Source organism: Antrostomus carolinensis, unplaced genomic scaffold (genome assembly GCF_000700745.2).
Source record: "Antrostomus carolinensis isolate BGI_N321 unplaced genomic scaffold, ASM70074v2 scaffold15409, whole genome shotgun sequence".
In the NCBI taxonomy this organism is placed as follows: Eukaryota; Metazoa; Chordata; class Aves; order Caprimulgiformes; family Caprimulgidae; genus Antrostomus; species Antrostomus carolinensis.
The window spans coordinates 5430-69986 of NW_010337985.1; the positions used below are offsets into that span (position 1 = coordinate 5430).

General features: G+C 35.6%; 1 protein-coding gene across 1 annotated transcript; it reads left to right on the forward strand.

Annotated features, from left to right (window-relative positions):
- Positions 1 to 19435: 19435 nt before the first annotated feature.
- LOC104518431 (calcium/calmodulin-dependent 3',5'-cyclic nucleotide phosphodiesterase 1A) lies at positions 19436 to 60105 on the forward strand (the record flags this gene model as incomplete). The annotated part of the gene is made up of 13 exons (XM_029086839.1): positions 19436 to 19458; positions 21181 to 21294; positions 34798 to 34980; positions 35434 to 35500; positions 36443 to 36559; positions 37956 to 38096; positions 42844 to 42944; positions 45476 to 45601; positions 51786 to 51887; positions 52007 to 52127; positions 55969 to 56050; positions 57647 to 57767; positions 59921 to 60105. Coding segments are annotated over exons 1-13 (1480 nt in total), but the record flags the coding sequence as incomplete, so codon positions are not given.
- Positions 60106 to 64557: the final 4452 nt, after the last annotated feature.

The following is a 64557-nucleotide window of genomic DNA, read 5'->3' on the forward strand; positions in this document are numbered from 1 at the left end:
TCACTTCTGGCGGTGTATAATTTGTGAAAGAAGCAAAAGACTAGATTATATAGCATCTCTCTCTGAAGCCAGATTTATGTTTTGTGTGCCAGAACAACATTAAGCAAATCCTCTTCTTCCTGCTAAAGCTAGTTAGTTTGTAGCTCTCAAGAATTTTCTTTTTTTAGTGATAAATATTACTTTCAAAACTTTTCCATGCACCTGGGTACTGACCAAAGACAACAAATAACGGAACAGGAAGCCATAATTCAATTCTTTACTGTATAGAAAGCTTTGCAGATGACTTAAGCAGCTACATTATTTATATACACTGGCTTTTAAAAGAGGTTGATATGTTTTTTTGGCTGATGGAAATGGAAAATCTGTTTCTTTTGGTGTATTCTGTATACATTTAATCAGATTTTAACCCTCTCCATAGTTACATGCCTGTATTGCTTTCCTACGGTTTCACAGAACAAGACAGAAAAACAGGCATAAAGCATTCCCAACAAGATACCTTTCAGTCACAAAAATGAAGACAGAACTGTCTGCATGGCTTTAAATGCTCAGGATTTAGTGTAAAATCAGTATAAGAGGGACCTTTCTGTTATTACTTAAACATTTCCTTGCTTGAGATGGGTATTGTTAGCAGCTGTGGTATATTATAATTTTATTATGAAAGCTACTTTTTTTTTTTTCTTTTCCATATCTAAGGTTGATTAACCATTTTGTTAATACTTTTTCAAATCTCATTTAAGGTTTTCTTAATAATTGAAATTTTAATATGAAATAAGCTGAAACTTATACCAAACCTCAAACCTGAAGACAGACTGGGTTGCTCTGTAGGTTTCTCTGCGCCTTTCCTTTGACCTAGCTTGAGAAAGCATGCAGGCAGCAAAGCGACTTCTGGCACTGTTTGTTGGGTCATGGGAGGCAGCCAATTCCTCCAGTACACCAAGTATATGCAATTCCTTGGAAGTGCTTCCTTAACAGTGATACATAGAAATACATCTCAAAGAAAAGAGATGGAAAGAAAATTATTCATTTTCTGTGGTAGCAGTTTTTCTTTTTCTTTCTTTCTTTCTTTCTTTCTTTCTTTCTTTCTTTCTTTCTTTCTTTCTTTCTTTCTTTCTTTCCTTGGTCAGGTCCAAGTAAAAGGATAGGCAGGTTAAAGTTCAAAAGATCTTTTGGCATTATGCCAGTTATGATTCTTCAAGCAATTGCATACAGTGTTTCTTTCCAATATTTGTAGGAATTTTCAGTTGATGAATATCTCTCCAGACACAAAGAACTGAAGCAGAAATTTTCTATCATTCTGTCAAAAATGGCTGAACAAAATAGGAACAGAAATCTACATTCTACTTTCAGGAACTTTTGAAATTTCTGTGTAGTAGGTACAATATGTTTCAGTTCTCCAAAACTTTTATCTTTTTTTTAATCCATCCAATAATCAGTCTAGAAAATTTGTCTTATAAACATACATTGGTAGTACGGGATCAAAACTTGCTGAATATTGTAATTAATATTTATTGCAGTTCCTGGCAAGAGACATAGAATGCCGAAATCCAAGTCTGTTTGGGTGAGCAGATCTTTAGATCAGGTACATTTGCACACAACAAATGTCTCCTGCACAAGACATCTCTCCTGTTCTAGAGAGATTAAAATTATGTGTCCACTCTAGCTGGGTCCATAGAGTCAATTGGATCACTAGATTAAATTTTGAATCTATTGATATAAGTGGATAATTATTCCTGTTCTGTTGGAAGTGGAACTAGTTTAGGTATTACAATATGTATATTTATGTGCAAATAGCTCTTACTAAGTGGTCTGAGCTTAAAATATAGAATTTGTGCAAACATATCCACAGTGGTTTAAAAAATTTATAATAATTTATTGATTAGCTATAAGAGAAAATTTAATTTTATTGAGATGAACATGAGTAGGAAATGAATAGGTTCATTTGTTTTCCTTATGAATTTTTACATCTATGTTTTTTATTTCTTCTCTGCTGATACTTTACTACCTTCTCCCCTCTGAGAAGATAAGCCAATTGCCTTAAGTACGGGCACAAAGAAACTATGGAATAGTGAATTCATATGCTTATTTTCATAGCTGGACATCCTGGTTCTTATTCTGTCTTGATGTCCTAGTCTGAATGGCCATGAGTGAACTGGATTATAAAACCATTGAGGCTAGGAACTAGGACCAGACTGTTGTTGGGATGCTGTTCTTGTGATAAAACAGACTTACATGAATTGACTGATATATACTTATGTCAGCTAAGCAGAGGTCTAAGTTACTTACTGATATAGAGGAGCAGAACAATCCTTATCAGATGGCCCAGAGGCTGATGCATGTGAGAATCAACTGCCGAAGACATAAAGCTGTTCTGTCATGTACAGTGCAAACCTTCATAAAGAAGCAAAATGCTTCCACTGTTCTGTGCTCTAGTGATAAGAGTTTTTTTAGAAAATACAGGCTTGCTTTTCATAAGAAAATGCTAATTATTCAAACCAAATATTCTGTATAATTTTCATTGAAATTTTGGTTGAGAAAAAAATCCATACTCATAGCCTACATGATAAACTCTCCATTATTCAGAAATAGCTTTTTTTGTTTCTTTTCTGGGTTATATTGAAAGGTCTGAGGAAGTTCTTGTGCTTTTGTTTATTGTGTTAAGTAATATGAATGCACTAAATGTAAACAAAAATGTCAAATATTGAGATTATGTCAACTGTGAATGTGGAATAGAACATGTGACTTTAGGAGAACCACTGTAACGTGTTGGTTTACTGTGATTACTACAAAACTGGACATTCTAATTTTAAATTTTTATTTATTTATTTTTATAATGAAAATGGTCCAGTTCTATAGGAGGATGCTGGTAAATAATCTGGCAGATCACATAATTATACTGTCTAGTTCAACAGTAGAGGAACTGCAGGGATATTTTTTTTTTTTATTAATATAGAGAATGCACTACCATGAATCCATCTTACAACAGTGTTTATCTTTTAAATAATTACAAGCAGCTAGTTAAAGGCAAAGACAAGTCTAATAAATAGAGATTCTATAGGCATTGTGAATAGGATTATTGTTATATATTCATCTTAGTTTCTTTTTAAAACTCAGAATCTCTAAAAGGTCTGAAAAACCCCTTAACTGACTTTTATGGTGTTCCTATAATCCTATTTATAAAAGAAAAGTTTCCATGTTCATTCACTGGTGTAGGTCTGCAGAATACTGTTTAAAGATTTTTATGTTTAAATGAGATTTATGAGACTTATGTTTTGGAAAAGTGCCACAGTTTTACAAATGTGGGATTGGGAAATGCTGACAAGATTCAGAAAGACAACTCAGAAACTGCCTTATTCATCACAAGAAAACACTGGAGCAAATCTGAAAAGTAATTATCATATCCAAAGCAGGTTTAGGTCTTATATGTATTAAATTTACAGTGTTACAAGGGATGCTACTGAAAAACACAGTGATGCTTAAGATAGCATTTATTCCATCACCATCAAAGAAAGGAAAATCTAGTATTGGTAGTTTAAGAGATAATTTTTAAGACTTCTGCTAGTCAAAATCTGGTGCAGTTAAATGGATTATGCATAAAAGGATTACAAAATCAAATAATTATTTTGTTAAAGATTATGTGTTTTCCTCTTAGAATATTTCATGACATTTCAAAATCATTCTGCCATGTACCCAATTTGTAATTTGGAGCTTGGAAGAGATGACATTACTAAAAAAATAACCCCAGCATTGCAACAGAAACCAGCTATCCTGATCAAGTTGATTCTTGGTATGTAACAAGGGTAATGGTGAGGAAAAGAAAGGTTGTTTTCAGTGAAGTTTAGTGCTAATTCACAAGTTCCAATAATTTGGATAAGTAGATGTGGATACAGTAAGAGACAGCTTGGTGCTTGTGTTGTTTGAGAAATACTTGTATAATGAATCCTTCTTCTGTGCGTGGGAGAACTGTTCTGTCTCGCGAGTCCCTGAGTCCCACCTCAGCTGCCTGCTCCTTTAGCTCTGTGGGACAGCCGCGTAGCTCTGCTTGTGCTGGGGATTTTCAGAGGAGTCCATCTTGAACTCTTTGTTAGTTAGGCCTGTAGTGAAAGCAAAATATACTACAGGATTTACTATGTCAAACATATAATTTACGTTTTTTTTGTATTTTCAGGATTGAAACGTTGCTGGAGAGCATTGCAAATGAATTAAATGCATTTAAAGCATAAATTGTGCTTCATTGGTGACAGCATTAAAATATCTTGCATGAACTCTTAATCCATATATCTTTATTATATGCATGAGGTATTAATGTATTTCTAAACCACTCTTCTCATCTGTCTTCCTAATTGAAGCTGTTCAATGGCTTTGTAATGAAACTTTGAATATATGCTGAACTAAAAAAACTTCACTGCACATAGTCTTCACCTAGAAAGGACTGATCTTGTTTCTTCATTCCATCATGCCAAGATGCATCAGAAAACATGTCTGCTCATGTAAGCTGATACAACTCCACTGTGTTCTGTGAGATTCATGCCAACTAAAATTCTGACCTGTGATGACTAACATTATTACTGACATTAGTATTATATTGTGGCGTGGTGAAGATCTAGGAAACAGTTGCCTTCAGTCTCAGAGAACATATGATGTTTCATATTTACTTGCTTTGCATCAATTAAATATTGAAAAGAAATACCTGTATTGTCATTAGAACAGGACTCAAGAATGATCTATAGGAAGCTGCCTTGCCTGGTGACTCGACTATTACATGCTTGCAAGTGTGTTACTTTCATATCACTGTAGCTAAACATTTGAAAAAAAATAAAAATCAAATGAAACACCTAAACTTAAACTGTAGCTGTGTATTAGTAAAGTTCCTCACTATGTGAGCTATACAGTTATGTATAGTATAAACTTTTAGATGAAAGTAGATGAAAGATAAGGTGAGGGAAAAAGCCCTCTCAATGCCGGTACTCCTCAGTTCAGCTCTTTGGCATTACCTGCTTGAGTGTGAGGAGTTGAATGGCAGGAATAAAACACCAAAAAACAAGAAACATAACTGGAAAGGACCACACTCAGTTTAGAGCAGAAGTGTTGAGGGACCTAAGTGAAGGAAGGCCTATAGGGGCGAAGTTTGTCTTTCACATGCCTGGCCCCAAGATTAGAGAGAATGCTAAATAGCTTAAGGATCATGACTAGAACATGAAAGTAGATGGCAGGCATGCTGAAGCCCTGGCAGGAATACGGGGAGAGAGCAGGGAAGTGCCTGTGTTCAGTCAGAGGTGGAGGAAACCTGGAATGAATGGAAAGATGAACAGCAAAGCAGAGGAAAAGATACAGGTTTTATTACTGTAATCTTTGTACTTGTATTTATGTATCTTTGGGCTAAACTGAACAATGAGTACTGGTGTTTAAAAAAAAAAATCTGAATCGCTCTATGCAACAGCTTTCATAGGCTTCTGAAAGATAGGGGTCTGTAGGTGCACAATGCAGTTAGACTTGTGAGGTTAATGTAATCAATGCAAAAGAACTGAAGCCTGGATTTTCAGCCTTAAAATGTTAGGATAATCTGGTTGTAACCAGAGATGAGAAGCCATGGGCATAAACCCCAGAAGTCTGCCTCAGAAAGGAATTATTCCCATAATTAAATTATATGTTGTCAGATTTGGGGGCTCACGTCAATCTATGATCAGATACGTATCTGCAAGTCAAGCTATTCTGCCTCTGAGTGGAATTAATTAATTCCTCCTACTGCAAAAATAATTGAAATCCATGTCAGACAGCTAGATAGTATAAATGAGGTCGTGAAAGTTTAGTAAATTTTTATGTCATTTCTGTAATCATGTTTGTGGTTGACGTGCCAAGATCTCTTTTTTCAATATATCAGAATCTAGCAGAATAGCTGTGGTTGAGTAAGTGCCTCCAACTCTATTAGCACAAAATAATTAGATCTTCTTTCAATTAATCGTCTTTGAGAGTTATTGTTGTAATTTCATGAGATCAATTTTTAAAAGGTTTATTTCTTTGTACTGTAAGAATATCTTACCCTGCTGTTTTGTGTTTGTTCATTTAATGGTTCTCCCGTTTGAACTTTAGTAAGAGTATTCCAGAAAAGATTCTGAGATTAACTATTCTGGATTAAAATTTAGACTAAATGCAGCTGGTATGACCTCAGAATAATAATCATAGTGAATGAAAAGCTTAAACAAGCATTTATGTACTAGTACATTTTGAAAACAAGAGTAGAAAACTGTTATTTTATGGCAAAGCATACTTTAAATTACTCCTTGGATTAGCTTCACGTTAAATCCGATTCATCGTAATACAAATGCCTTTGTTTAATACCCGATCTAGGATCTACAGGAGCAAAATTATTACATTGATTTTACTTACATTTCTTCTTCATGTAAACCACATTAAAATGTATCAAACAGGAGAATATTAGCAGTATTTTAAGATACATGCTGATCTATGCAAAGTTAGAATCACATTTGTCAGACAGCAAATTTTAAAGATAATAAACAATGAAGATTAATAGAAAAATGGTACAAAATACTTTCAGTCATTTATTCTCCAAAAAATTATCCCATGGATCATATCTTTCTATTTTGGCTGCACATATGTATATTTGGGTGCTTTTTCATAACTGTTACCTGTTCACACATATCTCACTTTAATTTCACATTATTGAGCCTTGAGCATGTTTTTTCATAAAAATACGTAAACATTTTTGCTAGTTTAGTTACTGTATTAAATGTCATTGTCTCTACTCTGGTTTGTTCACATTTCATTCATATTCCTTGGCTGACTATATTAGAGGAGGGCTTTAACATGACTTACTTGCATACTCTCAGTTAATCAATCAGGTGTTTCAACACAGGTTTCCTAAAAAGGAAGCAAATCCATCTTTTAACAACTGTTGCATTTGCCTTAAATGTTAAAAAGCTAGATTTAGATCTCTTCATTGCTTGTTCTGATCCCCAAGCCTAGTGGTGAGTGCACCTTTTCTATTTCAATGTGTATTTAATTTATATATATGTGGGAATACCTCTAACAACTTGGGCACTACAAAGTTTTTAATAAGTGGGAGCAGTTTCCAGCTGTGTATTTACCTTCCAGTTGAGTATTTTGCAATGTTTTTCCTTTCCCAATGTTTGTTTTTTTTTTTTGCGGTGTATCCTCACTATGGTAGGAAATGTGGTTGATTTTTTCTCTCTCTTTCCTTGTGTGTATATCACTGCATGAAATGGAAATCTCTGGCCAATGTTAACACTGAAGTCTTTCACACATCTTTCAGAATTACATACTTGAATTCTTGAATTAATTTAAAAATCGCTTAGAGTCCACAAGTTCCTTTAATGTTCCTTACAATTCAGTTTCTAGGCATCAATAATAATAAAATATGGCATTAAGAAAACCCCGAAACCCTCAGAAATAATGAGCTGAAATAAAATGGCCTAGACAACTCACTTCCTAGTATGGTCAAATATAGTGTTCTTGAACATTACATAGCAGATAGCCAAACAAGGTCCTGACCCTGGTGTTCAAGCCATGTAAGCACACAGACAGTCTTTAGCAGTTACTGTAATTTACTGACCTAGGAAAGGGTGGTGTCCACCCAAAAACCTGATATCCAACTGATTCGCTGTAATTTTGGCATTATCTTTCCAGGGTAAAAATTGCACTCTAACGTGACTATTCTCAATATGTAACGGCAATAAAATCTTAGAGGCTTTTCATCCCAATTATCACAATCAAATGGGCTGTAAACACTCTCATTAACCCTGAGCTCTTTTGCTTGATCATGGCACACATGCAAAACCACATTCACCAGAACCGAACTGTTAATTAGCATTGCACTTAGTTTTCCTTTCACCATTATCTGTTCAAGAAGGTCCTGCATTGCATACTCAAGACATTATGTAGATATCTGCAGGTGAAAGCAATATATTGGTAGGAGAGTACTGAACAAGGCACTTCCTCATTTGCATTAATTTTGTCTTATAACGTTGAATCAAGAACTTTACTAGTTTTCTATTTTGAAATTAAAATGTAGCCAGGTTCTTACTTGAAAAGCTTTGCAGGGAGACTGAAGAATAATGATTCATTCAGTAGAGCTATGAAAAATGAAGCACAATTTAACAATTATATTAGTCATGACCATAAGAGAGCTGAACTTTTCAGGTTAGATTTCATGTCCCTAGAGGAGTACATTTAGCGATGTTGTACTGTCATCACCTTGAAGAGTTCAGATTTTAACTTCTGAATCCTAGAAAGACACAGACATTAAGAACAGAATTTTATGTTATTAAAAGCTGGGTTTGAAATTTTCTCATAAACTGCTGCTTGCCTAGAGGCCCAGTAATTTTCCAGCTGAAAGCTCTTTCTGGTATAGTATTTGTGTAGATAACAAGCAGAACATTTCTAAGCAATTTCACAAGTAATTAGATATAGCTGGATTAATTTAGTTTTGTGGTTCATTTTGAAGTTAGTGTAGGACTCTTTTTAGAAAGTAACAACTAAGAAAGATGGTCATTGTGTTGGACAGAAAACCTGAGAATTTTTAGTGGGTTTTTTTGCCATAAGAGCACAAGAGGTGCTTGTACATGGCATAGTCCATGTACTTTGCTTTAGGAAAGGATGCTGGATCTGTTGCTCTAGTTAGCAGGGCCAATTGATAATGGTGTAGCTTCTTAGAATTGAGTGATAATTAATTAAAGAACATTCTTTCTAAAATAAAATAAAGAAGCAAATGCATCTCTCCTGTAGGAAACATGACAAATTCTGAAAAATTCTGTTGTAATCCATTTAGGCTGATATCTTTAGTGCTATGTTTTCTTTCATCTGGAGATACAGAGCTGTTAAGTAAAATGTCTGCTGCAAATTTTTTGATGAATGAATGTAATTTCCATGTTATTTTGATCAAGAATATTCTCTGAATATTGTCATGATCAGTTTGAGCAATAGGTTCCAAATTTTCAATCTAGTTTGCTTATAATATGTGTAAAGTGTATAGAAACAGGCAAATTACAGTCAGCTACATATGTGATGAGCAACAAAAGATTAAAAAAATAACTTGGCAGTGAAATACAGTAGTGTTTTCTGAGTTTAAACAAAACGAGACAAAAGTATCCCTTTTGGTCATAGATTCTGGACTACACCTTCTGAGGAATGCTTGACTTCAGACCTGGATCATGAAGAACTTCTAAGCTATGAAAATATTGTCACTTTTTAGTGAATAGGCTGATAATCAGATTGGTTTAATAGCATGTTTTCAAATCAGACAAGACAATATGAACAGCAGTTGGAGTTAGTATGTCTTATCAGGACAGATGAGTTACAGCACTTTGTGGGATGTGTAAGAACAAAGACCCAGACTCATCAACGTCCTGAGTGCAGTAGAGAAAAACCTAGGCATTTCTGTGGTAAGGACAGTAGCCTGTCCTATCATGGTGTCCTCTAGATTACGGCAAGGCTGCAGTTTGCTACTCTCTGCATAACTCTAATAGACTGCTTAACAGTCTATTAGTCTGTTTTTATTAAATGTGGAAGGAATAGAGGAAATTCTTATGGGTAGCGTGAATTAAGGCAAAGGAAACACCAGCAACTAAGGAATGGCCTCTAATCCAGTTTACCTTCCCAGACCTACAAAACCTGAGCCCTTTATATTGAGGTGCCAGGCACTTTGCAGGCTGAAGAAAGTGGCAGCTATATACCATTGATTACAAATGATTTTTTCTTTGATTTGCTACAATTTCTGTCACAACTGTTTCCAGAACTAAAACCAATATGCATATAGCCATTATATACTATATGCTAGATAATGGGTTTAACCTGATATTGTTCAATAACTTTTTTTTTGTAAATATTCTTTCTGGTGAGCTCTAGGGACTTGTTTCTATTTAATTCTACTCATCTTGAAGTATTCAAAGATGGAGCTATTCAAGGACAGATAGCGAATTTCAGTTTCTTATCTGACCTTAATTCAATTTCTCTTGTAGACAAATCCTAGATCAAGCTCACATGTGTAAATAAGAATGGTCTTATCACATTACATGGTATTTATGATCACTCTTAAAGAACATAGGGGAAAAGTTCACTCATTTGATTCTTTCCTCTTTTAAATGTTTATACAGCTCTCAAGTGTGTTTAAGCTTTTCTAATGTTCTACTTCTCATTACCAAGATGTACTTCGAAGTACTTTGATTCGTCAGTTCTTCAGAACATTTATTTTTAACAATTCCAAATGCCAGAATTCAGTTTCACACATAACATAGAGTGATGGGTTCTAGCATCTCATAATTTTTTCTTTTTTCTTCATTTTAATTGCAGTATTGCAATTATAAATAAAAGCCCTATTCGTATTTTTACATTGTCATATACATTACATGTACTATACCCTTTCTTCAGAACCACTGAGATGGTAATGATTTCACAGCAAAATTGTACTGTAATTACTACAGCTGTTGTGCTAAAGCATTTCTGTCTTGCTCTGTCTTTTGAATGAAAAATTCTTTTTGTGAAAATAGATTTATTGAAGCTGCTAATTATTCAGTAAGACAGACATCTGAATTATGGTGGTGGTATTTCTTCTACAACATTTTAGGCAGACTAATGTAACTCTTAAATTATTTTAATATTTTATTCAGTAGTCTGTTATAGTTCATAATGCAAATATTTGTATTTTTTACATTTCACAATTTTATCCCAACAAATAGAGATCTATACTTTGCTCTTCAGAACCCATGATGCACTTTAAAAACAAAATTCAAGATAAATCATCTCTGTCATCCCATCTGGAAGGTGGGATTATATATTAGAAGTGTAACTTCTATATTCTGATACTTCAAGTGTTTAAATTTAATTATAAGTAGGAAAGTAGGACTTCTAAACCAAATGACAAGTTAGAGATTGAACTGAGGTAAGATTATCTTGGTTGTTATGTTGACCTGTTAGGCCAACTGAACCTACTACCCTGATTCATCTAATAGCATAACTGCACATATACCTCACCCCTAATCTGTGGAAAGAGTTTAGTAGAAATCCCCCTACTGTAAAATATCTTGAAGGTGAATCAGATTGTTTTGTCAGTATCAGGTTGAACACATATTGTTACATGTGCACTTGTGCTGTCAGATATGGGGGGGAGAGGGGGGCAAGGCGAGGGGGGCAATCATTTCTAGAAAAAAGGGGATGGAATGGGGCACAGAGAGATAGCTGGAGCACCAGCTGGGGCACATCTGACCGTGTTCTTAGATTGAATATAAGGGACTGCCATTTCAAAAAAATTTTCTTCTGTAATATGTTTTTATGTAGGTCCTTCTGTAACCTCTGTTGACTTAATATAACATCTGTTATAAGTTGTATGTGTATTGAGAGAAATGGAGTAGGAGATGGCATACTAAGCAACCAAACAGTACTATATTTTGTGCTCTGCCCATGGAAGTCAACAGGTCAGAAATAAATATAAAATCATTTGTAAATAAGCACAGAGGACCCAGATTACTTACCAGGACCCACATTCTACAGCTTGATGTCTCAAAAGAATTGTAACTAATAATGAAACAAATTTAGAAGTTGCCAGAAGTGTTAGCTGTAAAGGTTTGGCCACATTTATATATGTTGACCTGTGGTATGCAGCAAGGAAATTCTATCCTAGTTCTAATTTATATTTTGGGGAAATAAAAATGTTAATTATAGACAGAATATGTAGTATTTAATGTAGTTTCATCCCACAGAGAAATCACAGCACAAAGTGTCATTAATGTAGTATTAATGAAGGATATTTCCAGGGTTGTTTGCTCATATGTGACTTTATCAAGTAGAGGAAAGGATACTCGTGGTGTCATAGATGAAAATTCTTTGATCATTGGGCAATGATGTTGTTTTTAGTGCTGAACACTTGCCAATCTTCTGTCCTTAAAAAATTGAGAAATTGCACCAGAAAGGCTTTCAAAAGCCTTCATAATGACAGCAACGTATTTTCTTAGCTGTATAGAAAATATTTTCAGTACAAAGTTACCAGTTCTAGTTAATGCAGTCTTAAATGAAAGAACATCAGTTAACTTTTTATATGATAGTTTGTTCTTAATGTTTCTAAAAGGGCTTTTTACATCTTTGCATGCTGTATTCAAAGGATGAGTATCAACATTCTTTAACCCTGATTTTCTGGTCCCAAGGACTGAAGGAGATATTCAGCAAGTTGTTTTAGGATGAATATACCAATGATTTCAGGATGAATGAGAGGAGAGACAGAATAAAAGAGAGAATAGTGAGAGATCCATTTCCAAACATTTATCATTCTGTGATAGTTGATAAATTGATAAGATACCACCACCACATGGGAAGATACTATCTCATCTATAAGTTTCAAAAGTAGCTAGAGCAAAATGTGGTTTGTAGTAGTACTAAGCAGCAGAGGAAACATGAGAGGGAGAAGACAAACATTTTCAGACCATTAAATTTATGTAGTTGCTGACAAGAGAGATTCCTTTTGCTTGGTTGTGTGATGAGATCAAACATTTAGTACATCACAATCATATTAATGTGAAGGGGAGAGGGACTGTGGCATAATACTATCTTCTGGAGAAATGCATTCTAGCAGGAACATTTAAAACAGCAAACATCTCCCATGACTGTGACTGTCCCTAGGGCAGAAGTAGATCATGATCTTTCTTACAAGTATGGGAGATGTTGTGATGATTTGGAGCTGTGAGGTAGGGCTAAGAGACTTCCTCTGCAGCACAGACAGTGTGATACACCAAACCTGTGCTCTTCTGATAATTTCCAGTGGCACAGAGGTTTGGATACAAGTTTCTTGCTGGAACATAGAGCCAACACTCACATGTGAGTATGAGGTGAACAATTTAGAAATATCCTTCTTCTACCATGGAATATTAAAAAAAAAAATAAAATTGAGGGGACTGCTTTGGAAGATTTAGAGGCTTAACTTAGGCCTTTTAGCAGCTTCTTCAATGACTGTGCTCAAAGCTGTTCTCTATAGGAAAAATAAATCTTTTTAAACATATATGGGGAATAAGGGCTATGTGCCTTTTCTGTGTGTTTATCACATTAGCTCCAGAAAAAAAACAAAACAACCAAAAACATACTGAAAGTCTTCCATCATCTTCAAGCAAGGTTTTTGGCAGGTGACGAGTTTACATTTGATTTCCCAGCTTGTTGTTGATAGTGAATTTAGCTAAATTATGATGAAGACTTTGCGATGTACAGACTGTTCGAGTATTTGGCAACTTCAGGATGAAACAGCTTTAGCTAGCACTCTGTATAATATATATACAATTCAGGGGAGCCTTATAGATCAAATACCAGTCTTCAGAAAAAAAAAATATTCAGCAAAAGCCACTGGAAGGATGATTTGCAATTTACAAATCGGTCCTATAGATTGTGCATTATTTGTCTTTGATTTCGTGGGCTGATTGTGAAATGGGAATATCGGATAATGGAAATGGACATTGAGGCAATAGAAACAGTTGTAGAGTTTAGGGTAAGGAAAGACTAGTTGGTTACTTGTTGGATCTCACAGAAGGCAGATAAAACACCTGAATGTGTGTACGTAGTAAGTAATTTGAAGTTTGAGGATTTTTTCATTGTGCTACAACCTGGAAGCAACTGAAGAGAGGAATCACATTAGCACTGATGATGGTTCATTAGCAGAAGCAAGAGAAAGTTTGAAAGACACTTAAAGCTTGGCTGAAATAGGTTTTGAGTGTGCACAAAAGAAGGTGAGATAAATTCATACATGTGAGAAGTTGTGCTGATGTCATACATTACTGTGAGGGAGAATGCTACTTTCAGGGAAGGATGAGTAACCAGGGGAGGTGAGAGAGACAGTGGAGAAGAGCAGCAGAAACAGGATCCCAGATGAGCCTCCTCCTCTGCGGTGTCTCTCCAGAGCAACAGGTAGTGATGGTGGAGATGGTGGTGAAAGGTTACAGACCTGCAACAGGCAGACCTTTAGTGTTACTGAGGTTAAGACACTAAGGCTTCTCAGGCACTCACAATTTGTTTGATCAGGTTTGCTGAGAATTATGCAAAAACTAAAAAATCCTTTAGAGAGCTTGAATCAGTTTATGGTTTCAGGTGTAAACTGTGTAAGACTCCACTGCTTTCTGTGATTTCAGCTAGGTGCTAAAGAAAACTTAGGAATTTTGACTAAATTTTGATTAAGCCTTTAAACATACTTGAACCTGTTGCTAAATGAGACCCAAAGGATAATATTTATACAGTATTGGAGTGCTAAATAATAAATTTATTAGGAAAATAGGGAAATAAATAGGAAAACTCAGATAAAATTAATTGAAGCCTAATAGAGAATGCATGCCTGAAGGAAAACCATTTCATCTTGCATAAACATAATCAATATTTAAACAGCCAAGACAATTCTATCATCATGAAAATACAGAGTTTTATCATGAAGAAAGTGTAAATTTTGATGTGTGCTATATAGGTGCACGACTTCTATTTTAATTCTGCAGTATGGGATTGAAGTTCTGGTATATCAAAATGTTGTCTGAATTACCAGCATATTCAATATTTATTTTCTAATCACTGAATCATAATTACAGATCAGTGTGTACCACTCATATGCTTAAAATAAACATAAAATGAATGTGATTCGTGAAACCCTTAGCAACCACAAGACTTCCTCTGCATGTGCTCAGACACAGCAGAGACTTAGAAGTAATTTTATAAAACACATTTGCGTGACTGAAAATGTGATATATCTTTCTTGTATTTCTCAGTATCAGAATTTATTGAGGGACAGCACCTCTAATTAGAAGAAATATTAGGTAACTGCATTTGAAACTGCTTCTTTTATGATTTCAAAGAACTGAAATGCACATCAAGGTCTGAGTCAAGAGCTGTCAGTTCTAATCCTTGATCTCCATTGATATGCCGGCCTTACCTTGACTGGCAAAATGTCCCTGTATCAGCATGTTTTTCCCTGCCATAATATAAAAAACTTGAAGTAAAAGTTAGCCATTTTGAAGCCATGTTAGATGGCCACTTTGTAACTGCAAGTAGGAGCAGGGGAACAGGAGTGGCTACCCAAAGAGATCACTCCTGAATCTTTATTACCATATTATGGGTATTTCTTCAGTATCTCTCATCTGTTTATATTATCAAGTCTAGTCTTTTATAGCTGTGTATTACAAATATTACAACTGTATCTGGGATTTTCCTTTTTCATGGTCAGTATTTTTCTTTCATCTTGCAGAAAACACACAAAAAAGAATTATATCCTTTGTCATAATAAAAGATTTCTAGTAATCTGTATAATTTTTTACTTGAAAAAGTGAGCGTGAACTTTGTGCGTAGTTGATTTTTATTATTACAATCTGGTTTTTATTTCTTATCTACATTATTTTAAAGTATATATTGGAGGGAATGGTGTACTTAGATAAAGATTTATTTTATAAATGCATGTTCTTAATAGAAAAGTGTAAAATTCAGATGATACCTATTTACATAAAAATAATTGGAATTTGGGCAATTTATGTAGGGAATTTTAGAATTCAAGTGAAATAATGATATATTTATTTGTTGTGACTTTTCCAAGATGAAGTTTTACTATTCCCAACTTGGATTTCTCTTAATTAAAGTATTTTCCTGAATCTCAAATGAGTAGGTGTGTGAAACAACTTGGATTTTGGGATTGGGCTGTTTTAAATAGATGATCTGAACTTGCCATTGTTAGTGATTTGGAATTGTTGGATATTGACCCTTTTTCAGAGTGCACTTTGAGTGAGGATGTAACTTCTGCCTTTGAAAGCTGAGGAACTACTGGGTGAGCAATGCTTCTACAGGTTGTGAAAATTATTCAACTGATTATTACAGGAATCTCTACAGGTTGCAAAACTAGTTCCCAGTTTCAATTCTAAATAGTTTTAGAGGAAAATTTCCCACTTCCTCAATTTTTTTTAAAAGCTAGTGGTGTTTAAACTGTAACTAACCATATTGTCAGAATCTGGTTGCTCTCCTCCTCTTTACTTTTAATCTCACATTATATATCAACCCATTCTTAGTTTGTAATGTTCTTGTAGAGGGTCAAATCACTTATATAATAAAGGTTACAGTTATCCACTTGATGTTCTTATTCAATATTAAAACATGAAACAGTTGTTTACAGAATTTTTTTTTTTTTTTCTGTCCTTAACCTTTTTAACACGTTAGTATTAGCTCATAATCTTTTAGAGGAATTAATACATTCGGCACACAGCTAGGCTTTTCTTAACTAGTTCATGGGAATATAATGATTTATTGAAGTTGACTTAACCAACACAGATAATTTTAAAACTAGAATTTTTATTATTGAATATTAATGAGTAGTATTTCTCTGTAATTAGCATATGTTTATTATTTCCAAAAAATTACCCTTGTGTTCTTGCCCATCTTCAACAGAGATTTACATGAATTTAAAAATATCATAGGAAGCAGGATTAGTTGACAGTTTATTTTTTACAGTTTATTTCACTTCTTTAATAGTATCTGTGGCAAAAGCTAGCTTCTTTTGTACAAAGTTTCCAAAATAGTTTTAAGTGAAGTCCAGGTGTGTAAGTTAGAAAGCTGTTTCTTTGCAGTGCTTGATGGTTGGGAGATTCAGATGGCAGATAAATGCAGTCTTTGGGAAAGCAGACAGAGTGCTTTTCTCAGGTTCTGAAGTTAACTTCAGGCTGAATTTTCCTCTTCTGGTTCTTGAAGACTGTTAAGCTCAACCTTTGCCTCTCATTTATTCGCAACAATCACTGGTAATTGATTTTTCCTTGGGAAGGAGAAGGCAGTCTTTAAAATCTGAAATTGAAATTGCCCAACTCGTCTGCCCCTCTACCTTGCGGTCTCCCTTCTTAAGTAATCCTACCCCTGGCTCTTTTCTTTGTTACCTTTTTAATCTGTGTTTAGGACAATTATTCAGTATTTCTAAACATATTTTCTTCATCAGAAAACATTTTCTTATGATGATATTGCATAAAGTCTCTTAATCACTGATCCCTTGCCTTCTTTTTTTCCCTGTAGTTACTGAAACTGTCATATAATTCTGAAATAACCTAAAATCTATCCTCAGCTAATTTGGTACAACCCCTGAAAGTTACGGTAGATTTATCAAAACTTTAATTCAAGTATAGGAGAATTTTAATGGGGAAGGAGGAAACAATTGTGTTGTGGTATTGATATTGTTAATCAAGAATATACTACTTCAGCTCCTAGTAAAATCTGTGTTTTCTCCTGGTTTGCTTGTATTGCTAGGTAGGCCTCAAAGCTTATTGCCTACAGTTGGACATAGGCATCAGCTGCGCAGGGAGGTGACAACTGGGGAAACACTAGTCCTGGTAACCTCACAGACCGCACTGTTAAAGATAGGTAGAAGCAGAACACATTTGAATTGCCAATAGAAGTGTTTAATACCACAGCACTGTTCATGGTGTTTACCCAATATGACAGAAGATGGTTCTCCACCCACTCCCTTTATTAATTGCAGATGTCTCTTTCTACCTTATAAACTGGGGATGCTAGTTTAAAAATGCAGCTTTCAGTTGTCTTGAGAGAAATAATCTGTTTCTTTTTCTCTGTAAATTTCTTTCTTTCATGTTGTGTCATATTAACTCTGCATAAATTTTCTTTGCACCTTAAAACAATTCAAACAGTTAATTTTTCTATTTCACAAAAGAGCCCCTCCAGTTTTTTCTTGTTGCTATCTGTTATTTCTTAGTAGCACAGTTCACAGGCAGGATAATACAGTTAGTTCCAATTTTAAGTAGAATTTCAGGTTTTCTAATGGTATTTCTCATGTTTGTTTTCTATTTATCACACTTAACTAAAAGAAAACAAATATAAACAAAAATCCTGCCCAATACAGCTGAAGTAATAATTATTTTTTGCTACTTTTCCTTGTCCTTTCTGCAGTTTGCTTTTTGAATGGTGGGCCATGAGTATTTTAACACTTGTTAGTTTGTCTTATAAATGGACATATTTATTCTTTACTAAAATGTTAATTTCATTACTGAAATATCAGCTCTTAAATTCTGTGGCTATTTTACTTTAATGCATAATATGTTGAGTATATACATACCATTCACATACTGTTATAACCCACTGAATTTTACTGCGTTGGGGTAGACCTCATGATTATCACATAACAAGTGCCTGATCAGCAACAGTATGGAGGGATTTTATTGCTGTGTCCAGCTTCCTATTGGGAAGTTGTACTGAACATAAAGCCAGATTTTTCTTGGAAGTTCACAGCAAAGACCAGGGGCCACTGAGCACAAGTTGCCACAAGGGACATTTCAGCTAGGCATTGGGGAAAAATAATCCACCATGAGGCTAGTTAAACATTGAAAATGATTGCCCAGAGAGTTTGTGAAATCTCCACGCGTTCAAAACTTGTGTGGAAATGCCTCTGAGAAATTTGATCTAATTTTGAATTTATTCCTAACTTTGAGGTTGTTCCCGATTTGAGCAAGAGCTTGGATCAAGTGCAGGTACCTTCTCGCTAAAATTATCCTGTTGTTCTGAGATAGATCTGCACAGTTACAGGCACTCTTGAGGACATCTCCACAAAGCATGGATACATGAGATGACAGGGTCACTGATCATCACTGAATTATACGGATTTTGTCCTTTTATGATTCTGTAACATCTTCAGAATCACTTTTGCTTTTCCTGAACAGCTTTTCCAAATTGCCCAGTCTGTTATTGTATTCTGTATTCCTCCTAGAATATGAATTATAACTACAGGGCAAGTTACATTTGTTGACTGCCACCTATGCAGTGAGATACTGCAAGATCATTGTGACTTAAAGGCTCCCCCAGGCACTCCTTTCCTTCTGCAAGTGTGAAAATGATTCCACGTATCTGTCATCTCATCTATGCCATGAGAAAATGTAGAAGCACTGGAAATCATAGGATTTGAAGCCATTTTCAGCTATTATTGTTCTATCATAACCTGCACCCCTGCTGTAAGGCGTTGCAGTTTTAAATTAATTTATGCTTTCACTTTGGAAAGTGTGATTCAGAGACATGCTCAATCAAACACAGGAGGAACAGTGCAAGTGGTAGAACTGCCCTACGGCTATTGGCAAGTAGTGGCAATGGTGCTACCAGTCTCACCTGGGTACTTTGGCATTGTTGCTCAAGATGTGTGTTTGTGTGGATTACTGAGGAGCAGACATCCCAGAGGAGTTAAAATGAGTGTGTTGGGTACTGCAAGGTGAGTGTCTATTTGTGAATTAGCTTCTTCAGTCTGTAGGTGCCTCTGAAGTCGAAGGAGTCATGTACTGGAACTGCCTCTCCATGTGTAAGGTTATTTCTGTGTAGGAGATGCACTCCCTCAGTATTTCATCCACACACTTCACTTCTCTGAGGAAATTTTTAACACTAACTTTTCCATTCCATTGATATGCAATGCACTGTGTAAAAGACCAAGTAAATGTGGTTGCTAAGAGCCTTGTTTGTGTTATAGTCTATGCTAGTTTGAATTGAATCAAGACTTCGGAGAACTGAGGAGGCTGGTTTTAAAACTCCATTTGCTAAAATTATCCTTGCAGGCTTGGAAATAATTATACTTAGGTCCAAATAAATATAAAGAAAAAACATCAAAATGGTTTTATGATGGAACAGTAATTTCCAAGTTTGTAAGGGATTTGTTTTGAGTAGCACTGCATTTTTTTCTATTCATACTGAAAGAAGGTAGATTTAGATTAGATATTAGAAAGAAATTCTTTCCTGTGAGGGTGGTGAGGCACCGGAAAAGGTTGCCCAAGGAAGCTGTGGATGCCCCCTCCCTGGAAGTGTTTAAGGCCAGGTTGGATGAGGCTTTGAGCAACCTGGTCTAGTGGAAGGTGTCCCTGCCCATGGCAGGGGGCTTAGAATTCGATGATCTTTAAGGTCCCTTCCAACCCAAACCATTGTATGATTCTATGATTTTAATTAGGCCAAATCAAATAATGTATATGCCCAATAAAAATAATATGTAGTATATATAAATTATTATTATGTAACATATTATATATAAATTTATATATGCCCTGTCACACCATAAATACTATTTTTTTCTGAAAGTAAAGTGAACTTAGTGTTTACTCAGTTTCAATCCACTTTTTAACTAAATGCTTGTTTCACACAAGTTTTTCACTTTTCGTACACATAAAAAAGGTTATTTTATGAAGATTATGTTAAAATAATGATGTTTCTTTAGTTACAGAAATCTTTATCTCACATGATACAAGATTGTAGACTGTTTCAATGCAGGGATATAGCACAGAAAGCAAGAAAATATTCATACTTCTTTAAGCACCCATTTAGTCACAGCTCTACACAGTTACAAATAAGATTTTCATTTCACTCCAGTACTATAGCTACTCTGTATGGTTAAGTTGAGCAGTGTCAGAAGTGTTCTCTTCAGAGAATTTAGGAAAAATCTTTTCAAGTGCATAATCTGTATAAGTGCATTGCTACAGAGGCATGAGTTGATGCATTACAGAATCCCCTTTGGGCGTATCCATGTTTGTAATGTAAAAGAATGTTCTCCAAACTAAAAGTAAAAGCACACTTGGGAAAATATTTGGATTTTTCTAATGCCATAGACACCACCTTTTGTCTGGTATAGGGATGAATTGTCTGTCAACACAGAAGCAATGGAGCTACACTTTATCTCATGCTAATAAGTACAAATTCTGCAGCAAAAACATACTGGAGGCTTAAATAAAAATTAAAGACATTTAAATGAAGCAAAATCAGTGTATAGTGGATATTAGAAAATTATAATCAACTTTCTAAGCACAGAGAAATTATAGTGAGACAACTTGCAAAATTTTATTTATTATTTAAACAAATTTAGAGACTGAGACATAATAGTAATGCTAGAAATTAATATAAAATAGCTCTGATGGTAGTTACTGAGTCCTCTCTGACTTACTGAAATGTATATGTCTTCTCTTAAGAGATCTTACAAATTAGCAAGCTGTAAAAACATACACTTGTTGTTTTGTGACATATTGTATGTGTTTTAAACTGGATTTAAAAAAAAAAAATACAAGAAATATAGTGATGGTCTCTTTTCTCTACATTGGCTATTGCATTCTTTCCAGTATTTCAAACAGAAAATGCAGTGACTAAAATTTGATATAAGCAATGCACTGATTTTTTTAATTCTTTTTTTTCCCCCCACAGATTAAGATGCTTGGTAAAGCAGCTGGAGAAGGGTGACATTAATGTGGTGGATTTAAAAAAGAATATTGAATATGCAGCGTCTGTGCTGGAAGCAGTTTATATTGATGAAACAAGGTAAGTTTGAGAGAAGAAAAAAAGGAAAGGATATTAGGAATCACATTTTAGGAATTTGGTCTTTGTGTGCAATTGTAACTGATGTGGACTGAAGGTCTCTGCACATCAGAAGCAGCTCTTAGGTCTTTTAGTGACAAGGTTAAAGCAAGTAAGATTCCAAAGGTCAGATGTAACCGTCTGGAGAGTTTGTATAGTTCTCGTCTCCCTCACTTGTCAAATGTCCACAGCATAAAGTCATAAGAATTTTGTGAGGGATGGAGTTTCTTTCCCCCACGGGCCACATACTGCTTGCTAATCATGATGAGGACTGTATCACTGAAAAAAATTAGCTGTTTTGGAATTAAGTGCTCACGGAAATGAGTCAGAATATTTTAATCTGGCCTGTAAATACATAAATTCATGAAAAACTGTGATTTATTTTATAATGTTTGATGCTTTGTTTATGGTTATTGTTGCTGGCAGTATTACTGGCAATCATCTTTTTATATGGGTTGACTTCAATTAAATTCAAGTTCTAAGTATTTGGCTTCTTGAAAGAATTTTAAGATATGTACTATACTGAAATTAAATAGCTAACTTCATTTTTTGTTTCAATGTACTGGCCTCTTCAAGTTTTTTTCTAAGCAGAATGATCTTGTAATGATATTTGCCCAAACTTCTTCCATACTGCTGGAGCATGCAGCATATGTCTAGTATGGATTCCATACTATGTTTAAGAAGTCTGCCATCATACTGATTACTTCATGGACCTAACCCTCTCTCTCTGTCTCCCCCCTTCCCATCCTTGCAAATCTGCGTATTTGATATGTGCTTAAAATACTGCTCTGATTTTTTCTGTTTCATTTCCTTTGGTGTGTGTGATTCACACACCAAACCTTATCAGTTGGGAATTTAGAGCATCTAGTATTGGGCAGTAGAAAGCCTACCTATTTGGAGCAGAAGAATGGAAACAATAGCAAATGAAACTGCTACCAATGGTCCATTTTTCAGAGATTATATTACAGACTTGATTGTCAGGATCACCTATACTGATGTCCTGCTCTTAGAGCATGTGCACATCCAATTCTGTAAAAAGATGACCTTAGTAACCTCTCAGCCACAATACAGTTCTTATGGACACTTTCAGAAATGTTGCTAGTGATCTGAAGTTAAATACACCACTCAAAAAGCATTAGGGATCTTAGTGCCTTCAAGAGTGCTTACATGTTATGAAGATCTTTACAGATTCAGTTAAATTAAGCTTAATTGAGCAGACTTGGGCAAACCATCTTGTGTGACTTCCAAGGGACCTGGGCTTTGTGGGAAAACTGAATGAATTTAAATTAAGTATTTTCAAATACTGGTAGTTAATATGCCACTGTGGATATATTTGTGTCAGTTTTGCTGACTGACTTAGGTTAATCAAACTTCTTTTACATTGAATCAAGGGTTGATTTGGGGATTTACATTAGTTTAGTCATATTTGTAGTTAAATTGATACGGCTTCTTAGGGAGACAGATAAAAGGAATTATCAGCAAACTTCTCTTTGGGTTCATATTACAACAATAGAGGCCATAGAATTCCATTTTCCAGCAATAGTTCTAAATGTAAATCTTGTGAGCATATCTCACATGCTCAGGAAGCTTTGGAAGATCACAATCCTCTCTCCCCTGTATTATGGGATACCGCGTCAGAGTTTAAGCATATCTTTTACAGTAATAAGCACGGGAGCTGTGTTAAAGCTGCATAGGGGACAAGGACATGAACCACTTCCATACACCTCCCAATCACTGTGATTAAATGGGTATAGTCATAGTTCTTTCTGAGCAGTAGCACAAGGAAAATGAAAATAATGTGAAGTTTACTTAGTTTCCACTCAGGGGGGCCTCTGTGAAAATCAATACTATCGTTACAATGAGGAATCTGGTCTTTTTGGCTCTGTGTGGGAGCATCAAGTAACAAACAATTCATACAGGGAGAGAACTGGTGGACCTGAAGATACATAGGCTTTGGCAGCAACAGATGCATTATTTTTGCTATAAACAAATCTCTAAATAAGCTAATTTCCCTCATAGGACTTGACATGAGGATTACTAACCTGCTCAAGTGAAAAGAAACATGTATAATTTTATAATAGTTTGGAAGATTTTCATAGTTCTCAGGCTATTTTCTTAATCCTAGGGACATTATGACCTAATAATGCTGACTATTTATTTTCAAAAATTCTAATTTAGTATATGGAAGGATAAAGCTTTTGCTCTTCCCTAGCTCTATGCACAACGTTTAATGTTATTTGTTTACTACATCTAATATTTTGCAGAATAATCTGATTTTTCACTCTACTAGTGATTTACTCTAATTTATTGAATATTTCTCCAAAGCAACCTCATAGTTTGTAAACCTACCAAAGTAGCATTCCTTTTATAAATATACAGTAAGCATATGGTTTATATATATCTTTCCATACCTATAGCTATATTTCTGAAACATACATATGCAGACACATATAAAACAAATTTTCTTGCCCATGTTACTTATGCTGTAAGTAGTAGTTAGAAATGAAATTATTTTAATGAAACCTACTTTTCAACTTTTATTATCTTATTTTTAGTGGTTTGTGTGTTATACCCCATATTCTTCATTTTGATTTATAGTATTTGATTTTGGTTTTAATTTCTCTTCTTTGGACTAATGCAGTCTCCATGGAATTCAGACTCAGAGTGATACATTTTTTGAACTTGGTGGTTTTTGTGTTAAGCCTCCACTTCTTAGTTGGAAAATATTACGTATGCTACTGTTTTAAATTTTGACACTTCTCCATTAAAAACTATTTGTAAATTAAGATATTTATTGTGTGGCAGAGACAAACTATAGTCTCCACCAGTAGTTTCATGGTAAACTCTTTTGCCTGCCAAACTGCAAGGATAATCACATTTTAAATAGCATGACCATGATTCTGTAGTCTAAATCTGCAATAAAACATTTAAATATAAGCACACAAAGAAGATGTCTCCAGCTTCTGGGAAGCCAGTCCTTAAGGAATAGAAGCAGTGTATGGTTGAGTCAAAAGGCAGTGGAGGCTGGGATTAGCTTGTGTGGTTACATTTGTCCTCTTTCCCACCAAAGAATATAGGTTCTTTGTCCTTTACGGAGCTACTGCTGTTGGGAGTCTGGAACTGAATTAACTGAACTCATTAGTAGATTAGAAATAATAGTTTAGATCATAAGCAGAATGGCCCATTCCCACTGAGCCTGAACATGCACTTTTATACATCGCAATATTCAAATGACTTCAATAAGTTTCTTACATATGAATTGCTGTATGGATAAAAGTAATTGCTGTAGTATAGAGAAATAACAATTAATACATTGAGTAAAGCAGCAAAAAACCCATCTGAGTACAGATTACTTTCATTAACTAAGTCTCAGCAGGACGTTGCACGCTTTACAGGATATAATAGTTCCCGAGGTTTGTCTTAAAAGACAGAAAATTTAATGATGCCTACAAGCTACAAAGTGTTGCAGACTTAGGATGAAAGTTTCAATACAGAGTTTCTGCAACTCACATGAAAATAACCCATGCTTCCTATTTTAAGCCCATGCTTGAGCCCTGGATTTTGTCCTGATGAGTTTACTGACCCGTTGCTTACCTATCCAAGCAGAGAAGAGCTCAGCTTCAGTCAGCCACCTAAAACTGAATCCTATCTATGGTCTTCTTTCCCACCTTACTGGGAGACAGACTTCAATATCAAATGAGAGAAAGCCCTTTTAAATATCTCTGCAGTAAGATTAGGAATAGCAACTAACAGCAAGTTGTTAGGAATGTCCTTCTAACTCATCTTTCCATTATGACATATATGCTATTAAACAGCATAGTAAAATGATCCTGCCAATGGTCCCACACCTATTGCAAAAGGAACTTCTGCAGTTCTTCACAGGCAAAGAGATGAAAAAACCAAAAAGAAAAATCAAAACTAAAGTCAATAAAGAGATTCAAGTATGAAGTGTCTCACAGAGCATGTTCAATAATGTAGCCAAGGATCAAGGAAGAGCCTGGCCTGTTTCACAAATCTGGGGAACCATTTGTGCTACTTAAAAATTAAATCTCAGACATTACTGTAGCAAAACCACTTTTCTGTTTATCAGACTGAGCTTTTTTCAGTGATCAGTTCCCCTTTCTTACAGTAGGAGATACCCATTTTTTCTCTCTATAATGTTACTTCATTTGAGTTGATTGGAAAGCCTGTATCTTTCTAGAAAGTTGTGTGTGCACATAGAAGTACATGCAAATGTGTAAGCTGACAGCACCTTGAATAGTGCAACAATCAGCTGGAAATGGTCAGTAGAATTCAAACTCTTTATCAGAGTATGAATAATTTTTCTCAGGTCCTCTTTCCTTTTGCCTGCTCCTGTGTTGCTTTACACTATAGCCTTTTGTCTGAGAATGAGATACCATTTTTTAAAACTGTGTACACATACTCATTTCCATACATGCTCTCTATATGCACTTGGGTTGGGGAAAAAGCAGAGAAATAACACAACAGATTTTATTTATGGAGTTATGAGTATATACTCCTTAAAAACATGGACAAGCAATAGGGATAACCTTCCAAAAGTATGAAAAATTGGTGTGGGGCAATGACTGTCAATATGCCATATCTCATATTCTGAGCTGATGGGAAGTTGGAAAGCACAGAGAAATCAGACATAAACATATGCAAGTGCTGCTTTCCTATGAGCTTAATTATCTGTGGCCCCATGTCAATTAAGCAGCTTGTTTAACAAGCCCTCTTTAGGATTGCTGCATCTCTCAGTGCTGAATAATTATAAGCTGCACTAAACACTTCCTTGAAAGACATCTAGTGCTTTGGCAGCTGAAGTGGAGGTTCACTGTCAGCTGAAAATAATCAGTGAAACTCTCACAGTTCCAACTTCTCAGCAGATCTCCTCTGTGGAAGAAGTTCAAACTTACTCAATAGGTATTATAAATAATTCTGACAAATCTTGCAGAATTTTCTCCATTAATACCTGCCACTTGGCTCAAGGTAGTGGAAGAAGGATATTTAGAGTCAAACAGGAAATATATACAGCCTGATGATTCAGTCATGACAGCTCTTCCGTTCCTTGTAAACACAGCTCGTTATTCATGTTAACTGAGAAGAAAATAAGTCAAATAAAATCTAGATGAATATTACAAGATTTAAAAAAATATGTATTCCAAAGCAAAATAAAACAAAAAAATTAAATTTCTTATGGAGAACATCTTTAAGTTGTTATGGATAAAATCAGAATATTTTATGCCAATTAGGGTCTTACTACATTTTTAAAATACCTTAATATTTTAGAAAATATACTTGATTTCAGGGGGGTATTTATCTGTGCAATTTCAATTCCATACATGGTTTTCAGTTTGGTTTAGGCTGTATTAGGCCCTTTTAAAAAGCTTTAACCTCTTGAGAACTTTTGGCTTAGAAGAGACCGTGTTTCAGTAATGTATGAAGTAGAAACGTTGTATATAGCTGACAATTGCTTTGAGCATCTTTTATTCAACAGGACAAAATAGCAAATATAGGTTATTGCTACATTCATGAAGCTGAAGGAAATCTCATTAAGGATGAATGGTGTTATAGTAATATATGTTTGCATGCGAGCTCTGGAAATAGGGAAGGTATTTCAATGATATTATAAAGGTAAACAGTCTTTCTTGAGAAAAGTTTCTTATTTTAAAAAAAGTATACATTCTAATATGTATAATGTTAGCTAGAAAGAAGGTTATTATACCCAAACTTTGTGACTGCAGTTGTAATAAACACCTTGGACCATATTCTGTTTCCAGTGCACTACTCCAGTAATGAACCAACCATTTCTGTGGTTTCTGGACTTAAAGCAGGGACAAATATATCCTCAAATGGTGGACCTCAAAATCCTCAAAAAAGAAGTAGTTTAAACTGTGATCATGTCACTTGAAAGAGAAAGAGTTTCATCATTTCCTCTCACTAAACATCCACGTGACCCTTAAATTGCATCACAGAAGTATTTGTGATAGGAATACGCGTGTGTGTATTGTTTTGTGGAATTTAAGGAAGAAGAAAAGAGCAAATACTTGACTAGGTGCTGGTGCTCACAGAGCTGTGTGTTGTGGAAGTATGAATGGAGCTTAGCAACAGCCCAGCAACTAAATGGAATTCTCACATTTCCAGGAGATCCCAAGGTGAGGAATGGTCAGCATAGTCTGTTCTTGGGCAACTTTTAGTATGCCAGTTTGTGAGCTGGAGAAGGCTGTTCCCTAGTGCTTTCAAGTTTTTCACTACTGCAACAGAACCTGATTCCATGCCAGCTGCTCCATCTGAGACTAGTAATTAATATATCAAAAAATAATTAACTGGGATACTTACTTGATACCCTTCTGTATTCTTTCACTCTCATCTAGCCATCAGTACAGGTTTAGCAGCTTCTCTGTATTTTAAATGAGAACAAAAGTCAGTGAAGGCTCCATCTTTTATGTTTCTTGTGTAATTTCATTTTTACAACCCATATTTTAGTACCAGTGTTGCAAGGCTCTAAGCTAGCGCTACATTAGCTGCTGCTGAGCATCTCACAGCAGGAGTTGCTTGACATTACAGGACCATTGGCATTCTGTTCCCACCCAGCATGTAGCAGACAACATCCAGCTGTCTGTGTATCATGTAGTTTTACTGACTGTAAGGTTCTGGTTATAGAAGAAATTGTGCTAATTCAGACACTGTTATCTGCTCAGGGTAACCAGCAGAGATAGTCACACTGGCAAATCTCTTCGCAGGTGCAAGGGTTGAGATGTAGGTATTTCTTAAAATTTTTTAAAGTATATATTCCCAATATCTCTGCCTGAAAAGACAGATTAATTTGTTCATTTATAAATGAAGGTAGCTAAGTGCTTAATTCACAGAACAATGGGGCATTCAGTCAATTATGTAATTTATTTTGAAGGATTTAGACAATATTTCTCCCCAAAATTGACTTTTTTTAAAAAATCTGCAAATATTAAAGAAAGTAATCTGCCTAATGATACAAGGATAAAACAAGTGGAATGGGATGCACTATTTGGTAATTATTTGCCAGATGAAAAAAATGGTCTGTATGATTCCTTTCTGAGCTAATTTAGTTGAGGAGAGATTGGAATTGGCAATTATTTAAGCTTGAAGTTAAATCTTAATCTTCAATATTGAGTCAAATTTGCTATGAGTGTGTATTGCTGTCCTCCATCACTAAGCCATAGTTAAATGTACTTTCCTTAAGTTGCTTTGTCAGCAACAAATGTACCATTTGGAGAAAAGAATTCAGTTCATCCATTAAGGGAATCTGCAAATGATACTTCTGTAAAACCTGCTATTGAGAAAATGCTTATTGTGTTGAGATTAATTCAGTATATTCCACCCTTATAAAAGCTTAAAATAAGCCTTTAAAATCTTTTTGTACTAAGCCAAAGGCTTTTTCTGAGAGGGAAGTTTACAACAGCATCAAAGTTATATAAACAAATACACTTAAAATCACTGCAAATCTGTTATGTTCTGGCTAAAACTCTTCAGTTCAGTTAGGATATTCAATAAATAGCCTGCATCCCTTTTCTGAAGTAATTGAATTTTTCTGTCTCAAAGTTATTGCTCTTAATTTATTTATGAGTCATGCCCTGAGATAGTCTCTGCCCTATAGAGCTTCCAGAATACTGCATTAAAGCAATTGAATTTAAAAAACAGAAAATGCATTAGCTCACAGCTGTAGTCCTGAAAAATGATATTTTAAAAATCATTAATATTCTGACCTGAATCTTAAGATTGTTGATGGCCTTTGGTATGTATGTCTGTATTTCTGAACAGGCAATATATATGAACAAGTGAATCTTTCCAGTAACAACGGTCTTTACTCCATTACTTATCTGATGTTGTAGTAACTGTATTTTATCCAGAGTCTTTACCATTTATTGTAATTAAATGGTAGTTCTTAATATGAGGACAATTCTTCTGACAATGTGCTAAATTTTAAGAATACAACTTGGTAAATTCATTATTTCCTTTAGAAAGGCCTTTATGTACTAAAAATGCACCTCAATCTTTTTTGCAATTTGTTTATCCTCAGTGGGATTCAAGAGTATATTTCAGTGGATGTTAGTGGAAATTGTAATGGACTATAGAGGATGTAGATATTGATTTAATTTATTGATTTATGCTCATTCAGGAGGTAGTGAGACACTAGAACACAAATAATTGATAAAAATGTGAATTGGCTATTTGGACTATAAATTTTTTGCCTTCTGCATTCTAGACCTAGAATAGAATTTTGATGAATTCACTCTTAAGGAGTTGATCATTAGCTTGATTAATTCACTAAATGGTAAAGAGCTAATACCTCCTTCTCAGTCCCTCCTCTGGAAATCTTTCACCGTCTCTGGCAGCATGACTGATCAGCACTGATGGATTTTTTTTCCTCCCATACCCATTATCTAATTTTTTTTTTTTTTAATTTTCTTTTCTTTCTTCTCCTCCGTAGTACATCTGATATGTTCCTAAGGGAAAAGAAATATACTTCTGAGTAGTCCATTGCTATATTTAAAATTCTGATTAAATGAAAAGAGCTAGAAATTATCGTTACTTGAATTTTAAAAAATTATTCTTGGCAAAAAATACAGTACAGTGACAAGAAGATCAGATTATTAGTTACTATGACTGCAATATTAATTGATTGCTAAGATGGAATGCCATGGGCCGTATCTTACTTGTTCCCACAACTGTCAATGGGAATTCCACTCATGGAACGAATAGAATTAAATAACCCAATCCTCCCCCTCTCCTTCCCACGCACATCTCTTCCTCATACTGCATCTACTTAATAGGCTAACGTTATATGAGCAAAATAAGTGTATGTAACTGAAATTCTGACTTTGTATTGAAAATAAGTACTTTTTCTGGCACATTGTGGTAGAGCTTTTTTGTTTTGTTTATTATCATTTTTAGGTGTTGCTTAGCTTTAAGGGAGAAAAAAATTGAAGTGTATGTCTTGATATAGTAACACGTATTTAATTCAACTAGGATATTGGAGTTCATGCCTCCTAGTTGAATGAGATTGATCTCTAGAGTTTGGCTTTAGAATAGAAGGTAAATACCCTCCATCTCTGAACTTCAGTGTGATTGATTTGGAGGATGAGGCTATGGATCTTGCAGTCACTCCACTCCAAGTCAGATGTTCTAGCCTTGTGTTTGACAGCTATGGTACTTATTATTTTGCTCATTAATTTATCCAATGGCATTTTTGAACCTATGTAAAAGTCTACATATTGCAAAATGTTGCAAAATTATATGACAATTTACAAATTAATTTTTACAATTTACAATTAAAAATTATATTGCAAAATCTTGTAAAAATCCCTGTAGCATTTGTTAGGAAGTTCAGTGATTTAACTATGTTTGTCTGTTTTGATGCTGTCTTCTGATATCATTGAATCTTTCCCCCTCTTTAAAAAAAAAAAAATAATGTAAAGGCATCCTGAATAATCAGCTATAATAATAATTTAACTAGTAATCTGTGATTCATAAAGTGGTAAGTTAGAGCAAGAAGTCTACACAAGAGTAGAATTACAGAATGCAGAATTTATAAATATATTTTCCCTTTATCTGGGCAGTAATAATTTTCATTAGTCAAAAACCAAACACCAATAACTTCCCGTTGATTCACTGATTTACTGAAGCTTTTGAAAGTTGTTATTCCCAAGTAGATATTAATTAAACTAGCAGTAATATAAACACTCAGTAATGAAAATGTTCTGAATATACACTTCAGATTGTTATGGTTTTTCCCCGTAATTATAAACACTGTTGTATTCTATAATTTATTCAAAAAATTGATGATGTTATAATGCTCAGTTATTGCATCAGAGCAACGTTGTAATACCTCTGCTCAAAGAGTCAACCCATTTTGCAGTTAAGTTCTGAGCAACAGAAGCGGTAACAGCAAGAAATTCAGGCACACAGGGGCTCTGTGATTTACTTCACGCATTCACTGCAGTCATGTACATCAGTAGACTAGGGACCAGCAAACAAGCTGCAAAATGGTTTGACATAAAAAGATCAAGATCCATGTAAAAAAATATAGTGGTGGCCGATCAAAAACTTGTGAAAAAGAAAATTCTAGCTATTATTGTAATGTAAGTGTTACAGTACTGTTAGTGCTTCTAGTTAATGTGAACAAGTTCTGATACTTCTGAAGATTCTTTTTGTTACATTTAGTAAAATTTATATGTACACATATGCGCATTTTGTAAATAGTAAGTAAAATTACTGATAATTTGGTGGATTTATGTCTCAAGGTATAAATTTGCTTTATTTGGGTTATTTTAAAGAAGTGTTTTCACAATCAGCAAGTTAAAGGTGAACAATTACATGTATTTCACAGAATCCACAGTTTTGTGTGTGTATACATATGTATGCACACCCATGGAAATATAATGGAAAGACTATATTTTATAATCAAGATATACTTAGATGAATACAAATTGACAAAAGTTATCAATTATGAAATGAGTTGAATATTGGATTCTAAGAATCTGTGAAAATTAAGCATAGTTGGTATGGTGCAATATATAGCCTAATTTCTTTCCTTTCCTAAATAAAATTACCATCAAATTATAGATCCATCTAACCATCCATTTATTCAGATGTGTAGACCCATATGTAAGCCCTGTCCCCGTGATTACATAAGAATGGCAATCATTAGTGAATTTATTCAAAGGCCATTTCTAGCAATGCTTATGCCATGAATAATTTTCTCCGGTATGAATCTTATTCTTCAAAAGGTCAGGAAAGTGTGAAAAATAGACAGTTCCAAGATGAATAACTAGCCCTTGTTTCCTCTCCTTAAATGTTTTTTTCAGTTAGGCTTCTGAAATAAACTAGTTCTTTTTGAGAAGTTACTAAGGTTATGTATTGAGTGATCTGTAAGAACTTGTACTTACAAAGGATTGTGCTTACAACGTAATTCTGTGTTGCAGTTGCTTTCCTATTTCAGTAGGAACCAGAGACGCGGATGCTCTCTCTCTCCCATAGCACATTGTTCATTCACCTCTCATCAGAAAGTAGTGGTCCCATGAAAATTACTTGTTAAACAAACACTTTTTTCAAATTATATTTTCTCTCTCCTGTCTTCATAAAGTAACTCCTGTTACTGTCATTTGCAGACTGAATAGTCCTGCATGCTCTGAGGCAGCCTAATGCCTGTAGTCCTTTTATCACTGGAAATTTCATCTCATTTGAGTAACAGTTGGAATAGTTACAAAAATATGTTTTAGGGATTATAAGATTTATTCCTGATTACACTACAAATACACAAATGTCAAATATTCCTCAGAAATATAAATGAACTGATCTCTCCAGGGATATTTAATAACAGTGTTAGACTAGTAGGGATTTAAGTGGACTATAACATAGTTCTTAATTTAGGGAATAAAATAAATTTATAGCCTTTGACCTATGGCGAGTGTCAGCCTTGGTTCAGTTTTGCAAGATAATTTGCCCAAATCCTTTCCTCTATACAAGTCCTCCTCCTCCAAAATAAATTCCTGACTTTTGGCTTGTGTACCACTGTCAGAAAATCTCATAATTCTTGTCCATTCTGCTCCTCTTGCACTCTGTGTTAAAGAGCCTTCTGAGTCTCATAATTTTATGTCCCTAAAAACCAGGAACATTCCTGCTGTTCTTTCAGTAAACAGTGTTGTTGTTGGGTGCATTTTATGGATTTATTTTTTTTTAAACCGCGGTTGATAAGTCTCACAAAATATGCTGCCAGCCATATGAGCTGCTGAAACTGAGAACAGCGCAGATGAGCACAAATATACTATGTTCACTGTTCACAAATAGCTTATATGACACTTCTGGTATCATCCTTCCTTCTAGGCATCTTCCTATAATCCCTCAGATAGTATTAGATTTACAAGGGGATTCCTTTGAACTATACTGTATTTAGGCTTTTCTTCACCATCCATATTGCTGCTCCATTTCTCTACATGCCAGGGAAGACCTGGATTAAACATTATTTTGAAAATGTCAAAGAAGAAAAACAGAGAAAGCAAGAAGTGTGAAAGAGCCACTGAATATGTATGAAGAGAGAGTGCACAAATAAGGTGAAGAATTAACAGTTATGCTAAGAGTAGAAAGAAAAGACGGTGGCAGAGGTGACAACATGAAATTGGAAAAGGAAGGGATAATTTTCCTCTCCCAAAACCCCATCTGCAAATGTTGTTAGTTGAATTCTCACCAAATATATTTCCCAGGAATTCTGTTCACTCAGAAAAGACCCAAGTTTTAACGTGACTAGTGGATTGTCCAATAAGAAAATCACACTCAAAAATACTTTGTCCATCATAGCTTTGTGTCCAGTTCATGCAAATTCGAGCGGTTTCAGACATTACCAAAGAAACAGATCTATGTAATCAAATAATACTTGCAATTCAATTGGTACCACTTTTAATAAAAAGGGTGGCATGCTTTACATATGTTCAGACCATCTTAACTCTGGGGTTTCTTGTATAATTGCATGAAGGAAAACTTGTTATCTGACTAAATAAGGGATTTGGTTCTTGGAAAACCCCAGCAGGCTGAGTGATATGGGCAAATAAAAGCAAGAAAAAGGTTGCGTTCCTACATCTGGTAGGTTTATAGAAGTGTACAATTGAATTTAGGCATTGAGTCTGTTTTAAGAGAATATTTGATTACATGTTTCTTCTAAATAAACTGATGTCCAATTCAATTCTATTGAAGATTCTTTTTAATACTCTTTCTTGGAGGAATGCATAACTTTTCTAACTTTTTCAACAACTAAGAACTGTGAAAGCTGACTTGTAATCCAATCTTGTATAATTTTTTTACTGCTATGATTTTTTTACCCTCCCTTCAATAGTAATACAGATCTCCACACAGAAGGAATTAATTCTCTTTAATACTTTTATTGCACTGGAATTATGTGATGAACATGTATACAGGGTGCTCATTGAAATGCATTCTCCATAGCATTGCTATGTAATACAATTGTGTGTAAGTATCAAAACATTTTTTGTACCATTTTGGAGGACAGATCAGGTGTATCACTGGTGTTCTCAGTTACAGCAGCAAACCCTCTTTCTATAGGTTCTCATGTCAGCCTCTGTTTTAGACCTCTTTGGATTTCGTAACTCATTGATTACATATCACTCTACCAAAGCTGGGACATCTTTGTAGAAAAATCTACACTTGCATTTACTTGAATATCTTCCATTTGAATATCTTTCCCCTTTTGGAACATGAGCAGGGCGAGAGGGGGAAGATACCTTCTGTGCCCAGCTTCCCGCTGGCCTCGGTATGTCTACCAGAGAAGACATTTAGTGATGTGCTGAGTCAATTCTACAGACAGCCTCCACTCCTGTTAAATTAAGTTTTGATAGCTGTTCACGTGTCTATACTCCATTTGCCTCAGTCTATCATCTTCTCAGTTACCTGTTATTAATTTTTTTTTTTTTTTTGTAGAAAGCTTTTGGACACTGAAGATGAGCTCTCTGATATTGAGTCAGATTCGGTCCCGCTGGAAGTGCGGGACTGGTTAGCTTCTACATTCACGAGGGAAATGGGAATAGTGAAGAGGAAGCCTGAAGAAAAGCCCAAATTTCGAAGCATTGTGCATGCTGTGCAGGCTGGGATTTTTGTAGAAAGGTGAGAGCTTTGTTTTCTTATTATAGCAAGGACTGCATTTGACCACAGTGTCTGTAGTTGAAGATCCCTTAAGAGGTGAGATGAACCTGAAGCAAATCTTTGAGCCAAGATTTAGGTTTCAATTTCTGCAATCACTGTATTTTTCTATACAGAAATCTAGGTGCAACCTCTAAATTTGTAATGAAATTTCCTGGACTTTGGAAAATTCTGGGAATGAACAGCTTGGAAACTTCTGCATGAAAATGTACCAAAGACTGCACTAACATAGGAGAGTAATACACCAGCAGAGGGGCTTTTCTTATAAGTTCATAACAAGACTCATGTCATCTCTAGGATCAGAGCCTTGAATAACAGTGTTATTTCACAAACTGTGAAAGATGAATTAAAAAAGAGAAATTGTTCCAGTACTTTTTGAAGGAGTACTATTACTTAATATTTTATTTTTTCTTTTAGGATGTACCGAAGAACTTCTAGCATGGTTGGTTTGGCTTACCCAGCAGAAGTGATAGTAACATTTAAGGTAACGTAAGTTTAATCATTGTGGAATTTGGATGTATTTGTACTTACATTTAGTGAAATTTAGGGTGAAAAGAATATAGTTTTCTACTGGACATACCCTAGCCATATTTAGTACTACAGAAATGAGCACAAAGAACAGAGAAGTTAATAGGTAAAAATTCACAAATAGAATATTATTATGTTTATTGTTTCACTGATCAGTTGTGATTCATTTGGATGCTATTAGGGCAATAGGATGAAATTTGTATAGAAATGTGAGACATGGTTTCATCAGCTCCCAGTGGTGTGCTAATCAGTGTCTCAGCAGGATTTGTTTCCTTTTTAGGAAAGGAAAAGGAGAAGAGATATTGGGATAGAACTAACAAAAGAAACAGCAGCTTATGGAACAAGTACAGTATTTGCAGTGAATTTAAAGGCATTACTGTAGTTCACCTGAAAGACTGTCTTTTATAGTAGAAAAGTCCCTATGGCTGTGTATGCAATTAAAAAATGGTATTTCTTGAGAATGTAGTGCCTCATCTTTCCTCCTGAAAGTCAAACACTGATATTATTCTCAAATTGCTATATGACTATAGCGTTAATGACATTTCATAATAGCCTATTTAAAGGATGGATATTTGCATTAGCTCCATGAGGTTGTGTAGACAATTTGTATGCAGAAAGTTAAATTTGAAAGATTAAGGCCTTTGATTACAAAGTTGCATAGGTCATGTTACTAGTATTTTATTCTTAACTGGCACAACTATTTTCATCATTAACATTGAAAAAGACATTAATGTGTTATCTACAGTAGGAGTGTGAAAGAGCTGGACAATAAAAAAAACCCCAAACTCTCCTCCTTCCCCCCAAAAAAACCCCAAAATACATTTTTCAGTGATTAACTGGGAACCTACTTGAACAGATGGAAACTTTTATCTTCTTTTTCTTTTCCTCTCATCTACAGGATGTTGATAAATGGTCTTTTGATGTATTTGCCCTGAATGAAGCAAGTGGAGAGCACAGTCTGAAATTTATGATGTATGAACTGTTTACCCGATATGACCTTTTGAGCCGTTTCAAGGTCAGAAACTAGCCACAAATAAAAATATGTATGCAAAAATATGTATGTAAAATTTAAAATACAAGAAATCCAAGATATGTTTGAAATTGTATTTTATTGTACAATGCAGGGCAGAATTTCAAATATTGCAAATCAAACATTGTAATATGCCAATAATTCTACTAAATGGAACTTCACCCACAGCATGCAAATTTTGCTACAACTGAAAAAAAACAAAAAGCTGTGGAGACCCATTTCAAGTCAGTTTGGGATGGGATGTTGCTAGTGAGCAGCTAGATGCTCTAAGCATTAAACAGATTATGTATACAGCCTGCTTACTCTGTAGTACTGAATTATTGTCCCACTTTCTTAGAACAATGATTCCTAGTAAGGCAGAAAACTGTAGTTAGTTCTAAGTACTTTTTTCATGGTCTAGATCATACTATGCTGCCCACCATTGTGTAGGGGTTTTGACTGAACCTTCCTCTCCTAACCAACTAAAAAGAAAAGGCTGCTTTTCCGTGGTGTTTGGCAGGGTGTTGCAGTACAATATGGAGTATTTATAACCGACTTTGAAAGGCTGAAATAAAAAAATGGATCAAAGAGCCAATTTATAATTATAATAGAATCATAGAATCATAGAATGGTTAGGGTTGGAAGGGACCTTAAAGATCATCTAGTTCCAACCCCCCTGCCATCAGCAGGGACATCCCCACTAGATCAGGTTGCTCAAAATTTTAACAGGTAACTCAGACTCTGGGTGCTTGAAGTCAGGACCACACCAGGGCTATCATTAGCAACACAGTAAGAAAGTACACAATGTTACTGGTTCAGTGGGCTTAAGCCCATTCTCAGTCCCACTATTTACCTTGAAGGGCATTTAAAAAAAGAAAATATCTTAAGGAAAATATAATTTCATTATATGGGAGAAAGATGGGACTAGATAGTACCTGTACTTCATACATTGCCTGGAAGAAGAGAAGGAAGGGAAGGCAGACTATCAGATTAAAGGAAACTTTGTCTCAGGCAAGGTAAAACTGTTGAAGAAAAATAAAAAAGCCTATTGTTCGACTCATATCTGTCATGTCTTTATTATATGAGCAAACTATGCATTCCTGGTACAAACAGACGTCTTGAAAACTATTTGGTTGATAGTTCTGCAGTCTCTTGTACACTAACCATATACTGCACATGGTGTATGTAGAGGGTTAGAACATCTACAAGAATTGGGTGAAGACTCCCTGATGCATGTAAGATATTAGATCTTTACATTCTAAATATTACTTTGTTGTTTAATTGTTTAATTAAATTCTATAGTATATTTATTTGTGGTTGATTTATTGATTTATTGCATGATTAACTTTGCAGCTGTTGCAGGAAAAAAAACCCATTTATTTTAATTTTTGCTTCCTCCTAGATCCCTGTTCCCAATCTTATTTCATTTGCTGAAGCTCTTGAAGTTGGTTACAGCAAATACAAAAATCCATATCACAATTTGATCCATGCAGCTGATGTTACTCAAACTGTGCATTACATAATGATTCACACTGGTATCATGGTAAGAAATACTGCAAAGTTCAATTCACTACTTTTCTCAGCCTATGCTGTTTTGGATACATGTGTATGTTTGTCTTTTCTTAAGGAAAAAGCTCCCTTCAAAATGATGCAGAGATAGATAGATTCAAAACTACCATTCACGCTGTGAATTTTATGTCATTTTAACAGTTCTTCCAGGCTGGAACTCTCCTGATGCGGAGGAAAAAAGAAAAAAAAAATCCTCCTTAAATTCTTTTTGCTTTTCATTGCCTGGGCTTGGGCATTATATATCATACTAAAAGAGGTACATTTGCAGGAGTGGGCAGGTGAGAATTTTTTGCTTCCACATCAGAGCCTGGGAGGTGTGATCAGGCAAGGAAGCTTTAGTGACTGCTGAGGTACTGGCCATTGAAAAATATACTGAATCAGTGTGGACTTACTCAAATACTCTGCAGCTGCTTTTTGTTTTAGTTTATAACCTTATTTAGGTCTGCTCTTGCATACTCTGTGTGCCTATAGCAGGCAGGAGATTGCATTTGCCTTGTACTATTGAGATATCCCAATGCTTTTTAGTATTTACTTTGGGAACTGAAGTGAGTCTGTGCAAGCATTTGTACTCTGAACACTTACCTTTGATTTGATACCAGCAGTGGGAGTCTCCTCAATATCAGCTTGCTAGACAAAAGTAAATACTGACTGAAAGAAAAAGGACATTTCTGTCAACGGCCTCTTCATGATTCGTCTTCACTATGAATGCACTTGTTTCAAAAACAAAAAACAAAAACCAAAACCAAACCAAAAAGGTGGGAAGTGATAATGTCTGATTTCTGGCTTTAGGGCTGACTCTAAATGTTTGTGCTCCAATATGTACATAATATATGAAAGTTGTTGACTTATGTTAAGCTTTTTCTCACTGTAAGCTTTGCCTTTGGCTTCAGTGGAAGGAAAATCAAGACCCTGTGCATTGCAGGTTTTAAAGCTACTGTTTGGAGGAAGTGTTTTTCTTCTGAACATCAAGTTTTTAAAACTATGTTTTAACACAAGTACTACTTGCAGAGTCAAGCCTGGAGTCTTCAGCAGCCAAGATTCCTTTTCTCATTGAAATGTTTTCTTGAGAAAGGACTTCCATAGCAAACTGAAGAACAGGCTAGACAGCTCTTGCCAAGTTCACTCTAAACCAAAGTTGTTCTGTAAGAAGTTCACCTATCAAAATAGTATTTTAATAAAAGAAAAAGCTTGAAGAGATTAGATCATGTTTCCTATCCTACCCTTGTCTTCTACTATAACATCAATGGTAAGCATTGAGACATATCTTTGTTGCAGGTATATATCTGGATCAGCAACTCAACAGGGAGGAAAATCCCTCTATTGTATTATACATTATAAACATCCCTTTGCCCTGTTGTAATTGTGACCCCTTGCCTTTCAAAAAAACCCAGTAGCATCTATATTTTCTTTGTGATGCCACGGCAAGGTTCCAACTTCCACAGCTAACCCAGTCAATTTGGTATGCTTAGCCATTGATTAAACAACTTTGCAATGCACTTCGGGTATCTCTGAACACAGAATGAAGGAACCTGTTTCATATTTGAATATCTTCTATTCCACAGGGTGCACACAAGAATGAGAAAGGCCTCTCCAACTCAAATTTTACAATATTAGCATTTTAACCTTGGAACTGCACTTTGATGTGATGCACTTTGGACAACTATTTTTAGAAAAGCTTAGACTTTATTACTGATACTTTGCTGTGAAATGTCATTAATGTTGCAATTCTGATACAAAATATTCCTGTAAAATTGGGACAGCTTTTATATATTCACATTTGAATTGCTGAATTATGATATTGGGAAGTTCTTGGAAAGATGTCTAACTAGGACAACACTTAGTCAAGAGTGCCTTGAAACAGACATAGCTTGCCAGGCAGAAGGAACATTTATAGAAACTAGTGTTTGAAAGAAGGCCTAGTGATTCTGCAGCTTGCAAAATATTTCTGTCTAAAATGTCATTTTCAGTTTGAGAACGCATCAGTACCATACAAATGTTCTATTTAACTTGTTAGGTTTTTTTCCTGTTGCCTGGTTAACCCTACAGAACCCTACTCTATAACAATTTGAAGTTTGCTTCTCAAGCTAATAGTTTTCAGAGTATGTCCATTGTGATGCCTCTTTTAACTCTGCTGTGTCTTGTAACAAATACTTGGATTGGAGTCAATTTGATGCAATTCTATATCCAATTCCTGTGTGTTTTTTTGGAGATTGGCATGTAATTTGAAGTTCTTGTGCTTTCATTGTGTCTTATGAAACTGACTCCCAAATGTTGCCAAGAATTGCTGTCTTCCTTGTTCACCCCTGAAAGACAAACTGAAGCAAATGCTTTGGAAAGCTAGGGTTTAGAAAATTCTTTTCACAATTCCTGTTGTGGAGGTCATACATTTTGTATCTTTTATATGCATCTGGAAAACAGCCATATTTCAGGATTTGCCACAAAGTTTGGCTGCTCGGAGTTTATGTTTCTCCACAAGCCTTTAGAGAGGTTCCAGTGAGGAATAACACATATTCAGAATCACACTTAAAGAAATAAAATGGTCATTGTATTTTCCAACAGTTATTGTCTATCTTAAGAAACAAGATCCAGCCACCTCAGATCAATGCATTAGAAAGTAAAATATCACAGATGGCACACAATCTATTAACCTTCCCAAGAGATTAAATCCCAGATGATATGACTGAAATATATAACTCAAGCTTGCATTTATGAAGTCTTCATCTTTATAAAGATTTAAGAATCCAAGTCCCAGGGCATACATCTTGTAAAGAACTTTTGAGTCATCCATCATCTTCCCACCATCCCTTTTCTCCTCCCACGTACCTGTATTGCTCAAACTAAAGGAAAAAATGTCTTTACTGTCAATAAGTGCATTGTGAGACTCCCTTTCTTACTCATTTTTAATACACTGTTGTTTAAAAAAATAGTTAGAACCAGAGCTCATGAAACATTGAAATGTATCTATTTAGTTATAAGCAATTTATAATACTGGAAAATGTCTCTCAGTAGAAGAGATCTTTTCCAATAGGTGTTACACCTGCATAGCATAGTATCTCCCAAGAGGGAATCAGGTTCCAGCTCTTTGCAGTCTTGCAGACCTATAGTTACCTGATTTTCCCTCTCTCTTTGAGAAAAACCCTTGTTGACTCTGTAAGAGCTTTCTCTTGCTTCCTCAGAAATCCTTTAGCTAAAGTAGTTCTCTGATTCTCTGATTTGAATACTGATCTGAATTTTGACTGTACAGCTAGAGTCTATAGAATACTTGCTCTTACACAGTACTGTATGAAGTTTCTGTGTAGCCCAAAGATAGTGTTTGTAAAGGAATGCTCTTCTACTTATAAATGCATTGTCTAGCAACTTATTTGTTTTCTAAAAAGATTTTATTTGAACAAGCATCTTAAAGAAAAAGTTTATGCTTAGTTTTAGTTACTAATAATTTCTGGGTTTCTATTCTGTTTGGTATGTTAAAACATTGTGAAAGCCAGGACCAGTCATGGCCTGGTTTCTTGTGACACACAATACGATGAAGGTCATAATTTCCATTTTTAGAACTGCTTACAGTACATTCTCATTCCTCTGTTGTGACCTTTTTAAATCTATACTGCTTCACCAACAGACAGTACTTGTTGTTCCTCAGCAGTCTTATTTTGTCACTGAATGACCTATTTCATTATTTTCACATTACGTAGCAATCTTGACTGTTTCCTTTCTTCTTCTTTGAAAGAAGTACTATTATTGGCAGATATACTACTTCTGGTAGCTAACACATCTTACATGCATTCATGCACATGTTTGTGAATATAAAGGTGTGTAAGGATGAGAACATTCTTTGATCCTTTAGTACAGAAGCTTACTTCTACACTAAAAAACCCCTGAAATATGTGTGGAAATGCTTGACTGATGTTTGACTTAATCAGTCCTATGACTGCGGGGGTTAATTATCATATGATTTTTCTGCCACCATTTTTAAATGGAGTAAATTTTCTCCAAGATGATTTATCATTCAAGAAATAGAACTTGAAAGATAAAATAACAGAGGTGGTTTTACAAATGGAGCGATATAGAGCAGCCTCATTTAGGAAGAGTATAAAAGCGCACAAAACTCTAGGGTCTGAATTATTTTGTATACATGAACAGTACTACCCTTTGTTCTGTGTAACTGTACACTAACTTTATGCACACTTTTTTTACATTTGGACAAAGTATGATAAAATTTAGAATAGAAAAATCACCCATGAGTATAATTTTAATGCTATGTACTCTGGTAAAATGCTGATGTTGTACCTAGAAATTATTGTGAACTCTATGTATTGTTCACTAAAAGACAAATTATAACCTTATTTTTATATCAAGTTTTTAGGTGAATATACCATAATTTGGAAAGTGCCATGTATGGGCTAGCAGATTAGATACTTCCTACTCAAAACAGCTACATAGTATGCTGTATAATCTTAATAACTTCTTATATTTTTTGTCTGCCAATATTTACTTTGCTAGTGACCATGAGGATGTTAACTTGGTCTTAGAGAAATCATAATAGGTACAAGGAATTATTTTACTATATAATACTGAAGGGTTACGGATATATAGTTACTTGGATGAAGACAAGAATAAAGTTTACTTAAATTGAAGGTAGTGCAAAACATTTCCAGTACTGTAGTGTTTGATCTGAATAAGGCTGTTATAGAAAATATGACTAAGATTTGTTTTTCATTTACCAGCACTGGCTCACAGAACTGGAAATTTTAGCAATGATCTTTGCAGCTGCCGTCCATGATTATGAACATACTGGGACCACAAACAATTTTCATATTCAAACAAGGTAAGCGAAGTGGTCCCTAAAGTGTCATATCTGGAGTTTGCTGTTCATTGGTCTGAACTGTTTCATACCTCTTACTGATACAGCCAGGAAATAGCCAGTCATTCCTGATTTTACAAATTGCTTCCTTGACCTCTGCACAGTAAATGGAACTGCTCATGTGAACAAAGTGTGGAAAAGCAAGGAGTTAGCTCCACAGTATTTGAAATAATTATGTTTTGGAGCTGACATGTCAAGAGAGAATTCAAAAAGTTTCAGAACGTCGGACTTGAAAACCCCTCACCCACCCCTCTCTTTGCTCACTTAAATTCTGATACTTTCAACTCAGAAATTTCTTCCACAGTGTCCCCAGAAAAACCACTTCACTTTCAGCAATGTGTCTGCACTTATTTCAGGCGCTACATTTTGTTTCAAGTTGTGTATTAAACTTACAGGCTTCTCATACAGAAGGAGAAACCTTCAAGTACAGCTTTAGAAATCCTTACCAAGAGTCCTCTCCTAGCATGTTTTGACAGCATCTGTAGTAGTTACAGAAAAGAAATCTAGAAAGAAATCCAGTTTGAAAGTCAGACTAACTATTCTCTTGCAGGTGCAGTGTGTTCTTCTAGCCTCTGGTCCAGAACCAGCAGCATACACCTCTCTCCTGTGAAATATTTTTAGCTTATCAAAGGAAAACACTGACCAATCCGTTACTGGGTGATAAATGGTGCACCTGATACTTTGCCTACTAAAAAACATCTTGTTCTGTCACATCAGGCTATACTTTTTTTTAGCATCCTCAGTTGAGGAGTCTGCTTTACCTGCTCTTGAAAAAAAATGTTAGCAAAACACTGGCATATTCTAACAAACCAGCTTGGGGCTAGAAATACTGCTACTTTGAAGTGAAGCACCCTCACACTCACCTATACAGATAGTGTCCAATGGTTACATTTAAATTAAATCTGTAGCATACTTGTGCTCTGAAATGTTTCCTTTGATAATGAACAAAATCTAGATTTGCAGCTGAAATAAAAACATCTTTTCTCCCTCAGCATAATCTGGCTAAAAATAAGCTTCAGTTTGTTGTTCCAAGTTTATAGTACTTTTCTATTTTTGTCCTCAATATTTTGCTCTGAAGTATTGCAGAAGTGGAAAATGAATTAAGCTGTTAGCCTTAGAATTTCACTTGGGCAGACTTGCAAACAGGTATTTGTTCTGTGATGGCGCTCATTCTTCTCTCCTAGTGGTACCTGGCCCTGATTTGGCATTGTGGGGCCATGATTCCACATTTCTTTCACCTGAGAAAAGCTGAGGATATGGCTGTCATAGTCATAGCAAATATTAGCACTGTTTAAAACTAGCCATAAGCAGCTATGTGGGTCAAAGTGGGCTTCATACACATGTGATTGGCAAATCACAGATTTTCCCATTATTTTAGTAGAATTATGGATTTAAACATATTCATTATTCAGGTAGGTCATGGTTTGTTCCCTCTAAATATTGTTTCCAATAATATTTTAATTTTTTAGATTCCTTGGTATCATTCCATACACATTGGTGGTTACACTGAATATATACCATTGCTCAACAGAACAAGAGGTTGAATTTACCTTATTAATATCATAGTAAGTTGTGCTGCTAAATCATCACACCTTTCTTCTAGTAGAGACTTTTTCAGTTGACCAAACTGAAATAATTTGGAATAGTTTTATCAGAACAGAAGTGTAGCAGAGAAGATTGCTTAGGAAGTCAGATCAGATCTTGGGGAAACAAATTCCCCAAGATTTAATGAAATTTGAAGCTAAGTAGGACAAATCTGTCAATCTATATGGAACTTTGGTATTTTAGGTTATTATTTAATTAAGAAGGAAAAATACTGTTGAGAGTGCTATGTTATGGTAGGGGTCTGGCTTTAGGAAGCACTTGAATGCAATCTAATTTCAGCTTGTCATTCCTTCCATTCCTTTTCTATGAGGCTTAAAATTTTTCTCTTTTCTGAAAAAAGATGGCATTCATTTAAAACATATGACATTGAAGTTTTAAAATATTTCATTATCTACAGCTCCTGGTTATGAGTAACATGGGCCAAAGCACATCTCCCTCTGAACAGGGATAGTAACTTCTTAATACCCATGCTTAATACCCACCCAGGTGGAGCCCCCTCTGTTGGTGAATGCGTTACATTTTAAATGGTTGTATCACCAAAGAATACTCTTGTGCAGCCTAATTAGACCATTTCTGTCGCTTTATGGTCTCATCATCAGTCAAGAAGCTCAAAGATCTCCTCACAGATTTTTGTCACATTTATATAAATAAAACATTACACATTTTAAAATATGACTTTCCCACAAACAGTATATACAGTGATATAATGATTTTTTTTTTATACATTTAGGTTGGGAACTTTATCAATATTTAATAATAGGAACAAGTAAACATAATTTGATATGTATAGTCAATAGTTCTCATAGCGAATACACAGTTCTGCCTTCCCCAGTGATGTCATTGGAATGCTATTCCAAATTCTGCCTTTTTTTTTTTTTTTTTAACTCTAGGTCAGATGTTGCAATATTGTACAATGATCGTTCTGTTCTTGAAAATCACCATGTGAGTGCTGCTTATAGACTCATGCAAGAAGAAGAGATGAACATCCTGGCAAATTTAACCAAAGATGACTGGAGGTAAGACCTACTGTGACATTAAAACTTAATTCCAGTATTTAAAAATAAGAAAAAACACCAGACCTTCCCTGTGGAGTCTGTTTTAAGAGTTCAAATTACAGGAAGAAACTCTAGCACTGGAAGTGGCAATGGATATTAAGAGCTTAGGGAAGGCTGCTGTAGTGTAAAGTACTGTTTTCCAAGTAATTTTCCAAGTGCAGTTGTGCATTTATGAGGCACAGTGTTGGACTATGTGGACAGTGTCTCAGGTGAGATAGCTCTTCAGGAAAACCACAGTGCTGCCCTCTTGAACCAGATTACTTTTGTCTACCAGTGGGCTGAAACACTCTGCTGCCAGGTTGAGCACTACTGCCTCTGTGATTTCTGCTGTGTAACAGCACAGCATAGTCACATCTTGGTTAAGAATTAAAAAATGATGTATCTGGAGTCCAAAAATAATAAAGGCCCAGAAGCACTACAGAAATCTCTTTCTTCTTCTCCTCCTTCTCCTCCTCCTCCTCCTCCTCCTCCTCCTCCTCCTCCTTATCCTTCAGTTTTAGTGTAATTCCTGAAGAAAATTTGACCAGCTGAAAGAATCATGATCATAACTGATGTCACAAATACTAAGACCTGTAAGACCAAAATGAACAAGTGTTACCAATAAGAATTTTCCATTATTAGAAAAGACGTGTTATCTTTGTATGCCTTTGATCACTACATATAGCACTTAAAGTATGTCTCCTATGTGTTTCCGTAAACATAGCTTTTATTCAGAGATCCTAAAATTAACTTTTAAATAGGTGGACTGTGAAGTCAGAGAGGTGTTCTGCTTCCAGGAAAGTCTCCCACTGTAAATGATGCCACCATGAATAACAAAGCTATACTCTGCTTTATTTATATTTTTATAAAATTATACATTTATAAAGGAGTATGTGAATGTAAGATCAAATTTTGGTGTGGTGTACATTTACAGATGAAGGACTATTTTACATGGTAGATTTACATTATTTTACTCATCTACATGATCAGAACACCCTTAAATAAAACATTTACTGAGTGTAAGTCTGCAGACCCTTTTGGCTTTCAATTCATTATTTTTCGGTAGCTACTCCAAAGCACTTAAAGTATTTTTAATTTTTCATTTAATACAAAGTGAGAGAGGAAGCATACACTTTCTTATTCTCATAAAAATTTCTACTCAGAGGATACTTATTTGGATTTAGTTATAAAGTTTGTGTTGTAAATTTAGTTCTGGAGAAACATATCTGGGAGTAAATTGTAAACTTCACCGATAATTGTCATATACACCTGGTTTTTCATTGCCAACATGAGTCAGCCTTGCTCTGCTTGGAACTATTTTGAACCTGATAGTTTTGGGGCTGATAGGTCTCTCTGACCCTATTTTTGCTTGTCCTAGTTACTGAGTATGGAGAAAGTGATTGTGCCAGTAGACAGCCATCAGAGACTGGTATTCTGTCTTTTAAAACCATCATTGTAGAGGGGTAATGATTTTCAAATCTTCAGACTTGTTTTCTTGAGTATTTTTTGAAGTATTGTTGTTCATATTGTGTCCTACCAGAGAATGCTTCCAGGTAGAAAGGGGCAGATCTTTTTCAGTTGAGTTTCAGTTAAGGACTGTATCAAGGATGGCTTGAAGACACTTATGTGCTTCCCCAGTCCTGGCTCCTTCATCATGATGGGAGATCACCATAAATGAGCAGAGTTTCGGAATCCTTGTAGCAACATGCAGAAATTTGGCCGCCAGCTAATACAGTACATCCTAGTTGTTCCCTTTTATTATGTCACTGGGGAAAAGAGTGATAGGATGGAAACTCCTGTGAAAGAAAATATTTCCCGATGTACAGAGGAGCCCATGGTTTCCAGGTGTATGTTATTTATACATATTGCTCTGGTGGACTGCAACAGAATAAAGGGAGGAATGTGATATATCGTCTTCACATTTCTGAAGCACAGTCTTCTCTGCCTAGATTGCTCAGTCTGGTCTTCCCACAATTCTTTTTCTTTATGTAATGAACCTTTTGCTCTAACATCTGTTGTATTTCATTTCTCCATGGATTTTGAACCTGTGATAAACTACCATGTTCCTTCAGAAGCTGCCCAGTCACCGACTAGGTGTGTTTGTGCTTGCTTTTCAATCTCCTCTCACTGTAACCCAGTTTGGATTTCCTGGAGGATTTTATTTTAGTTTTGCAAATTTTGTTTGTATACAGTGGCCACACAGTTTGAAGTTGGTGGGATTTGGCAACCAGAAAAAGTAGAATTTATGGTCTCTTGTTGGGGCTATTCAGTACAACTTAGAAGATCTGTATGAACTGACTAATAAGCTCAAGTAAATAAACGAGGACATTCAGTTCCATGTTTTGTCACTTAACTAGGCAATTGCAGTCTGTACTTTCAAACAAACCGATAACTTCTGAAGTGCAAGTCTGTGAACATGCACAACCTGTTGAAGTCTGATATTTAATTTAGAGGGTCAGTCATGGAAATGATGGTTTCCTCATATTAATTTCTAATATCCAAATGTACTTGTTACTATGTCACCAGATACAGTTGTTTGTTGGTGCAATGATAGTTCTGTTAGCCACTTAAAAGAGGCTCTTCAATTTTCTAATTATTACTAGAGTGAACCTCTTGGATCTACACTGAAATTCATGCTGTTAGACTAACAGTTTTGAAGTTTGCCCTGAATCAAATTGGCAGTAAATTGAAATGATAATTTGTTCAACTTTTGATGTACTTCTTGGCACTGATGAATTTCTTGACTACTGTCAGATCTGTTTTCTTGAGCTGCAGCGATTTCATTTTTTTAAAGTTTAATACCCCTGCCTATTTAAACTGTAGTTCTGCTAATTATTTCAGCAAGATGAAGCAAAATGACTGAGAATGAGTTTATAGTATTACATTTTATTTTCTACATGTTAACATTAGGAAGATAAATGCACTAATAAACTGTCAGCTTCAATTAAGTTTAAAACATAGGGTTTGGGGCTGAGCAGGGAAACACTGCCAGCATTCTGATGAGGATGTCCTTTGTGGATAAAACATGTGACATTCATAGTCATTTCTCACTCTTTTCACAACTCTGAAAATACATTCGAGTCTTCCATATTGTCTTGTTTCTCTCACTTAGTGCTGCTAAATATCTAAAGACGGATCACTTTTTGTCCCCCTTTCTCCTGGCTTCTGGTGTTCCAGCACCCGCTGGGTTACATCAACAGTCATAGGTGGTCAAGGGGTATTAATGTCTCAAACCATTCCAGTCATACGGCATACGATGATGTATCGCCTGATTATATAAAAAAGAACTACCACAACAATATGTTTTATTGTGGTTGTTTTAACTTGGCTGGCAGCCAAACACCACACAGCTGCTTGCTCACTCTCCCCTGCCCAGGAAATGAGGGAGAGAATCAGAAGGGTAAAAGTGAGAAAACTTTATATGAGTTGAGATAAAAAACAATTTAATAATTGAAATAAAGTAATAATGACAATAATGGAATATACAAATGAGTGATGCACAGTGCAATTGCTCACCAGCCACCAACTGATGCCCAGCCTGTTCCCCAGCTAGCGATCCCGGAGCAGAGACAATCCTGAAACCAATACCACAGTCCCGGAAGAGAGAGACACAGCTTTACAGCCAGCCCTCATTTATATACTGAACTCGATGTTATATGATATGGAATATCCCATTGACCTATCCATATACCAGTTTGGGTATGCTAATCTTATTACGCTCCCCCACAGCTTCTTCTGCACCTGTAGACTAGCAAAACATGGTAAGTTGGAAAGTCCTTGATTTCTTATCAACAACTAAAAGCATCAGTATATTACCAGCATTCTTCTCATACCAAATCCCATACTGAAACCTAAACACAGCACTATTCTAACTACTAAGAAGAAATTTAGCTCTATCTCAGCTGAAACCAGGAAAATTTTATACAATGCATATTGAACAGCTTTTCTTTCGTAAATTCCCTTGAAAGTTTTCTGTCTGAGGAAAGCAGGATTCCTATAACTTGCAAGATGAACCTTATGTCTTCAGTTACCAACTTGCTTTTGCTCATCTTAGACTGTTCCTGCATTTTTCCATTAGTTCTCCAGCTGACTAAATGTCTTTGTCATGGATGTATCCAGGTAAAGCTGGTTTCTGTTTATTGGTTAACTACTTTTCAAAAAAATTTATGTTCCACTCCTTGTCTCATGTTTATTACAGGAATATACATGTAATTTTTTCACATCATCTTTCATCTATTTTTTTACAGTATCCTGTCCATAGGACGTATGGATATAGGAGGGTTGAGAAAGGATGACAGCACAGGACATGACAGTTTACTTAGAGCTTTAGTTAATGTTTCCATGTCAGTTCTCAATTTTCCATCGCTCTGTTGATGGTGGATGGGGCTCAGGCAGGAAATAACTGAAGGCTGTAGGTAGAGAGCCTCTCCTTTGCTCTTCAGCAGCTTTTTAGTGGCCTGAAATCTTCAGAAGTGTGTGAGGTGGTCCGTGCTACATTGCTTCATCCTTATTCAGGTGATGGAGGTAAGAATTAGGGTTTGTCTGCTGCCATGACAGTGTGAGTAAACTGGAAGCAGCGTTTTGCTTCCCTGTTCATCTTGTGTAGTAGGGGTGGGCTTATTTCTGATTGCTCTTAAAAGTTTGGATATGGAAAGTTCCTAGGAAAATCTCCCATAAAAAGAGGAAGTGATAATTATTTCAGTCTTAACAAGCAACAGGGTTTAACAATGCAGAGCCCTCAGTTTTCATGCAGAGTTTGCTGGGTTTTTTTTGTTTGTTTGTTTTTTTTCCAATGGGTTTAGCAGTGTTTGAAGGGTACAGTTTCAAAGCAATGTCGAGTAGAACAGTTGGGATGCAAATTAATTAGTATCTTATTATGAGGTCAGATAAGGTAAGGCATTTTCTAAACACAAGTTGCTATGGCTGCATATTATTGAATAGAAATGAGAGGACTGAGTCTTTATCCAGTTAGATCAAAGCAAATTGGGAATAAATATACAAAAATCAATGAGGAGTGTCAGCTTTAATATGCAATTAATTTGACTCAAAAGCAGTCTTGATAATTTTTTAACAAACTATTGTAACAGCCCTAAAGCAAACTGCAATTTACCTCTTTAAAACATAGTCCTTTGAAAAAACTGCAGGTAAGTAAATCAAAGATATGAATACAATATGAAAGATCAGTGAGAATGACTGAAGTAGGATTCTACTGTTGTAATTGATACTTGGACATTCTTAAGATTGGGGATGTGCTCATGAATATATGCTACATAATCAAAGATTTAATGTGGTGAATTGTCCCAAAGGTACATATAAGCAACACTTGCACATAAATCCTCATATGCCATTTAAAAAAGCATGTAAATAAAGACCCAGTAGACTCCTACATGGTCTATATACAATCCATCTACATCAAGAAACAGAATTATTGTTGACAAAATTAATGTACTTTCATATACAATGAGAATGAATACACTTTCTTACATGATTCATGTTTTACTATTTTCGTATTCATTTAATAGAAGGCTGATAGACAAGCCAACATCTCTGACTGTAATACCAAGATATAGATAAATTATAAAGCCCAAGCTTGTTCTGATTCATGAAATAGGCATTAAGGTATTTTTGAGAGGAAGGGTAGTTTGTCATAATGTTCATATGTTGGTATAATGTTGATAGTGTTTCAGATGTAATATCTCTTGCTCTTTTGAGTGTTTCCACAGCCTTCTTCCTAGATTTAGTGTTAATGCCTACTCTGCACTAATATGAGGGAGGTAATAAAAGACATAAATATATCTTCTTGTGTGGTGGTAAGCCCAAAGACCAACTGGTTTTTTGAATACTCTACTGCTAGAAAAATAAGGAAAGTCTTTTGGGTGACGGAACTGCATGTAATTTTAGTTCATACAGAAAAAAGGAATTAAAAAACAGTGTGACTCTGAAATAATGATTACAGAGTGTATTTTCTGAAGTACATTGCTTTCGCAGAATCCCTTTAGGATACAGCATTCAAGTTGTTAATAATTTATTTAAATGCTTTTTAAAACGTAATAAAACCTGAGATGTTGTTTAGAAGGTTATAAATTAACAACTACTGCTTAAACAGATGTACCATACATAGAATAAATGAATTGTAATCAGTCATTTTGCTTTTAACTATTCTTAGGGAGTTGCGTAGCTTGGTCATTGAGATGGTCTTGTCTACAGATATGTCGGGTCATTTTCAACAAATTAAAACAATGCGACATACTCTACAGCAGACAGAGGGGTAGGTTATTTTCCATTCTATTTATTATCTATAGTATTTCAAAGAGCTCGTGTACAAGAAAAGAATTTAAATATTTGCTTTTGTTTTGAGATAATTGCAGCATGTCCTTGAATTGACAGGGTAGACAAAGCCAAAGCCATGTCTTTGATTCTACATGCAGCAGACATAAGCCATCCAGCAAAATCCTGGGAACTGCACTACCGGTGGACCATGGCCCTGATGGAAGAATTTTTTCGACAGGTGCCATTTTTAAAATCTTTTAATAAGTCTAGTTCGAGAAGCAGTGATTACACAACTAAATAATTTCACAAGTATATCAGCAAGGATGCTATTGGTTCTGACTGACAAGTGTAGTCAGTAGTATATATTCCTTACTCTTCATATACATACCACTGACATTAATTCAACTTTTATGTGCATGAATAAGATGTAATTGTTATAACTCTATATCTATTTCAGCTGATACCAGGATTCTGAGTGTTGTAGTGGGTTTTTTTTCTTTCAATAATAATATAACTTGTCAAGCTGTTTTCATTCTGTAGGCAGAGATTTATATACACTTTGAGTTAAAAAGAAGTACCAGCAGGATAGGATGAGGGACTTGAAAATAGGAAATCTCATGTTCAGAATGTTGTCTCTATTTCACATTTCAGAAAGCCTTCTTATTTCTTTTCCTTGCCAGTGATTGCCATATGTATGCTGCATAGATCTGAAGATTTTTCTTTCATAATAGCCTGATCCAAAGCCAGAGATGAGATGGTATCTTCCTGCTAACACTGTTGCTATATATCCTAAAAAAACGCAAGATGACACACCTTTGTGAAAGTCTTTTAATTTCTGAGAGATACTGAATTCAAAGAGAAAGCCCAGTGGGTGTTGGTGTCACTGCTGCCATTTTTTCACTCACCTCAGCAGGTGAAAAAGACATTTCTCCAATGGGGGAATACTCTCCCTGTAATGAATATTTGTGACCACATGCATTTTTAACATAACAGTTACTGAAGTACAATTGATAACAAAAATCCCATTTAGATATTACACAGTTTCTACAATTATACATAGGTTTTAAAAATGGTTAATACAGCTAAAGGAACAGTGTATGTCTTGCTCATTTTGTTTGCAGTTATTTTGCTGTGTACTGACATTTTCAAATCATTTGGGTCACAGTGGAAAAAGAGGTTAGAGAATAAAAAAGTCACCGTGTTAAACATGAGGTTGTTAGGTCCATCTGCCCTAAAAAGTTCTTGCCTGGTTCCTAGTTTCTTTATATGAAGTCACAGTAGGGAGCATCAGGACATCCTTGACTCTGAGTTTTGCACTGGGGAGACAGATTGGAGAGCTGGTGTCTTAATCTAAATAATGAATGGACTAAGTTTTGTGGAAATACTGAGTAGAGTCATGAGTTTGTGTCTGCTTCTGTAAATGGAAATGATGAGGATTTTGAACTTGAGCAGAAAAAGGGGGAGCACATTACCCCAGATATATATTACTTGAAAAGGTCAGAAATGACCAACTGCAAAAACATTTTAGACACAGAGAGACAGACAAGGCAGAGCCCATGGGACAGTGAGGCAATGTGTCCAGTCAAGTGGATGTAACATTAGCAATAAACAGTATCACACTGGTCATTGAGTGCATAGGATCAGCTAATGTTTTAGTTATTCCTTTATCCTTTCGTTAGAAGAAGTAGCTGGATCCCAAATAAGCTGCTCAAATACTTGAGAAGGCAGTTAGCAATAGAATCAGATCACCATGTATGTATTTCTCCAACTCAGCAGTATAAAATGTGAAAGTCTCACAGGCTGTAGAGGAGTGTGCAAGGAACTGAATTCCTCTTCATATGTACTACCAAGAACAGTGTGTGTGGAGTAATTCCAGCACATTTAAAGTATGATGAAGCAACTGTACATATATAAATGCACTGACCAGGTCAGACACAGTAGGTCTCCTTCCTGCTTCCTAGATGTGCTGGATTTGTTGTGCCTCCTCTGGTCTGTTGATATAAGCATGTGTGGTGGAAATCTCTGGAATTTCCAAATCTGTGTCAGCCAAGATGAAGTAGTCCAAATGTATACAAAACTCACTAATTTTTCCTCCTCTTTTCTTTAAAAATATTAATTCAACCCTTTCTACTACTATACAGGAAAAAGCAGCAGAACCTGAAACTGCCTATGCAAAAACAATGCTTTAACAGGCAGCTTTCAAAGTAGTGAGGACCAGCAAAAAATGAACATTCACCTAGACTAAAACTTTGTTAACTACAGCTAACAGTTAAAATATATGCCAGTGTTAACTTCAGGGAAAAAGCCAAACAATGTTTTAAGTTTAAAAGTAACAGCTACAGAAAGTGTGTTATAATGCCAAGGAAAATCTGAACTCCTTGTTTAAAACAGAAATACACCCATCCATCTCAAAACCTTAAAAATAAATACGTAGTTCAAGTCACTCAAAGTATCACAGCGCCTATAGCATTCTTCTCTCAGTCTGAACAGATGCACAAAAAGAGAATTTGTCCAGTGAGTTCAGCACCCGGCCAAAGAATTTCTTTTACTGTTTTAATCTTTGTCTTGATTTTAAATCTCCTGAAATTCTAATGATCAATTTAAATACTAGTGCTGTGTCCATTATTACAATTTTCAGTAGACTTAGACTTATATGACATTTAAGTATTAATTATGTACTATATTAATTGCAAACTAATTCATAATTGGGGCTTCAAGATTTACTTGAAAACATTGAAAAATTCAAACTGATTCTTTACTAGCGTGCAATTTTCTCTCTTTCAATACATAGTTAAGGGATGATTACAAAATTAATATTGCTTTAGAAACCCTGTATTCAGCAATGTCTGAAATTGTTAGAACTGCCCCAGTTTATATTATATCACAATCTGGCTCCTGCATTTACATGGAGATACCACTAGCAGTGCTCCTAGTAGTAAGTGTCAATGTGTTCTACACTCTGAAATCAAATTATGAACACTTGGGCATAGAATTTAGAGGGCATAGAGATAAAACTCTTCACTTGCACATGAAACACAATCTGCGAGCTAAATCTGTTCCTGTGGCTGAAGTGGTTTTATTGGTACTATAGTTCTAAACTTTTCCAAAATCTAGTTCAGTGATATATGATAAAAAGACTAAGAAAAGTTGATACTGCCCCCTTCATCTATCAGCTTCTGATGAGATCTTTGGGAAAATGATATGTTCATTCAGTGCTCCCCACTGAGTGATCATGAAATGGCACTCTCCATGACTACATTTTCCTTGAAAGACTAAATTTTCCTATATCTGTAATGTCAGTTCCTCTGACATTATCTGGGGTCAGATTTGTCCAGCAACACAAGTTATAGTCTGCTTTGAAAGATATATCTTCAGATGTTTTTGTGCCACTAGACTTTCTTTTTGAGCTTTTGCAAGTCATTTGGTCTACCATGCTGAAAATGGAGGTAAGACCTCCCAGTCTGTTAAGACTGTTATGACATAAAACCTCTTTTAATGTGTTAGGTGTTGGAATATTTTCAGAACTAGGTTGTACAAATAATCTTTGTAATGAAATTGAGCTTGTGTGTTTTAAGGCTTCAGCAGCAGAGACACAAGCCTGCTAGTGAGTTCAAGTCAGGTTGTACCCTTGACCTGTGTAAATCCATTGAAGAAATTATATGTGCTGGATAAACCAGTGTGATAGAAGGACACACTTAGCATTTGACACACTACTAAAAACATGTGTAAATATCTCCAATCCCATTACATCTGAGATCAGCAGGACTAAACTGTGAATATTGATGGACTTCATATGAGTTGAATCTCATTGGCAGGTATCTGGCTCTTGAGGAGAACTTGCTTGCATTAAGTTCCTTTATATAAAAATTATCAAAATGTAAGTTAGAATTTTGACTTTTACTTTTCCTGAAAATTGAAAGATAAGTAATGAGAGGTTTTTTGCCTGTGGCTTGTTTTTATTTAGGCATATAAGTGAACAAACTAATCTGTTGAATAAATACTGAGAATGTTCAGATTCCTTTGTCTCTCTATCCCTCTATCAAATATGTGCTTATAATATTAAATGTTGTTGTTTGCAGGGCGACAAGGAGGCTGCTTTAGGTCTTCAATTTTCCCCACTCTGTGACCGCAAGTCTACTTTGGTAGCTCAGTCCCAAATAGGTAATGACAAGTTGTGTTTTTCTTTTTCTTGCATGTGTAGGAGCTTGTAAAATCATGTGGACATTTCTTATATCTATTTTGAATTTTAAGTGTTACAAATGCCATCATATAGAGGGTATTTCTTTGCACCTATCTCTTCACCAAATTCATATGCTTTTACAACAGAAATACACTGGTCTCAAAAGAACATGAAGTAATTTCAGCATATGTGATGCCAAAGAGGGGTAGGAGAGGGATTAACCAAAGTACTGGAGATGAGCCAAATTTATACTGTACATGCTTTAGAGTTTGGTAGATTGTGTCCTCAGACAGATTGAGTCTTGCTCAAGAACTCACAGGTATGTCTTTACTTTGGTCTGAAAGCCTGGTACTGTTTTGTAGATGCATCTCGACTCAAAGCTAGATCATACATCAGATCTCTGGCCTGCAGTTAAGACTGCCAGTGTGGCAGGGTCGAAGTACACAGGGTCAAGCCTTCTTAGGTTTGCCGCTGCATTCTGTTTCCGTCAATCCTAATTGCATTTTGGTCAACAGTGGCCAAACTTCAGCTTCCCATTTTTAGAAATGTGGGTCTTGGCTCTCTCTATCCCTGTTTCCATCAGGAATAATACGGAGATAAAAACAAGTAAAGATCACTGAGGCTAGTTAAAAGGAAATATCCTAGAAGCATATGAGTAAAGCAGTATGTTCTACCAACAGCTATACCTTTTATGTGAGTGAACACAGTACTTACAGAAAGATTCTATAGGTGACAGTGTCTTATCCTTGAACTAAAGCACATTATCCTGTCTGATCTTGTCACTCAAAATATCCTTTATTCCATTTAACTGGGACTTGAAAGACAACGTGCTTGAGCATCATACCTGCTGCATGAGGGAAGCTAGATCCTAGGCTGAAGCACTGTTGCTCACCTTCGTGCTGCCATTGCATGGTTAGAGTAGGCAGACATCTGGAAATCCATTGCTAGCTCATGCTTTAGCTTCCACCCTCCCTCCCCCACTGTTAAGTGCTCAGCAGAGAATAATGCTTCATTCTCTCATGGTGTCATTCCATACCTTGATGAGCACTTTAAAATGTAAAAGACATTGTTCAGAGCTGACATCTCAGAACTGTGGGATGAATGCTGTCTCCTAAGGATATTACTTGTTCTCTTCATTGATTTGACAGAACACTCCTACACACTGTGAAATAACACTTTACCTTCACAGAATAATAAACAGCAGTTTAAAGTATTAACTCCTTGTCAAGAAGCTCCAAATAGTAAAGGAGACAGTATGACTTCTAGCCCCATGGCTCAACAGTAGCTTCCCTTCCATTCCATAATTAATATTCATTTCAAATGGTAGGTGTGTTCTGCAGTGCATAAAATTTACAAGAAAAAGGAATGAAAAGCTATAATTATTAATATCTAGTTATATCTATACAGCTTCAGGTGTTTTTAGTTTTAGGTGTGCTTTTTTTCCTGAAGATTATTCTAGTGGTATCTAGTATATTGAATCAGGACTACAGTCAGAAAATCAGCCTAATATCAAGTATTTATTTTTAGATTTGAGAGCTGTGGAAATATAAAATCTAGTTTTCTTTCTTCTTCTTTAGGTTTCATTGATTTCATAGTAGAACCAACATTTTCTCTTCTTACGGACTCAATGGAGAAAATTGTTATGCCTCTTAGAGAGGAAGCATCAAAATCTGAAAGTCCTGCATTTGGGACACCCAGGTATGAATACACTGCTTAGTTATTGAACTGACATAAACTAACATAACAATGTCATTCTCAGAATATCACAATTATTTTAACGATTGGAAAAGTAACAGAACTAGCTGTACGGTATTGCCACCATGTGGTGCTGTGTTGAATTTGCAATATGCTATTACTCCACTGTGGACAATTGTGCATATAAAAAGGCAAAGCACAATAACGAGCAGAATGCACATGTATGAAATATAAAGCTGATTTTCTACAACATATCTAATAACGATTTTTTTCCTTTTACTATAATCTTTGCCATATATTATTGAAGTTCCTAGTTCTCTTGTCTTGAGCCATTTTCAGTATAATTTTAATTAACTGTACCAAAAGTCATTCTTTCCTTTCTGAGAGGCAATTGGAAATGGAAGTGGTGAAGGTGGTTTCAGGTTTTTTCTATTTTCTATTATGTTGTTGGTCACTTTCCTTCTTAACCTTTCCATTTTAGTATTATTTGATATATACACTTGAGACAAAATTGATTCCATTTCTATTCCACTTGAGAGATCTAAATAGTGTGTAAGTGAGATTAAGGGGGGGTGTTGTCCATCAAGCTCTTGATTTTTGTATCATGATAGGAGTTGTCTATAAAATAAACTAGCTATGACAGTGTTACCTGAGTGACTCCACACTGAAAGCATTGTTCAATAATCCGATGCTGCTTCTACAACTGTTACCACATGTTTTTCATTTTAAAACTGTAATTTGAGCTTTCACTGAGGCTACTAATATGATAGCTCTGCAGGGTGATTTTTCATTTGCTGTGCATTAGTTAGATTTTAATAGCAAAATGATGAACCTAACTCTTTTCTGATCATGAGTTTACATGTATTTTGGTTACTAGAAGTAAGTAGAAGTTACTAGAAGTAGGTATTTAGGACAGTGTTCTTAGTGTTTTGTGGAACAGTGTTAAACTAAGGCATTATTGATAACAAACTTATTTACCTACTCCTTCACAAATGAGTGATTAGCAGCTGCAAATGATTAGTAGCTCCAGGTTTCATTTTCAGTTGATGTTCATGACTGGTAGATGAACAAAGGTTTGTGATACAGCAAAGCTTCCACATGTGAGGTGGAGGATAAAGGGATTTTTTTTCTTAGTATGTAATCAAGAGCTACACTTATGAAGAGAGTGGAGAGTCTATAGCATGTTACAGAAATGTCTGGGCCAGCAGGGTTGTACAAACACTACTGCCATGAGTATACAGTGTGACATTCACTGTGGTGCCTAGAAAATATTATATACCCTATTCTTTCCTTCCTATCCCTTTCAGCATCTCTGGAGCACACAGATATTACAATTAACTCTTCTTGTATAGTTCTTGCTAATATGTTCACTGCAACTATATTTTCTGATTAATGGAAATCCATTTCTATGCATATTAACATCTGTCTTCAGTACCAATGAGATAAACTATACAGCATAATTGAGTAAACAAAACCCAGTATGACATGATTAGCTGTGCAAGGCCAGAAATAGGTCTGGTTTTTTTTAATCCTAAGAAAAAAAGAGAGTTAATTCATTTTTTTCCCACCTTCACATGTATCTGCATAGTCACATAAGAATAATCAATTTGACATCTACCTTACCTTACGTGTAAGATGGCTGCACTAGCTCTAAAGTAGATTTTAAAGCCACTGTACTAAATCCTATTTTGACTACACTTGAAGACATGTACCTTGAAGAGAATTTTCAGCTGAAGCTAAACTTATGTGCCATATACTTTCATATCTTGTTTTTTTTTTAAATGGATCAACAAATAACAATCAGATGTCTTTCCTGGGAACCCCAAGGATACCATTCATTGTTCAAAAACACAGCTAAAAAGCTGCTCCAAAATGGCTACACAGACATTCTTTCAAGAAGCAACTCACAAGTGATGTATTTTCAACTGTCACTTTTTTTTCCCCCTAGAATTCCTTGGAAAATGGTCAGTATGAGTCATTCCCAGGTTACAGCTTCATGAGTTGAAGAGATGATGTATCTTAGACACTCTTTGGTGAAAACTATTATTTCGAGTTAGTGATTGCATGTAGGCCCTAAGGAATTTGATGCAAATTAACCGTGTATTATTAAAATCACTTGTCTGTTTTCATAATTTTGGGGTTTTTCACTTCTGCAGCCAAAATAGTTTGGGAACAGTAAGCAATGCTGAAGCACAAAGACGACCCACTTTTAAATGTACAACTGATGGAGGGACTCACACAGAAAATTCTCTAGCAACTGTAGACCTAACAAGCTTTAAGGACAACTTGATGAAGATCATTCAAGCAAACAAAGAAAGATGGAAAGAATTAGCAGTAGAAGGTATGATATACTAAGTTGGAATGTTTTTATAGGTTACTTCCTAAGACCTCCCCTACTTTCATTTTTTAAACTTCCTTCAACCTATAAAAATATGTAGTTGCCTTGTACTCATATATTGTATGTCCTATTGTTTGTTTAGATGGTCCTATTTTGCTCTCCCAGCATGTATAAAGAGATGTAGGTGGTCAGGGGATGAGGAAATCTTATAGCCTGTACAATAAGGCTCTGCGCTGCTCAGCTTATCTTTAGAGGTCTGGTTTAGAAAGGTCCATTTTTGCACATTTAAACTTAACTGATACTGACATCTACTTTAAATGCCAAAATCAACAATTCAAAGTAGTATGTGCTGCCACATTTCTTAAGAAACATGAAACTTGTACTTTGCTATTAGAAATGGTATTTGTTCCCCACTGTATGGAACTAAATTCAGTACTGCAGGCTTCTGAGGACTATGCTGTAGGCAATTATTTAAATGACTCAGTGGATCTAAAGATTTGGGCAATCGCAACATGTATTAGCCCCAAACAGGGCAAAAAGTGACTCTTCGTTTGCTGGTTGATACTTAACAGCAAAACCTACATCAAGCATTTTAGTTCATAAGCCAACCTGAAAATTGTCTGGAGTTACAGTTATCTGAGTGAAATGATTTCTGATAATTGTTGAACACAATTTATAACCTTATTCTAAGTTAAATTAATAGCATTTGGGAATATTTTGTCCACAGTCTGTGTTATTTCTGAGTAAGCACCTGGAATATTTCAGCATAGTGTGTCAGTGCTGGGACTGGTCTTGTTGTACATGACCTGATACTGACTGCAGGAAATGGTATCCTGGAACCCAGAGACAGCCTTGTCTTTCATCCCATCATCCAAAGCAGCTTCTTTTTTCTCAAAGAGGTGTCGGACAGGACAGAAAACACTGCTAAGCAGGGCTAAAATCTAATTTAGAGCTAAATTGCAAATGAATATTCTCATTAGGAGAATATTAATTAAGAGCAAGCTTCCATAATCTAGTGAGACAATGACTTGAGAGTTAGGTAAAAGGGGCAGCTGAGGAGGAGACTTAACTAATATTGTCTCCATAAGCAGCTTCATATGATTGATTGCCTCTTTTGGTATTGTCCAACTAATACTGACTGGTCAAAAGGACAAAGCTGCTAGTTTGCAATGATCAGTAGTAATAGGTGCCCAAGACTTAGCAGAGTGCCCAAGAGCGCTTAGCTATAGCCTACAGAAATCAAGCAGCCCTACATGCAAGGTCCTTTAATATAGAAGAATGGAGAACTTGCTCTCTCAAAGTTTGCCATTTACAGTTATATCTAACCAGTTTGATTTTGTTATACCAGCTTTTTGGTATATTGTTTTGGAGGTGTACAGTGCTATAAAAAAGATAATTTCCCCTTCATTTTCAGCGCTTTGTAGTGCTCTATAAATTACTGATAGATTTAGCCGTTTTACTGGGATATTGACAGCCGTTGAAAACACAAAGCTTCTCACAGCAAGAGATTTAAGAATTCTTTCTCTATACAGACAAAATAATGTGCAGCCCAGCAAGATCCAGGAAACCCTGGGTATGCTTTCTACTGTGAAGAACAGAACTGTTAGTCTTCAGGACTTCGTGGACTTTGTTGAATTGTAGTTGTCCATATTCTAGGGTGCCCTTCTTTTCTTCCATCAACTTGACTAATGAAGTATATCTAGTATTTCCTTAACAGAGTTCTGGAATTACACTAGAATGTACATTAGGAAAACTGATGGGCAAGTGGAAATAGCTGGTGCTGAGGCCAGAGCTTGATGAACAATATCTGATCTGTGTGATTGTGGTTGAATCTGTTTTGCAAAACCTCTGTGAGAGCAAGGAAGAGATTTATGGAAAGCCACACCCATAAAGAGACTACTTGCAGCCGCATCTGCATTTGACTGGAACATGGCATGGAGACCTTCAGGGTGCTTGGTTAAAATCTAGAGGAATCTTGCAAATAGTGCAAATACTTTTGAGTACAATTTTATATTTTGTTAGTACTCAGATAGTATTTTTTAAAATAAAAGTTGTGGGGGGATTATATAGGTTTTGTGAAAGTTATTTTCCATTCATTGTTTGCAAGCAATATGTGGGCACTAAGGGCTGCTGGAAAAAGAGTTTTTCACTAAGTGAACTTATCCCTCTATAGATCACTAGCTGAGGTAGCACAGAAGTTCCTTGTCCCATAAAGGAAGAAGGAATTTTCCCCAACTGTTCCAAATCAGCAGTATATCTGCTCTGAAGGTGCACCCTGCAAAGGCTGAAAATCCTTAATCAGACTGTGCAATCTAGTAAAGATTACTGTACATCTAATAAAGAATGGAAAATATTGAAATACATCCCATTTCCACTTGAGAATCTTTTTAGATTGCACTCAAGTTTGACTAAGCTCGTAAGTGAATAGCCTGAGACCTTGAATATCAGATAATTTGTTCTGTCCTGTCTGGATCTCCTGTTAACCTTCTCTGACTCTATCTTTTCATGAAAAGTCTTTAGGTTCCTCTGGGCATATGTATGAAGTTGTGTTTTATTCATATGTTAGTAGTAGCATGTACCAAGGGAAGAAATACTAGGGGTAAATCACTGCCAGGTGAATGGAGTGTTGTTATTGCTTTCATTATTCCTAGCTAGATAATTTATGACAAATCTCAAAAAGCTGAGTGCACTGAGGAGGACATGTGTATGAGGGCGGCATGCCATGGTAGTCAGCAGGCTGGCTGTTAGCACAGATCTCCAAACACACTTCCTGAGATGACTATGACAAACAGTACTTGTGCTGTTAAAAGAATCATCTGGACTCTTGTCAGTGGGCTCTACAGACACTAGACATTGTTCCCAGATCAGTTCACAGACTTAGGAGAAGTTGTCTCTATAAAATGTAGCAATACAGATGCACAAGTAATATAGAAAGGAAACTAGCGACAACCCATAAAATTTCCTGAGCATGAATTAAACATTCGTTCCAGCTTCTCACCTTTTCAGGATAAGGCTATACAGGTAGCACTGGTTGGGAGGCAGTTGAGGCAGAGGTGAATGAGGACTCAGGAAGATGGTCTGACTTCTATGCCTAGACGGGCCAGAGCAGAAGACCAAGATGCACTGCCAGTGCTGTTGACAGGGCAGCTTTCCTGGAGATGTAGCAGGCCCAGCTGCTGGTGCTACTCCTCCCTGAAAAGGTAGTTGCTGCTGAGACTTGGTTCAGAGCAAGCAACTTGTGCAAGGAACAGTCTGCTTTGTTTTGGAAAGGCTGTGCTAGTAAAGAAAGTGTTTATCTACCTAGGCAGCTGTTTGAGATCTTCCTGAACAGAAGGCTCACTAAATAAGATGGCTCCATTTTGCTAAAAAGGCCATGTCTTGTATAATTGATGCAGAGGAGCTCAGCGCTCTATAGCCTAAGGGTCCTCAACCTTTCACCACTGGAGAATTAGAGGAATGTTTCTCAGGCCTTTCAGGGAATGCTGTTAATAGGGAACTACCATAATGATCAAACATCTGGGATTCTAATTTGAAAGCCTTGATGTTTAATTAATATTTCAAACCCCTAATCACCAGATAATCTGTCTTTGTTCAACTCAACACAGTGATAAAGAGACCATTCTATCCTGTGCTTTTTTCAACACATAGCAGTGATGGCTGCTATTTGCAGTTGTGGTAGTTGTAGCAAATAGACAATAAAGATGCTCAGATGAGTCTGAGATTGTTTCATTAGAGAAAATGTTTGCTAAATGGATTTTAAGGTCTGGAAGTTATTGACCTACAGAGAAAGCTGTAAGAAACACACAACTTGTTGGGAAAGATTTAAATATCATGTAAGATCCTTCATGATGCAGTTCTTTGAATACAGAGAAATTGTAACACAACAATCTAATATGAAAAAAAGGTTTATTCCTTATGCCTTCATTTATTCCTTTGTGCTTATTTTGTTCTATAAAAATGTTCTGAAGATTTACTAATCAAGTTGGTCAATGGTTGGCAAGTTTATATACTATTATCAGAGTAAAAGAGTATGGACTACTAATAATGTTTACCATCTGTACAGTAGATGACATTGTAGATAAAGTTACAGGGAAAAGTAAGTATCATTATCTTCACTTTGCAGTTGAGCAAAAAGATGCACAGACAGTTTAGGATGCTCACCTCAGGTTGTATAATAACATGAGGGAATGCAGCATGCATACCAAGGGTCCAGCTGCCAGTCCAATGGGCCCATCACTGAAGCATGCTAATGTTGTTTGTCTCCAGGATAATACAACAGCAGTGTTACTTGTTCCCATTTTGTGCTTATGTAACTCTTCTGAAGAGTGAATTGTTACAGGACCTGAATAAAGTTTGCATTATTTCTGATCAGTGACAAACCTGGTCCTCAACACTGTGCTCAACAGCTTGAAGGTGTATGTCTGGGATGATCATAGAATCATAGAATGGTTTGGG